Here is a 72089-nt window from a genome sequence, read left to right as displayed (position 1 = left end):
CCTTGCTCATGAGCAGGGGCACGTTTCAACCTAGTGAACACCATCCTGACAAACAAACTCACAGCTTAGACCAATATCATCATCAATACTAGCTATGGATTAAGAATGCACTGAGCACATGGAATGCGGAAATGATTATCCGAACAGCATGGTAACAAGCAACTGCTATATATACACCATGGTTCATACACACCCTTACATAGTTCAGTACAACCTTAAACGAAGAGCAAACTACTGAAGTTATGAAACTACTCATCAGAGGCTTACAAGCTTCCTATACATTATTTATCTATGCCTCCGGAATTCATTTCACGACACAAGCATACTTCACAAGTCACACAGGACTGTGAAAGTACAGCTACTACCATACTATCCTTCCACTCACGGTTCAGGCATCCGCATAGAACATCTCATAAAGATTGCCTCCATGGCCTGGAAGCTCAACCTGCGGATCAGGAAATACTCTATCCTGAGATCCCTGGGATCCGTAAGGACACGGATGTGACCTTGGTCCCCTGACTGGTGGCAGTAGAGGTCCCCGAAGAGGGGTGACTCCTCCTATAGCAGGCTAGTCCACATGAGCCGGAAGATGGGTCCTAACATGGTTCAGCATCTCCATATCTCCATACCCTATCTGGACTACCAGTGCCAGCTGCGTCAAAGCCGTCCAAAGACGGGCACGTGTAGCATAAAGCTCCATGCGGAGGGCACAAGCATCCCTGTCTCTATTTTCTAGCATCTTAGCAGTGGACTGCAGCAGCGGATCCTCCATAGAGGAATCAAAATAGACCCCGCTGAGGTATCCCTCTTCACCTGGCTGAGAGGCAGGAACATAGCAGAACTCTGAATTCTGCAGCAGTGCATGTCTAGCCCTCCTGATGGTTAGCATTGAATAGGCAGCATCTTGTACTGCCATGTCAACAGTGACTCCCAATCCATAAGACCAATGGATTGGCTCCTCAGCTCCAGGGTAATCTGGGAATACCCTAACAGTGTAGAGGTACTGGCTCTGATTAAAATCCTTGTACTGCTCCTCCACTGTGTACTCTGGGTACCAGCGGTAACCGGACACTGACATCATCCTGACTAGCATGGCCGTATGACCCGGCACATCAATGCACCTAGTCAGACGAACCACCTGACGAGAAGGACGGCCAGACATCTGAAAATAGAGAGTAATGCAAAAGCATTAGAGCTCTGAATGCAAAATTGGGCAGCATAACGGCTGTAAATGCTCAAAAACAATTTTGAGACAACCCATAAACCAGAATAGCGTAACCACTCAACTATCAAGTTCAATTCTCTGATCATCAAACTTACTTCCTTTTCCTAGGGATAAAAGAAACCCAAAATAACTCTCGACCCGTAGTCCTATAATCTACCGATCAGAAACACGAGCCTAGAAGAAGATGAGTAACCTAGTCCTTAATCCCCGCAGAAAAGATGAGGATGACCAGAATAGAATATCTTGAGAAGAGAACAAGAGTCTTACGTTCCCTTCCACAAACAATTCCCTTATATATAACTAAAGCAATTCTAGACTCAACTTCGACCAGTTTGGCTTAGTAATCCCACAGTCAGTCAGGCTCTGATACCAACGTTGTCGGGACCCCGATCCGGAGCCACCAGATTCTAGCTTGTAACACACTGCATCTCTTCGCGGTCTCACGCACGGTTATCCCCACGGCTGCCACCTTACCTTGGCCGGGACCGTTTGCGTCTTTTGACTCACGTATGCATTAGTGTTGCTAGCAATCCAATGTCAAAGAACCTGGATCGACATGACTAGTCATAAACCGAAGCGGCACTTCCGCACAGAGACAGGCATACATGACCCAACAAAGCAGGTGTCTGTCACCAGCGAATGTAGACGAGTCGTAGCAAGCTATAGGGACTCCATTACATCGAGTGACATTTCCCCAAAGGGGACAGACACAACAGCTAAGAAGGACACATGCCGGTCAACCAATGTGTCCGGAGCAGTAGCGAACTACCATGGGTCCTTGGATCACAAAGGGGCATTTCCCTGTAAGGAATGCTGCTAAAGCCTATGACTAGGTAATCGAACCCCATACATATCAAGTACAACACACGTACGCATGGCATACCGAAATGTATAGATACATCGATGGCATCACAACATAACCATAATCATACAAACTTTATTTAGAAGGCTCGGAAGAGCCTCACACATAATATTACACAGTAGGGGTCTTACGACCCATCATAACAGTCATTCAAGTTACAAGCCAGCGGAAGTAATTAAACTGTCTGACTACAGACATATGAAACTAGAAGGCACATGGCCTGACTATACTACAGACCCACCCTAGGCCAGATCATAGCTGGGATACCAGCTACTCGTCGTCGTCGATGTCTAGGTAGAACCCTCCATTAGGGTCATTAACAACCTCTGCAACAAATTATTAAGCAAACGTGAGTACGAAAGTACTCCACAAGACTTTAGGATAACTATCTACTGATGCAAAGTATCAATAAGGAATTGTGGGGGTTTCATGCGGAAAGCCAGCATTTGACTCGTGGCTAGACAACTTACATTTTTAAATAATTTTGACAACATGATTTCTCGCACACGAGTCCACTAACACCACAACAATACTCCATCGTGGAATCTTTCCGTCTCCATATGGAAATGCCATCCACGACACTCACGCTTATCTTGAAAATTTTATGAGTAGCCATTAAAGTTATTTATGAACAACATATGTCTCCAAGTAGTCCATATCCGTGGACGCGGCTATTCGAATAGATCATAACCCTGCAGGGGTGTACTTCTTCACACATGCTCTCGCCACTTATCGCCATGTGCACGTCATGCACCTCGGCAACCTTCAAGCGGAAGCCCAGCGATGGAGTCGGTCACGACCTTAACCACGCTAATACATAGTCCAGGTCTATCGCCTATCTGAGGGTAACCCGCACGGAAGTCCGGCCGAGGTTTCCGCCATGGCCCCAAACGATGTGTGCAGGGTTCCCAAGCCCACCATCCGGGTGCCACTTGGTACACCATGCCACTGCCTACCGCATCACAGCCCACCTCTGAGGTCAGCGCTATGCATGGCCTCCAGCATGACTATAAATACCAGAAACTACTTGCAACTCCTGGATCGAGTACTAAGCGATTAATAAGTCGAGAGGGTCAATTAAGTATCCCAACGTGTGGTAGTATCTAGTCTTGGATTACATACACGGAACTCAGTTCCTAAGGACGGTTCCAATGAAACAACCCGCCATGTACTCCTACATAGCCTTCCACTGGTACCTTTACCAAATCAGGTTCAACACACAACCTTTACTTACTGAACGCATTCTCACAATTCTGTTCATCACCCAGATGACAGAATATACACTACTCTAAGCATAGCATGCATAGCAGGATAAGGCACATCATGGCTCAAGCATCTACCAGGTATGCTAGGTTGCAAGGTTCAGCTATTTACTGTGACAAAGACAGGTCATGCAAAGGAAGTGGGTTCAACTAACGTGGCAAAAGCATTCGACGCATTTGATCCTAAATGCAATAAGTAAGTGCAGGAGCGAGAACATGGGATTTATCGGGATGATCAAAATGGTTGCTTGCCTTGTTGCTCAGCAGAGGGACAATATCCGTTAGTCGGATATTCGGTGGAATCCGGAGGAGCGGAGCCTACCGATAGAAATGACATCAATCAATAACAATCATATGCAACAAAATGATGCATGAGCATGGCATGAAGATGCAAGGTGGTATGCTAATATAGCTACCATTTATTAAGTTGAAGTTGATTTGATTCGGGATTCAAATTATTACTTCGAACGAGATATTTTCAAATACCCTTTTAATTGATTCGACCTGATGCTCAGATCATCTTGTTTTTTAGCATGCATGGAAATGGTATGATGGGTTGCTGGTTGTTATTGAACATTGTTTGATCATAGCATTTAAAGTGCAATTCAAATGATTTTCAAATTCCAACTCCAAAGCATTTATTAAATTTAACCTATTCATCATTTTACATGTTTGGTCAAGTTAACATTTTCAAACATGTTTGAGAATGACATATTCAGATTCCTTGGATTTTTCTGATAGTTTTTCAGATATAAATTATTTCCATTGGAGTCACAGATTATTTTCTATGATTTTTAGAAGTTTTGGGCATTTTCTGGAATTCTTTTAAATCAGAAAAATCTTTACTGCATCAGCAGGTCCAACTGGCCGTTGAAAGTCAAGCCTGACCAGTGGGACCCACTGGTGTGTGACTTTGGCCAGTTTTAGATTAAGTTTAAACTTAATTAGCTAATTAACAGAACTGGACCCACATGTCAGTGACTGGTTAAGTTAATCTAATTAGGTTTATTTTATTTTTATTAATACTGGTTAAGCAGAGGCTGTCCCCACCTATCATAGACTCAGGGGGGGTCAGATCCACTGGCGACGAGGTCGTCCTCGCTGGCGGTGAGCCTCCGGCGACCACCAGAACGGCGGAGGGGCTTGGAAACACGGCACAGGCGGCCAAACTCTGCACGAAGTGCACCAGAGGAACGACACGTCTCCCGCAGGTTCATTTTTGCACCTAGCCGGGGCTGATCTGGCCGGAGATGACGCCGGCGACGAGCTTGGCGGTGGCCGAAGCTCGGGAATCGTCGGGCTAGTCGAATCCGAAGGGGAAACGCATGGGACTGAGCACCTACGACATCTACTCAACGGCCTGAAGCTACTAGTGGCCTCAGAAGGACGAGCTGTTCACCGGAGAGCTACCGGCGACAAGCTCCCGCGATGGATCTCGTCGGGCTCCGGTGAAAACAGAGCTAGAGGAAGGGACCGGTGGGGAAAAGAGAGGGCAAAGCTGCGCAAGCTCACGGGGAGTGCAGGGGTAGCGCTAGTTTGCTCGGGGGTGGCCTGCAGAGAGAGAACGCCGACGACGAACTTCGGTGACCCGAGGAAGAAGACGACCGCGTCTCGTCGATTCACTGCGTCTCGGTGTCGGGCTCGTGGCTAGGAAGCTTCAGGGACCTGCGGCGGATCTTCTGTGCGGCTCAGGAGGGAAGGAAGTAGGCTAGAATGACGGCGAGCCCGAGCTCTGCTTGGGCTCCAATGGCGGCAGCGGGAAACGAAGCAGAGGGGGAGAATTAGGAGGGATTGGGCTCGAGCACGCCTCAGGAGGGTTATCCCCTCGCGTGCCAGCGCGAAGCGGCGGCCAAGAAGGTAGGGAGCTGCATGGAGGCGCCGGGCGTCGCGGCGGCCACCTCCTGCTGCCCACTGGCGAGGAGGAACATGACACGGGGAAGCTGGGCCTGGGCTGAGGTGAGCGACATGTAAGCCTTTCTTCATTTTTTTCTGTTTTGTTTTCTGGTTTGTTATCTAATTTGATTTAATATTTATTTTAGCTCCAAAATAGTTTATAAAAATATTTTGAACACACCAGAATATTAGTTGGAATATTTCCAACCATTCCTGAAGTTTTCAACATTTTTGAAAACGTAAAAGTCTTGAATTCAAATTTAAACTTGAATTCAGTGGCCTTTTGCATTTAAACAAAATTCCAGATCTTTTTTGAAAATGGTTTTCTTCCCTGATTATTTGTTTTCATGAATTATCAGAAAAGTTGAACTTTTCTTGAGGCTATTTTGGGTTCATTGATTTTAACAAGTTTGGAATTTCTTTGAATTTGAGAAGTGGCTAGGATTTTTGAGTTTTGCTTCACCACTTGCTTTGATCTTGTTGCAATTTCTTGGATGCAATGCAATGAAGATATGACCACAATGCTAAACCTTGGTTAGGGTTCCAGGGATGTGACAGTAAGAGATGAGTTCTTGTTCGAAACCCTCATACTTCGAAAGAGATTGTCTGTTTTGTACACGAAGTGCATCCAGTTTTAGTCGTAACCCTCTCAACTTTGTAGCACATGCTATGTCGGTGAATTGATTATACCATGACAACTTCCAACATTTTCAGAGTTCATTTGTAGTCCTTTTCAATTTCAGGGTCAATTAGCTCAAAACAAAAATAAGTAAATGCACGAAAAATACCAAATGAAGTCAGAAATTGTTGAAAATTTATGATGTGCCTTTGAATGGTCCATTTTGAACACACACAAATTATGGAGTTCAAATAAGTTCAAAAGAATGAAATCCCTTTGTAAGAGATGAGTTCTCGTTCGAAACCGTGATACTTCGAAAGACATTGTCCGTTTTCTACACGAAGTACATCCAGTTTTTATCGTAACCCTCTCAACTTTTTATCACATGCTATGTGGGTGAAATTATGATACCATGCCAACTTTCAAAAAATTTAGAGTTCATTTGTAGTACTTTTCAATTTCAGGGTCAATTAGCTAAACAAAATAAGAAAATGCACGAAACATATCAAATGAAGTCAGAAATTGTTGAAAATTTGTGATGTTCCTTTGAATGGTGCATTTCGAACACACAAAAATTATGGAGTTCAAATAAGTTCAAAAAAATGAAATCCCTTTGTAACAGACGAGTTCTCGTTCGAAACCCTGATACTTCGAAAGAGATTGTTCGTTCTGTACAAGAAGTGCATCCAGTTTCTATCAGAACCCTCTCAACTTTTTAGCACATGCTATGTGTGTGAAATGATTATACCATGCCAACTTTCAACATTTTCAGAGTTCATTTGTAGTGCTTTTCAATTTCACGGTCAATTAACTCAAAACAAATAAGTAAATGCACGAAAAATACCAAATGAAGTCTTAAATTGTTGAAAATATATGATGTGCCTTTGAATGGTGCATTTTGAACACACAAAAAGTATGGAGTTCAAATAAGTTCAAAAAAATAAATTCCTTTCTAACACATGAGTTCTCGTTCGAAACCCTAATACTTCGAAAGAGATTGTTCATTTTGTACACGAAGGGCATCCAGTTTTTGTCGTGACCCTCTCAACTTTTTAGCACATGCTATGTGTGTGAGAGGATTATACCATGCAAACTTTCAACATTTTCAGAGTTCATTTGTAGTGCTTTTCAATTTCAGGGTCAATTAGCTCAAAAAAATAAGTAAATGCACGAAAAATACCAAATGAAGTCAGAAATTGTTGAAAATATGTGATGTGCCTTTGAATGGTGCATTTTGAACACAAAAAAGTATCGAGTTCAAGTAAGTTCAAAAAAAGAAATTCCTTTCTAACACATGAGTTCTCGTTCGAAACCCTAATACTTCGAAAGAGATTGTCCGTTTTGTACAGGAAGTGCATCCAGTTTTTATCGTAACCCACTCAACTTTTTAGCACATGCTATGTGGGTGAAATGATGATACCATGCCAACTTTCAAAAAATTTAGAGTTCATTTGTAGTACTTTTCAATTTCAGGGTCAATTAACTCCAAAAATAATTAAATGCATGAAAAATACCAAATGAAGTGAGAAATTATTGAAAATTTGTGATGTGCCTTGGAATAGTGCATTTTGAACACACAAGAAGTATGGAGTTCAAATAAGTTCAAAAATATGAAATCCCTTTGTAACAGATGCGTTCTTGTTCGAATCCCCCATACTTCGAAAGAGATTGTCGGTTTTGTACACAAAGTGCGTCCTGTTTTTGTCGTAACCCTCTCAACTTTGTAGCACATGCTATGTGGCTGAAATGATTATACCATGCCAACTTTCAACATTTCCAGAGTTCATTTGTAGTTGTTTTCAATTTTAGGGTCAATTAGCTCGAAACAAAAATAAGTAAATGCACGAAAAATACCAAATGAAGTCAGAAATTGTTGAAAATATGAGATGTGCCTTTGAATGGTGCATTTTAAACACACAAAAAGTATGGACTTGAAATAATTTCAAAAATGAAATCCCTTCGTAACAGACGAGTTCTTGTTCGAAACCCTGATATTTCGAAAGAGATTTTCCGTTTTGTACACGAAGTGCATCGAGTTTTTGTCATAACCCTCTCAAGTTTTTAGCACATGCTATGTGGGTGAAATGATGATAGCATGCCAAATTTCAACATTTTCAGTGTTCATTTGTAGTGCTTTTCAATTTCAGGGTCAATTAGCTCAAAAGATAAGTAAATGCACGAAAAATATCAAATGAAGTCAAAAATTGTTTAAATTTTTTGTGATGTTCCTTTGAATGGTGCATTTTGAACACACAAAAATTATGGAGTTCAAATAAGTTCAAAAAAATGAAACTCTTTGTAACAGACGAGTTCTCGTTCGAAACCGTGATACTTCGAAAGAGATTGTCCGTTTTGTACACGAAGTGCATCCAGTTTTTGTCTTAACCCTCTCAACTTTTTAGAACATGCTATGTGGATGAAATGATGATACCATGCCAAGTTTCAACATTTTTAGACTTCATTTGTAGCGCTTTTCAATTACACGGTCAATTAGCTCAAAACAAATAAGTAAATGCACGAAAAATACCAAATGAAGTCAGAAATTTTTGAAAATTTGTGATGTGCCTTTGAATGGTGCATTTTAAACACACAAAAAGTATGGAGTTCGAATAAGTTCAAAAAATGAAACTTTTTTCTAACACATGAGTTGTCGTTTGAAATCCTGATACTTCGAAAGAGGTTGTCCGTTTTGTACACGAGGTGCATCCAGTTTTTATCGTAACCCTCTCAACTTTTTAGCACATGATATGTGGGTGAAATGTTGATACCATGCCAACTTTCAACATTTTCGGAGTTCATTCGTAGTGCTTTTCAATTTCAGGGTTAATTAGCTCACAAAAATAAGTAAATGCACGAAAAATACCAAATGAAGTGAGAAATTATTGAATTTTTTTGATGTGCCTTGGAATGGTTTATTTTGAACACACAAAAAGTATGGAGTTCAAATAAGTTCAAAAATATGAAATCCATCTGTAACAGATGACTTCTCGTTCGAGACCCTCATACTTCGAAAGAGATTGGCCGTTTCGTACATGAAGTGCATCCAGATTTTGTCGTAACCCTCTCAACTTTTTAGAACATGCTATGTGGGTGAAATGATGATACCATGCCAACTTTCAACATTTTTAGAGTTCATTTGTAGTTCTTTCCAATTTCAGGGTCAATTAGCTCGGAACAAAAATAAGTAAATGCATGAAAAATACCAAATGCAGTCAGCCATTGTTGAAAATTTGTGATGTGCCTTTGAATGGTGCATTTTGAACACACACAAATTATGGAGTTCAAATAAGTTCAAAAGAATGAAATCCCTTTGTAAGAGATGAGTTCTCATTCGAAACCCTGATAGTTCGAAAGACATTGTCCGTTTTCTACACGAAGTTCGTCCAGTTTTCATCGTAACGCTCTCTACTTTTTCCCACATGCTATGTGGGTGAAATGATGATACCATGCCAACTTTCAAAAAAATTAGAGTTCATTTGTAGTACTTTTCAATTTCAGGGTCAATTAGCTCAAAAAATAAGTAAATGCACGAAAAATACCAAATGAAGTCAGAAATTGTTGAAAATATGTGATGTTCCTTTGGATGGTGCATTTTGAACACACAAAATGTATGGAGTTCAAATAAGTTGAAAAAAATGAAATCCCTTTGTAATAGATGAGTTCTTCTTCGTCACCCTGATACTTCGAAAGAGATTGTCCGTTTTGTACACGAAGTGCATCCAGTTTTTGTCTTAACCCTCTCAACTTTTTAGCACATGCTATGGGGGTGAAATTATGATACCATTCCAACTTTCAACATTTTCATGGTTCATTTGTAGTGCTTTCCAATTTCAGGGTCAATTAGCTCAAGAAAATATGTAAATGCACGAAAATACCAAATGACGCCAGAAATTGTTGAACATTTGTAATGTGCCTTTGAATGGTGCATTTTGAACACACAAAAACTATGGAGTTCAAATAAGTTCAAAAATATGAAATCCCTTTGTAACAGATGCGTTCTTGTTCAAAACCTTCATACTTCGAAAGAGATTGTCGGTTTTGTAAACGAAGTGTGTCCAGTTTTTGTCGTAACCCTCTCAACTTTTGAGCACATGCTATGTGGGTGAAATGATGATACCATGCCAAGTTTCAACATTTTCAGAGTTCATTTGTAGTTCTTTTCAATTTCAGGGTCAATTAACTCAAAAAAATAAGTAAATGCACGAAAAATACCAAAAGAAGTTAGAAATTGTTGAAAATTTGTGATGTGCCTTTGAATGGTGCATTTTGAACACACAAAAAGTATGGAGTTCAAATAAGTTCAAAAAATGAAATCCCTTTGTAACAAATGAGTTCTCGTTCGAAACCGGATACTTCGAGAGAGATTGTCCATTTTGTACACGAAGTGCATCCAGTTTTTATCTTAACCCTCTCAACTTTTAAGCACATTCTATGTGGGTGAAATGATGATACCATGCCAACTTTCAACTTTTTAAGAGTTCATTTGTAGTGCTTTTCAATTTCATGGTCAATTAGCTCAACAAAATAAGTAAATGCACGAAAAATACCAAATGAGGTCAGAATTGTTGAACATTTGTGATGTGCCTTTGAATGGTGCATTTTGAACACACAAAAAGTATGGAGTTCAAATAAGTTCAGAAAAATGAAATCCCTTTGTAACAGATGAGTTCTCGTTTGAAACCCTGATACTTCGAAAGATATTATCCGTTTTGTACACGAAGTGCATCCAGTTTTTATCGTAACCCTATCAACTTTTTAGAACATGCTATGTGGGTGAAATGATGATACCATGCCAACTTTGAACATTTTCACAGTTCATTTGTAGTGCTTTTCTATTTCAGGGTTAATTAGCTTAAAAAAAGTAAATGCACGAAAAATACCAAATGAAGTCAGAAATTGTTGAAAATTTGTGATGTGCCTTTGAATGGTGCATTTTGAACACAAAAAAGTATGGAGTTCAAATAAGTTCAAAAAATGAAATCCCTTTGTAACAGATGAGTTCTCGTTCGAAACCGTGATACTTCGAAAGAGATTGTTCGTTTTGTACACGAAGTGCATCCAGTTTTTATCGTAACCTTTTCAACTTTTTAGCACATGCTATGTGGGTGAAATGATGATACCATGCCACCTTTCAACATTTTCACAGTTCATTTATAGTGCTTTTCAATTTCAAGGTCAATTAGCTTAAAAAAGAATATGCACGAAAAACACCAAATGAAGTCAGGAATTGTTGAAAATTTGTGATGTGCCTTTGAATAGTGCATTTTGAACACACAAAAACTATGGAGTTCAAATAAGTTCAAAAAAATGAAATTCATTTGTAACACATTAGTTCTCGTTCGAAACCCTAATACTTCGAAAGAGATTGTCCGTTTTCTACACGAAGTGCATCCAGTTTTTATAGTAAACCTCTCAACTTTTTAGCACATGTTATGTGGGTGAAATTATAATACCATTGCAACTTTCAATATTTTCAGAGTTCATCTGTAGTGTTTTTCAATTTCAAGGTCAATTAGCTTTAAAAAAGTAAATGCACGAAAAACACCAAATGAAGTCAAAATTGTTGAAAATTTGTGATGTGCCTTTGAATGGTGCATTTTGAACCCACAAAAATTATGGAGTTCAAATAAGTTCAAAAAATGAAATTCCTTTGAAACACATTAGTTCTCGTTCGAAACCCTGATACTTCGAAAGAGATTGTCCCTTTAGTACACGAAGTGCATCCAGTTTTTGTCATAACCCTATCAACTTTTTAGCACATGCTATGTGGGTGAAATGATGATACCATGCCAACTTTCAACATTTTCAGAGTTCATTTGTAGTGCTTTTCAATTTTAGGGTCAATTAGCTCAAAAAACAAGTAAATGCACGAAAAATATCAAATGAAGTCAGAAATTGTTTACAATTTGTGATGTGCCTTTGAATCGTGCACTTTGAACATAGAAAAAGTATGGAGTTCAAATAAGTTCAAAAAATGAAATCCCTTTGTAAGAGATGAGTTCTAGTTCAAAACTCTGATACTTCGAAAGAGATTGTCCGTTTTGTACACGAAGTGCATCCAGTTTTTATCGTAAACCTCTCAACTTTTTAGAACATGCTATGTGGGTGAAATGATAATACCATGCCAACTTTCAATATTTTCAGAGTTCATTTGTAGTGCTTTCAATTTCAGGGTCAATTAGCTCAAATAATAAGTAAATGCATGAAAAATATCAAATGAAGTGAGAAATTATTGAAAATTTGTGATGTGCCTTGGAATGGTGCATTTTGAACACACCAAAAGTATGGAGTTCAAATTAGTTCAAAAATATGAAATCCCTTTGTAACAGATGAGTTCTTGTTGGAAACCCTCACACTTCGAAAGAGATTGTCCGTTTTGTACACGAAGTGCATGCAGTTTTTGTCGTAACCCTCTCAACTTTGTAGCACATGCTATGGGGGTGAAATGATGATACCATGCCAACTTAAAACATTTTTAGAGGTCATTTGTAGTTCTTTTCAATTTCAGGGTCAATTAGCTCAAAACAAAAATTACTAAATGCACGAAAAATACCAAATGAAGTCAGAAATTATTGAAAATTTGTGATGTGCCTTTGAATGGTGCATTTTGAACACACACAAATTATGGAGCTCAAATAAGTTCAAAAGAACGAAATCCCTTCGTAAGAGATGAGTTCTCGTTCGAAACCCTGATACTTCAAAATACATTGTCCGTTTTCTATATGAAGTGCATCTAGTTTTTATCGTAACCCTCTCAACTTTTAAGCATATGCTATGTGGGTGAAATGATGATACCATGCCAACTTTCAAAAAAAATTAGAGTTCATTTGTTTTACTTTTCAATTTCAGGGTCAATTTGTCGGGACCCCGATCCTAAGCCATAGGAATCCAGTGTGTAACACATCGCATCTCTTTGCGGTCTCACGCACGGTTATGCCCAGGGCTGCAGCCTTACCTTAGCCGGGACCATTTGCGCCTTTTGACTCGCGTATGCAGTTGTGTCGCTAGCAATCCATTGACAAAGAACCTGGATCGACATGTCTAGTCATAAACCAAAGCGGTAGTTCCGCACAGGGAGAGGTATACATGACCCAGTAAAGCAGGTGTCTGTCACCAGCGAATGTAGACGAGTCGTAGCAAGCTACAAGGACTCCATTACATCGCGTGACATTTCCCCAAAGGGATAGACACAGCAGCTAAGAAGGACACATGCCGGTCAACCAATGTGTCCGGAGCAGTAGAGAACTACCATGGCTCATTGGAATCACAAAGGGGCATTTCCCTGTAAGGAGTGCTACTAAAGTCTACGGCTAGGTATTCGAACCCCATACATATCAAGTACAACACACGTACGCATGGCATACCGATATGTATAGATACATCGATGGCTTCACAACATAACCATAAACGTACAAACTTTATTTAGAAGGCTCGGAAGAGCCACACACATAATATTACAAAGGTAGGGGTCTCTCAACCCATCATCACAAGTCATACACACAATTCTTACAAGCCAGCGGAAGATTTAAAACTGTCTGAGTACACACAGATGGAAAGATACAGGCACATGACCTGACAATCTACATACCCATCCTAGGGCCAGATCGTAGCTGGGATACCAACTACTCGTCGTCGTTGATGTCTAGGTAGAACCCTCCATTAGGGTCATTAACAACCTCTGCAACAATTATTAAGCAAACGTGAGTACGAAAGTACTCAGCAAGACTTTAGGATAAACTATCTACTCATGCAATGTATCAATAAGGAATAGTGGGGTTTCATGCGGAAAGCCAGCATTTGACTCATGGCTAGACAACTTGCATTTTTAAATAGTTTTGACAACTTTGATTTCTCGCACACGAGTCCACTAACACCACAACAATATTCCATCGTGGAATCATTTCGTCTCCATACGGAAATGTCGTCCACGACACTCACGCTTATCTTGATAATTTTATGAGTACCCATTATAGTTATCTATGAACAACATATGTTTCCAAGTAGTCCATATCCACGGACGTGGCTATTCGAACAGATCATAACCCTGCAGGGGTGTACTTCTTCACACATGCTCTCGCCACTTATCTCCATGTGCACGTTATGCACCTCGTCAATCTTCAAGCGGAAGCCTAGCGAGGGAATCGGCCACGACCGATAACCACGCTAATACTTAGTCCAGGTCTATCGCCTATCTGAGGGTAACCCGTATGGAAGTCCGGCCGAGGTTTCCGCCACGGCCCCAAACCATGTGCGTAGGGTTCCCAAGTCCACTATCCGGGTGCCACTTGGTACACCGTGCCACTGCCTACCACATCACAGCCCACCTCTGAGGTCAGCGCTATGCACGGCCTCAAGCATGACTATAAACACCAGAAACTACTTGCAACTCCTGGACCGAGTACTAAGCGATTAATAAGTCGAGAGGGTCAATTAAGTATCCCAACGTGTGGTAGTATCTAGTCTTGGATTACATACACGGAACTCAGTTCCTAAGGACGGTTCCAATGAAACAACCCGCCAAGTACTCCTACACAGCCTTTCACCGGTACCTTTACCAAATCATGTTCAACACACAACCTTTACTTACTAAATCACGTTTCCACAATTCTGTTCATCACCTAGATGACAGACCATACACAACTCTAAGCATAGGATGCATAGCAGGACAAGGCACATCTTGGCTCAAGCATTTACCAGGTATGCTAGGTTGCAAGGTTCAGCTATTTACTGTGACAAGGACAGGTCATGCAAAGGAAGTGGGTTCAACTAACGTGGTAAAAGTAGTGAAAGCATTTGCCCTAATGCAAGAAATAAGAGCAGGAGCGAGAACATGGGATTTATCGGGATGATCAAAATGGTTGCTTGCCTTGTTGCTCAGCAGAGGGACAATATCCGTCAGTCGGATATGCGGTGGAATCCGGAGGAGCAGGGCCAACCGGTAAAACAATATCAATAAAAAACAATCATATGCAACAAGATGATGCATGAGCATGGCATGAAAATGAAAGGTGGTAGGCTAATGTGGCTACCATTTCTTAAGTTGAAGTTGATTTGAATCAAGATTCAGATATCATTTCAAACAAGGTATTTTCAAATACCCTTTTAATTGATTCCACCTGATGCTCAGGTAATCTTGTTTTAGCATGCATGATGCTGGTATGTTGGGCTGCTGGTTGTGCTTGATCATGGTTTGGTCATAATGTTTGAAGTGGAATTCAAATGGATTTCAAATTCCAACTCCAAATTATTTAATAAGGTTATCCTATTCATCATTTTATCTGTTTGGTGATGTTAACCTTTTCAAACATGTTTGAACATATGAAAATCAGATTCCTTGGATTTTTCTGATCCTTTTTCATATATAAATTATTTTCATTGGAGTTACAGATTATTTTCTATGATTTTTAGAAGTTTTGGGCATTTTCTGGAATTGTTTTAAAACAGAAATTCTCTTTATAGCGTCATAACTACGTTAGCACTGCGTGAGCAGGTCAACCGACCTGGTCAGGTCAAACCTGACAGGTGGGGGCCACTGGTCAGCGACACGGGAGATAATCCCGCGCTGACCAGCCCCTAAGTGGGTTTGACCCACTGCTAGGGCCCACTGTCAGTGACTAATTAGCGCTAACTAACAGGGATTAGGCCGGCCACGTCGTCCCCTGCCAGAGACTGACCGGCGGCGACCAGATCCGCGGCGGATCTTCACCGGAGATGCACCAGAGCTTGCTGTGGTGCTCGGAATCGAGTGCCGAGAGCACTGGGATGATCCCCAGGCTCGGCCTCATCCACTACACGCATCAGGAGGGGGTGAGGGTGGCCGGAGGATGCTGGCGACGAGCTGAGGCGGCTGTCGGAGCTCGGGTTCGTCGGTCTCGTGGCTGGAGTGCAGGAAAACGAGGGGAAACAGGGGGGAAATGCTCGTGAGCTCACGGTGGAGACGATGGAAGGCTCACACGGCTCGGGGAGGTGTTGTAGCCGGCGATCCAACGTCGATTTGCCGGCGGCGGGAGGTTGAAGACGACGACAAAGGGGCGTTGGAGAGCTCGGGGAGGCCGATTCCGTTGGCGTGCGCATCGAGCTCGATGAGGCGGAGAAGATGGAGTACTCGGGGAGGCTTCCCTATGGCCAGAGAGCTCGGTTGGCTCGAGCTCAAGCTCCTGTTAATGGCGGTAGGAGGAGAGGGAGAAGAAAACCGAGAGGGGGGGGGAGAATGGAGAGCGAGAAAGGATAAGGGAGCGCTCTGGGAACTCATCCCCGTTGTCGCGCTGTCCTGGGGGCACTGGGGAGTGCCACGGCGAAGCAGGAGGTGGAGGGGGCCGCCGTGGTCGATCTCTCCTCTGCCAGAAGGCAGAGGAAGAAGACGACCCTGCCCCTGTGGGCTGGGCCTCTATAGGTGAGCGAAGGATAGGCTTATTCTTTTTCTTCTGTTTTTGTTTTCTGTTTTACTTACTGATATTGATTGCTATTTATTTTGGCTTCAAAAATAAATTCAAAAATTAGTTTGAATAGCCCTGAGTGTTCGTTGGAATATTCCCAACTACTCCTAAAGTTTTCAATATTTTTGAAAACTTGAATATTTTTTAATTCAAATATAAGGTTGAATTCAGGGGCTTTCTGATTTTAAATAAAATGCCAAGGGTGTTTTGAAAATAGTTTTCTACCTCATAATTTGTTTTCAATATTTATCAAAAATATTGAACTTTTAAGAAGGCCATTTTGGGTTCATTGATTTTGGAAAGATTTGAATTTCCTTTGAATAAGAAGTGGCTAGGGTTTTTGGTTTGAGTTTCACCACTTCCTTTGATTTTGTTTCAACTTCTTGATTGCAATGGAAGAAGACATGAGCACAAATACTAAACCCTAGTTAGGGATCCAGGGATGTGACAACTCACCCCCACTCAAAAGAATCTCGTCCCGAGAGTTGGAAGTCGTCGGGAATAGCGCGGGATACTCAAGTCGTAGACGATCCTCTCTTTCCCATGTTGGCTCCTTTTCGGAATGATTTGACCATTGAACTTTAAGAAACTTGAGGTTTCGACGTGAGTGGTACGCTCAGCTTGATCAACAATACGCACAGGGTATTCTCGGTATGAAAGCTTATCTTGGATATCAAGCATTTCGTGGTGCACTTCACTGATAGGATCCGAAAAGCAATGCCTGAGTTGCGAGATGTGGAAAACATCATGAACCTTGGAAAGATGCGGAGGAAGTTCCAACTGGTAGGGAACTTCTCCTCGTTTGGCAAGAATGCGAAAAGGACCAGTGTAACGAGGAGCCAACTTGCCCTTGATACCGAATCAATGGGTACCCTTCAAAGGGGTAACCCGAAGGTAAGCCGTCTCGTCAAATTCAAAGGTCACAGCCTTATGATGACGATCATATTGGCTCTTTTGACGAGACTGGGCTGTTTTCATCTTTTCATGAATAATGCAAACCTGCTCTTGTGCATCCTGGACCATATCCGGGCCAAAGAGGTGTCTGTCTCCGGTTTCTGACCAATTAAGAGGTGTTCGGCATCTTCGTCCATAGAAAACTTCAAAAGGAGCTTTTCCCAAGCTTGATTAATAAGTATTGTTATAAGAAAATTCAGCGAATGGAAGGCACTTCTCCTAATTCATACCGAACGATATAACACAAGCTTGGAGCATATCTTCTAGGACTTGATTCAGTCTTTCTACTTGACCACTTGATTGAGGATGGAAAGCAGTGCTAAAAGATAAGTGAGTCCCCATAGAATTTTGAAAACTCTCCCAGAAGCAAGAAGTAAAGATACTTCCACGGTCTGAGTTAATTTCCAGAGGAACACCATGAAGAGACACTATTCGAGAGATATATAACTCTGCTAGCTGGCTAGCTATTATACTCTCACGAACTGGAAGAAAATGAGCTACTTTGGAAAGACGGTGAATGACCACAAAGATAGCATTATTTCCTTTCTTGGTCTTGGGAAATCCGGTGATGAAATCCATACTGACTTTAACCCATTTCCATTCAGGAATAGCTAAGGGTTGAAGGGTGCCAGCAGGCCTTTGATGTTCTACCTTAACTCGAAGACAAACGTCGCAGTTAGCAACGAACTCAGCAATTTCTCTCTTCATCCTAGACCACCAAAACCTCTGGCGTAGGTCCTGATACATCTTCGTACTACCAGGATGAATGGTGAGAGGAGAATCATGAGCTTCCTTAAGGATTAACTGCCTTAGATGTGGATTCTTAGGAACCACTAGACTATTCTGGAAGAACACAACACCTTGATCATTCATGGAGAATTCATTAGCGTTTCCGCTAATAATGTTCTCCTTGATCCGTGATATACCCTTATCACGCTTCTTGCCAGCAATGATTTGACCCTTAAGAGTAGGCTTTGCCACCAGGGTAGAAAGGAATCCTTGAGGAACAATATGAAGATTTACCTTCTGAAATTCCTCATAGAGATGTGGTTGACCTCGTTGTAGCATCAAATTGTTACAATAAGACTTATGACTTAGTCCATCAGCCATAACATTGGCCTTCCCCGGGGTGTAAGTTATTCCTAAGTCGTAATCCATGATCAACTCAACCCACCGTGTTTGCCTGAGATTCAAATCCGGCTGGGTGAACATATATTTCAGACTTTGGTGATCAGTGAAAATTTCACAACGATTACGAAGAAGGTAATGTCGCTAGGTTTTAAGGGCATGGACTACAGCTGCAAGCTCAAGATCATGTGTGGGATAATTATCTTCATGTGGACACAACTGTCGAGATGCGTACGCAATCACATGACGATTTAACTTCCAAAATTCTTCAGGGAGATGTGGTTGACCTAATTGTAGCATAAATTGTTACAATAAGATTTACGACTTAGTGCATCAGCCATAACATTGGCCTTCCCCGGGGAGTAAGTTATCCGTAATTCGTAATCCGAGATCAACTCAACCCACCGTCTTTGCCTGGGATTCAAATCCGGCTGGGTGAAGATATATTTCAGACTTTGGTGATCAGTGAATTTTTGCAACGATTACCAAGAAGGTAATGTCGCCAGGTTTTTAGTGCATGGACTGCAGCTGCAAGCTCAAGATCATATGTGGGATAATTATCCTCATGTGGACGCAACTGTCGAGATGCGTATGCAATCACATGACGATCTTGCATGAGAATGCAACCTAATCCTTGTCGCGAGGCGTCGCAGTAGATAACAAAGTCCTTAGAGAAATCTGGTGGTAGCAACACAGGTGCGGAAGTCAGGCGTCTTTTTAGTTCCTGAAAACTATGCTCACACTATGATGTCCACTCGAACTTTGTATCTTTCTTGAGGAGTTCAGTTAGAGGCTTTGCAACCTTGGAGAAACTCTCGACAAAGCGGCGACAGTAGCTCGCCAGACCAAGAAAACTCCTAACTTGGCTAACCGATTCAGGTTGAGTCCAATCAAGGACAGCTTGAACTCTCTCGGGATTGACAACAATACCCTAATTACCAAAGATTACGTGACCTAGATAGGTCACTTTTGGTAACCAAAATTCACATTTTGAAAACTTGGCATAAAGGCGATGCTCTCGAAGTTTCATCAGTACCAGCCTTAGATGATCGGCATGTCCTTGTTCGTTCTTTGCGTAGATGAGAATATCGTCTAGGTATACTACGACGAATTTATGCAAATACTTCATGAAGATTGAATTCATCAAGAGAGAGAAAGTGGCTGGGGCATTGGTTAAGCCGAAGGACATGACAGTGTACTCGTATTGGCCATAACGAGTGACAAAAGCCGTTTTTGGAATGTCCCCGTTCTTGATCTTGATTTGATGGTATACCAACCTCAAATCCATTTTTGAGAAGACTGAGGATCCAGCGAGTTGTTCATACAGATCTTTGATCCTGGGGAGCGGATATTTGTTCTTTATGGTGACCAGATTAAATGGTCGGTAATCTACAACCATCCGATTCGTTCCGTCTTTCTTTTTGACGAAGAGGACGGGACAAGCCCAAGGGGAAGAGCTAGGACGAATGAAACCTTTATTCAAGGCCTCATCTAGTTGCTTCTTAAGTTCGGCTAGCTCCAGGGGTGCCATCTTATAAGGTCTTCTGGCTATTGGAACAGTTCCCGGAACAAGATCTGTCACAAACTCTACACCTGTGTCAGGTGGAATTCCTGGCAGTTCCTCTGGGAAAACATCCGGGAAGTCACGGACTACCGGAATGTCTTCAAGTTCCGGAAGAGGGTTGGCATTAAGGGAAAAGAGTTGTCATTTGGCAACTCGAGTAGAGACATTGACTATCTCACCCGAGGGATGGGTAAGCTGAACATTTCTAGAATGAGTATCAATCTTGGCATAATGAGCTGACATCCAGTCCATGCCCAAGATGATATTGATATCCGAAGATTTCAGGGCTATCAAGGATGCTAGAAAAACTAGCCTGTCTACTAGAATTTCATTGTCATAGGTTATCCTGGAGGTTTGCCACTTACTACCAGGAGTTTGGACAACCAATGGGATTGGCATATCACAAAAAGACATGTTATGCAACTGTGCATAACTTTCTGAAATGAAGGAATGAGAAGACCCAATGTCAAAAAGAACATACGCTCGGTGACGATTAACAAGGAGCGTACCAAATTTGACGTCAGGATCCTTTGTAGCTTCTTCTGCTGAAACATAGTTCACACGACCCCGTGCAGGAGTTGGCTTCACATAGTAAGCTTTGCCCGACTTGCCTTGCCCAACGGACTTTCCGGGTTGCTTGGCACCCACATTCTAAGGACACTCTCGGGAATAGTGCCCTCGTTCTCCACACTTGTAACATATCACGTCATTGGCACGTGGTGCAGCATTGCTCGCTGGACCACCATAGGTTTTTGCTGGAGGGTTGGTCTGATTCGTTTGAGGCGCCCCATAGGATGGCCTCAGAGTGTATCTTGGCGGCAGAGAACTATTTGGAACCCACAGCCTCCGTTTTGGGAACGTGGAACCAGATGACGAGCCAAAGTCACGGGAGTGCTTCTTTGTGGCTTCATAGTCGGTATGACCAGTCTCGGTACTGATCGCCTTGTTGACCAGGGCTTGGAAACTTTTACATTCGTGGAGGCGCAAATCACGACGAAGCTTAGGGCTCAGACCCTTACGGAATCATGCTTGCTTGTTGGCATTAGTAGACACCTCGTCTGTTGCATAGCGGGCGAGGTTACCGAACTCGCGGCTATAGGAATCCACGGTCAACTTTCCCTCGGTGAATGCACAGAACTCCTCTCTCTTTCTGTCGATCAGGCCCTCTGGAATATGGTGCAGACGGAAGGGTGCACTAAAGTCTGCCCATGTGGCTGCTGGTTCAGCAGGACGCATAGCTTCAAAGTTCTCCCACCACAGATTGGAGGGTCCTTCCAGAAAGTACGCCACAAAGGTCACCTTGTTGGCCTCAGAAACATTCGCACAGTGAATCTTGCGTGATATACTACACAGCCAATCATCAGCGTCGAGGGGATCGACGGAGTGATGGAACTTTGGAGGATTCAGCTTCACAAAGTCATTGAGGGACACTGCAGCATTCCTAGGCTGACGAGCCGTATTTTGCCCAATACGATCTAACAGATGGTTGGTCTCCCTTTTGTTTCTTTGAGCCTCAAGCATAACTTCCGCTAGAGAGGGCGGGTGAGGCAGTTCCTCCTGCGACGCTAGACTACCCTCGCCTTGCTCATGAGCAGGGGCACGGTTCAACCTGGTGAACACCATCCTGACAAACAAACTCACAGCTCAGACCAATATCAACATCAATACTAACTATGGATTAAGAATGCATTGAACACATGGAATGCGGAAATGAATATCCGAACAGCATGGTAACAAGCAACTGCTATATATACACCATGGTTCATACACACCATTACATAGTTCAGTACAACCTTAACCGAAGAGCAAACTACTGAAAACATGAAACTACTCAACAGAGGCTTCCAAGCTTCCTATACATTATTTATCTATGCCTCCGGAATTCATTTCACGACACAAGCATACTTCACAAGTCACACAGTACTGTGAAAGTACATCTACTACCATACTATCCTTCCACTCACGGTTCAGGCATCCGCATAGAACATCTCATAAAGATTGCCTCCATGGCCTGGAAGCTCAACCTGCGGATCAGGAAATACTCCAGCCTGAGACCCCTGGGATCCGTAAGGACACGGGTGTGGCCTTGGTCCCCTGACTGGTGGTAGTAGAGGTCCCCGAAGAGGGGTGACTCCTATAGCAGACGAGTCAACATGAGCCAGAAGATGGGTTCTAACAGGGTTCTACATCTCCATATCTCGATACCCTGTCTGGACTACAGGTGCCAGCTGCATCAAACCGGCCACACACGGGCACGTGTAGCATAGAGCTCCATACAAAGGGCACGAGCATCCCTGTCTCTATTCTCTAGCATCTCAGCAGTGTGCTGCAGCAGCGGATCCTCCATGAAGGAATCAAAGTAGACCCCACTGAGGTATCCTTCTTCACCTGGCTGAGAGGCAGGAACATAGCAGAACTCTGAATTCTGCAACAGTGCATGTCTAGCCCTTATGATGATCAGCATTGAATAGGCAGCATCTTGTAATTCCATGTCAACAGTGACCCCCAAACCATAAGACCAATGGATCGGCTCCTCAGCTCCAGGGTAATCTGGGAATACCCTAACAGTGCAGAGGTACTGACTCTGAAAATCTCAGTACCGCTCCTCCACTGTGTACTCTAGGTACCAGCGGTAACCAGATACTGCCATCATCCTGACTAGCATGGCCGTATGACCCGAGACATCAATGCACCTAGTCAGACGAACCACCTGACGAGAAGGACGGCCAGGCATCTGAAAATAGAGATTAATGCAAAAGCATTAGAGCTTGGAAGACAAAATTGGGCAGCATAACGGCTGTAAATGCTCAAAAACAATTTTGAGACAACCCATAGAAATAGGATAGCGTAACCACTCAACTATCAAGTTCAATTCTCTGATCATCAAAATTTACTTCCGTTTCCTTGGGATAAAAGAAACCCGCGGTAACTCTCGACCCGTTGTCCTATAATCTACCGATCAGAAACACGAGCCTAAGAGAAGATAAATAACCTAGTCTTTAATCCCCGCAGAAAAGACGAGGATGACCAGAATAGAATAACTTGAGAAGAGAAGCAAGAGTCTTACGTTCCCTTCCACAAACAATTCCCTTATATATAACTAAAGCAATTCTAGACTCAACTTCGACCAGTTTGGCTTAGTAATCCTACAGTCAGTCAGGCTCTGATACCAACACTGTCGGGACCCCGATCCTAAGCCATAGGAATCCAGCCTGTAACACATCGCATCTCTTTGCGGTCTCACGCACGGTTATCCCCATGGCTGCAGCCTTACCTTAGACGGGACTGTTTGCGCCTTTTAACTCGCGTATGCAATTGTGTCACTAGCAATCCAATGACAAATAACCCGGATCGACATGTCTAGTCATAAAGTAAAGCGGCAGTTCCGCACAGGGACAGGCATACATGACCCAACAAAGTAGGTGTTAGTCACCAGCGAATGTAGACGAGTCGTTGCAAGCTACAAGGACTCCATTACATCACGTGACATTTCCCCAAAGGGACAGACACAACAGCTAAGAAGGACACATGCCGGTCAACCAATGTGTCCGGAGCAGTAGCGAACTACCATGGCTCATTGGAATCACAAAGGGGCATTTCCTTGTAAGGAGTGCTACTAAAGTCTACGGCTAGGTATTCGAACCCCATACATATCAAGTACAACACACGTACGCATGGCATACCGATATGTATAGATAGATCGATGGCATCACAACATAACCATAAACATACAAACTTTATTTAGAATGCTCGGAAGAGCCACACACATAATATTACAAAGGTAGGGGTCTGTTGACCCGTCATCACAAGTCATACACACAATTCTTACAAGCCAGCGGAAGATTTAAAACTGTCTGAGTACAGACAGATGGAAAGATATAGGCACATGGCCTGACTATCTACAGACCCATCCTAGGGCCAGAACGTAGTTGGGATACCAGCTACTCGTCCTCGTCGATCTCTAGGTAGAACCCTCCATTAGGGTCATTAACAACCTCTGCAACAATTATTAAGAAAACTTGAGTACAAAATTACTCAGCAGGACTTTAGGATAAACTATCTACTCATGCGATGTATCAATAAGGAATTGTAGGGTTTCATGCGGAAAACCAACATTTGACTCAAGGGTAGACAACTTGCATTTTTAATAGTTTTGACAACTTTGATTTATCGCACACGAGTTCACTAACACCACACCAATACTCCATCGTGGAATCATTCCGTCTCCATACGGACATGTCGTCCACAACACTCACGCTTATCTTGACAATTTTATGAGTAGCCATTATAGTTATCTATGAACAACACATGATTCCAAGTAGTCCATATCCGCAGACGCGGCTATTCGAATAGATCGTAACCTTGCAGGGGTGTACTTCTTCACACACGCTCTTGCCACTTATCGCCATGTGCACGTCATGCACCTTGGCAACCTTCAAGCGGAAGCCCAGCGAGGGAGTCGGCCACGACCGTTAACCACGCTAATACTTATTCCAGGTCTATCGCCTATCTAAGGGTAACCCGCACGGAAGTTTGACCGAGGTTTCCGCCAAGACCCCAACGATGTGCGCAGGGTTCCCAAGTCCACCATCCGGGTGCCACTTGGTACACCGTGCCACTGCCTCCCGCATCATAGCCCACATCTAAGGCCAGCGCTAAGCACGGCCTCCAGCATGACTATAAACAACAGAAACTACTTGCAACTCCTGGATCGATTACTAAGCGATTAATAAGTCGAGCGGGGTCATATTTCAAGGCCCAGCATGTGGTAGTATCTCGTCTTGGATTACATACACGGAACTCAGTTCCTAAGGACGGTTCCAATGAAATAACCCGCCATGTACTCCTACACAGCCTTTCTACGGTACCTTTACCAAATCAGGTTCAACACACAACCTTTACTTACTGAATCATGTTTCCACAATTCTGTTCATCAACCATATGACAGACCATACACAACTCTAAGCATAGCATGCATAGTAGGATAAGGCACATCTTGGCTCAAGCATCTACCAGGTATGCTAGGTTGCAAGGTTCAGCTATTTACTGTGACAAGGACATGTGATGCAAAGGAAGTGGGTTGAACTAACGTGGTAAAAGCAGTGAAAGCATTTGCCCTAATGCAAGAAATAAGAGCAGGAGCGAGAATATGGGATTTATCGGGATGATCAAAATGGTTGCTTGCCTTGTTGCTCAGCAGAGGGACAATATCTGTCAATCGAATATTCGGTGGAATCCAGAGGAGCGGGGCCTACCGGTAAAACAATATCAATCAAAAACAATCACATGCAACAAGATGATGCATGAGCATGGCATGAAAATGAAAGGTGGTAGGCTAATGTGGCTACCATTTCTTAAGTTGAAGTTGATTTGAATCAAAATTCAAATATCACTTCCAACAATGTATTTTCGAATACCCTTTTAATTGATTCGACCTGATGCTCAGGTAATATTGTTTTAGCATGCATGATGATGGTATGTTGGGCTGGTGGTTGTGCTTGATCATGGTTTGGTCATAGTGTTTGAAGTGGAATTCAAATGGATTTCAAATTCCAACTCCAAATTATTTAATAAGGTTATCCTATTCATCATTTTATCTGTTTGGTGATGTTAACATTTTCAAACATGTTTGAAAACATCAAAATCAGATTCCTTGGATTTTTCTGATCCTTTTTCATATATAAATTATTTTCAGTGGAGTTACAGATTATTTTCTATGATTTTTAGAAGTTTTGGGCATTTTCTGGAATTCTGTTAAAACATAAATTCTCTTTATTGCGTCAAAACTACGTTAGCACTGCGTCAGCGGGTCAACCGACCTGGTCAGATCAAACCTGACAGGTGGGGGCCACTGGTCAGCGACACAGGAGATAATCCCGCGCTGACCAGCCCCTAAGTGGGTTTGACCCACTGCTAGGGCCCATTGTCAGTGACTAATTAGCGCTAACTAAGAGGGATTAGGCCGACCACGTTGTCCCTTGCCGGAGACTGACCGGCGGCGAACAGATCCGCGGCGGATCTTCGCCGGAGATCACCAGAGCTTGCTGTGGTGCTCGTAATCAAGTGCCGAGAGCACTGGGATGATCCCCAGGCTCGGCCTCATCCACTACGGGCATCAGGAGGGGCTGAGAGTGGCCGGAGGATACCGACGACGAGCCGAGGCGGCTGCTGGAGCTCGGGTTCATTGGTCTCGTGGCTAGAGTGCAGGAGAACGAGGGGAAACAGGGGGGAAATGATCGTGAGCTCACGGTGCAGACGATGGAAGGCTCAGACGGCTCGGGAGGTGCTGTAGCCGGCAATCCAACGTCGATTTGCCGGCGGCCATAGGTTGAAGACGACGACAAAAGGGCGTTGCAGAGCACGGGGAGTTCGATTCCGTTGGCGTGCGCGTCGAGCTCGATGAGGCGGAGAAGATGGAGTACTCGGGGAGGCTTCCCTGTGGCCAAAGAGCTCGGTTGGCTCGAGCTCAAGCTCCTGTTAATGGCGGTAGGAGGAGAGGGAGAAGAAAACCGAGGGGAGGGGGAAGAATGGAGAGCGAGAGAGGATTAGGGAGCGCTCGGGGAACTCATCCCCATTGTCACGCTGTCCGGGGGGCACCGGGGAGCGCCACGACGAAGCAGGAGGTGGAGGGGGCCGCCGTGGTCGATCTCACCTCTGCCAGAAGGCACAGGAGGAAGACAACCCAATCCCTGTGGGCTGGGCCTCTACAGGTTAGCGTAGGATAGGCTTTTTCTTTTTCTTCTGTTTTTGTTTTCTGTTTCACTTGCTGATATTGATTGCTATTTATTTTGGCTTCAAAAAGCAATTCAAAAATTAGTTTGAATAGCCCTAAGTGTTAGATGGAATATTCCCAACTACTCCTAAAGTTTTCAATATTTTTGAAAACTTGAATATTTTTGAATTCAAATATAAGGTTGAATTCAGGGGCTTTTTGATTTTAAATAAAATCACAAGGGTGTTTTGAAAATAGTTTTCTCCCCTAATAATTTGTTTTCAATATTTATCATAAATATTGAACTTTTAAGAAGGCCATTTTGGGTTCATTGATTTTGGCAAGATTTGAATTTCCTTTGAATAAGAAGTGGCTAGGGTTTTTGGTTTGAGTTTCACCACTTCCTTTGATTTTGTTTCAACTTCTCGAATGCAATGGAAGAACACATGAGCAAAAATACTAAACCCTAGTTAGGGATCCAGGGATGTGACACAATTAGCTCAAAACAAATAAGTAAATGCACGAAAAATACCAAATGAAGATAGAAATTGGTGAAAATTTGTGATGTGCCTTTGAATGGTGCATTTTGAAACACAAAAAGTATGGAGTTCAAATATGTTCAAAAACTGAAATTCCTTTGTAACACATGACTTCTCGTTCGAAACCGTGATACTTCGAAAGAGATTGTCCATTTTGTACACGAACTGCATCCAGTTTTTATCGTAACCCTCTCAACTTTGTAGCACATGCTATGTGGGTTAAATGATGATACCATGCCAACTTTAGACATTTTAAGAGTTCATTTGTAGTGCTTTTCAATTTCAGGGTCAATTAGCTCAAGAAAATAAGTAAATGCACGAAAAATACCAAATGAAGTGAGAAATTACTTAAAATTTGTGATGTTCCTTGGAATGGTGCATTTTGAACACACAAAAAGTATGGATTTCAAATAAGTTAAGAAAATGAAATACCTTTGTAACACATGAGTTCTCGTTCGAAACCGTGATACTTCGAAAGAGATTGTCTGTTTCGTACACAAAGTGCATCCAGTTTTTATCATAACCCTCTCAACTTTTTAGCACATGCTATGTGGCTGAAATGATGATACCATTCCAACTTTCAACATTTTCAAAGTTAATTTTTAGTGCTTTTCAATTTCAGGGTCAATTAGCTCAAAAACAAAAAAGTAAATGCACGAAAAATACCAAATGAAGTGAGAAATTATTGAAAATTCGTGATGTGCCTTGGAATGGTGCATTTTGAACACACAAAAAGTATGGAGTTCCGATAAGTTAAAAAATATGAAATCCCTTTGTAACAGATGATTTCTTGTTCGAGACCCTCATACTTCGAAAGAGATTGTCTGTTTTGTACACGAAGTGCATCCAGGTTTTGTCGTAACCCTCTCAACTTGGTAGCACATGCTATGTGGGTGAAATTATGATACCATCGCAACTTTCAACATTTTCAAAGTTCATTTGTAGTTCTTTTCAATTTCAGGGTCAATTAGTTCAAAACAAAAATAAGTAAATGCACGAAAAATACCCAATGAACTTAGAAATTGTTGAAAATTTGTGATGTTCCTTTGAATGGTGTATTTTGAACACACACAAATTATGGAGTTCAAATAAGTTCAAATATTTATCGTAACCCTCTCAAATATTTAGTACATGCTATGTGGGTTAAATGATGATACCATGCCAACTTTCAAAAATTTCAAGTTCATTTGTAGTACTTTTCATTTCAGGGTCAATTAGGTGAAAAAAATCAGTAAATGCAAGAAAAATACCAAATGAAGTCCGAAATTGTTGAAAATATGTGATGTGCCTTTGAATGGTGCATTTTGAACACACAAAAAGTATGGAGTTCAAATAAATTCAAAAAAATGAAATCCCTTTGTAACAGATGAGTTCTTGTACGAAACTTTCATACTTCGAAAGAGATTGTCCGTTTTGTACACGAAGTGCAACCAGTTTTTGTCGTAACCCTCTCAATTTTTTCACATGCTCTGTGGGTGAAATGATGATACCATGCCAACTTTCAACATTTTCAGAGTTCATTTGTAGTGCTTTTCAATTTCAGGGTCAATTAACTAAAAAAAAGTAAATTCACGAAAAATATCAAATGAAGTAAAAGATTGTTGAAAATTTGTGATGTTCCTTTGAATGGTGCATTCTGAATACACAAATAGTATGGAGTTCAAATAAGTTTAAAAAATGAAATCCCATTGTAACACACGAGTTCTCGTTCGAAACCCTGATACTTCGAAAGAGATTGTCTGTTTTGTACAGGAAGTGCATCCAGTTTCTATCATAACCCTCTCAACTTTTTAGCACCTGCTATGTGGTTGAAATGATTATACCATGCCAACTTTCAACATTTTGAGAGTTCATTTGTAGTGCTTTTCAATGTCACGGTCAATTAGCTGAAAACTAATAAGTAAATGCACGAAAAATACCAAATGAAGTTATAAATTGTTGAAAATTTATGATGTGCCTTGGAATGGTGCATTTTGAACACATAAAAAGTATGGTGTTCAAATAAGTTAAAAAAATAAAATTCCTTTGTAACACATGAGTTCTCGTTCGAAACCGTGATACTTCGAAAGAGATTGTTCGTTTTGTACACGAAGTGCATCCAGTTTTTATCGTAACCCTCTCAACTTTTTAGCACATGCTATGTGGGTGAAATGGTGATACCATGCCAACTTTCAACATTTTCAGGGTTCATTTGTAGTGCTTTTCAATTTCAGGGTCAATTAGCTCAAAAAAATAAGTAAATGCACGAAAAATACCAAATGAAGTGAGAAATTATTGAAAATTTGTGATGTGCCTTGGAATTGTCACATCCCTGAAACCCTAATCAAGTATAGCATTGTGCTCTTATCTTCTTTGCATTGCATCCAAGAAAATTTCAACAAGTTCAAAGCAAGTGGTGAAGCAAAACTCAAAAACCCTAGCCACTTCTCAAATTCAAAGAAATTCTAAACTTGTTCAAATCAATGAACCCAAAATGGCCTCAAGAAAAGTTCAACTTTTCTGATAATTCATGGAAGCAAATAAGCAGTGAAGAAAACTATTTTCATAACACATTTGGCATTTTATTTAAATGCAAAAAGCTACTGGATTCAAGTTTAAATTTGAATTCAAAAACTTTAGGTTTTCAAAAATGCTGAAAACTTCAGGAATGGTTGGATATATTCCAACAAATATTCTGGTGTGTTCAAATTATTTTTGGTAAACTATTTTGGAGCTGAAATAAATAGCAAACCAAAATAGTTAGTAAAACAGAAAAAGAAACAGAAAAGAAATGAGGAAAGACCTACCTGACGCTCACCTGGCCCAGGCCCAGCTCGTGTGTCGTCTTCCTCCTCGCCAGTAGAAGCAGGAGGTGGCCGCCGCGACGCCCGGCGCCTCCACGCAGCTCCCTGCCTGCCTGGCTGCCGCTTCGCGCTGGCACGCACGGGGATAACCTCCCCGAGCACTGGCCTATCCATTCACGCGCACCATTTCCGCCCTCTCCGCTCGGTTCCTTCCTCCCCATCTGCCGCCATTGACAGGAGCTCGAGCTCGAGTTGCCCGTGCCTCTGGACACTAGTTCTTTCCCCCGATTGCCCCATTCGCTCCGCCTCAACGAGCTGGTCCTCCTTGCAGAAGTAGAAGACCCCCTGAGCCCTACAACGCCCACGGCACCGTCGTCTTCAAGCTTCGGCCGCCGGCGAGCTTCGTTCGATTCGTCTCGCACAACGCCTCCCCGAGCCGTCTAAGCCCTCCACTGCACTCCCCGTGAGATTGCGATCATTTCCCCTCTTCTTCCCCTCGGTTTCGTGCCCCCTAGCCACTGGACCAACGAGCCCGAGCTGCGGCCATCGCCTCCGCTCGTCGCCGGTGACCTCCGGTCCTCCCGAGCCCTCCCTGAGGCTAGTACTGGATGAGGCCGAGCCTGGGGATCCTCCCAGTGCTCTCGGCTCTCGATCTCGAGCACTACAGCCATCTCCGGCGACACTCCGGCATACATCCACCGTGGATCTGGTCGCCGCCGGTCAGTCTCCGGCAGAGGATGACCTGGCCTCTCTAATGCATGTTTTAACCGCTAATTAGCCACTGACCAGTGGGCCCCAGGCCAAGTCAAACGCAATTAGGGGCTGGTCAACGCGGGATTATCCCTGTGAGGCTGACCAGTGGGTCCCCCCTGTCGGGTTTGACCTGATCAGGTCAGCCGACGGCTGACGCCATGATGACGTGGGGCTGACGCAATAAGTGGATTTTCTGATTTAAAAGAATTCCAGAAAATGCCCAAAACTTCTAAAAATCATAGAAATTAATCTGTAACTCCAATGAAAATAATTTATATATGAAAAAGTATCAGAAAAATCCAAGGATTCTGAATATGTGATTTTCAAACATGTTTGAAAATGTTACTGGACCAAACATGTAGAATAATGAATAGGTTAAATTAAATAAATGCTTTGAAGTTGGAATTTGAAAATCATTTGAATTCCACTTCAAATTGCTATGATCAAACATTGTTCAATCACTACCAGCAACTTAACATATCATTCCCATGCATGTTAAAAACAAGTTGATCTGAGCATGAGGTCGAATCAATTAAAACGGTATTCAAGAATACCTCGTTTGAAGTGATATTGAATCTGATTCAAATCAACTTCAAACCTATTAAATGTTAGCTATATTAGCATACCACCTTGCATCCTCATGCCATGCTCATGCATCATCTTGTAGCATATGATTGTTATTGATTGTTGTCATTTCTTTCGGTAGGCTCCGCTCCTCCGGATTCCACTGAATATCCGACTAACGGATATTGTCCCTCCTCTGAGCAACAAGGCAAGAAACCATTTTGATCATCCCGATAAATCCCATGTTCTCGCTCCTGCACTTACTTATTGCATTAGGATCAAATGCTCAAATGTTTTTGCCACGTTAGTTGAACCCACTTCCTTTGCATGACATATCTTTGTCAGAGTAAATAGCTGAACCTTGCAACCTAGCATACCTGGTAGATGCTTGAGACATGATGTGCCTTATCCTGCTATGCATGCTATGCTTAGAGTTGTGTATGGTCTGTCATCTGGGATATGAACAGATTTGTGAGAATGTGTTCAGTAAGTAAAGGTTGTGTGTTGAACCTGATTTGGTAAAGGTACCGGTGAAAGGCTATGTAGGAGTACATGGCGGGTTGTTTCATTGGAACCGTCCCTAGGAACTGAGTTCCGTGTATGTAATCCAAGATGAGATACTACCACATGTTGGGCCCTAAAATATGACCCCGCTCAACTTATTAATCGCTTAGTACTCGGTCCAGGAGTTGCAAGTAGTTTCTGGTGTTTATAGTCATGCTGGAGGCCGTCCATAGCGCTGACCTGAGAGGTGGGTTGTTATGCGGTAGGCAGTGGCACGGTGTACCAAGTGGCACCCGGATGGTGGGCTTGGGAACCCTGCGCACATCGTTTGGGGCCGTGGCGGAAACCTCGGCCGGACTTCCGTGCGGGTTAAACTCAGATAGGCGATAGACCTGGACTAAGTATTAGTGTGGTTAACGGTCGTGGCCGACTCCCTCGCTGGGCTTCCGCTTGAAGGTTGCCGAGGTGCCTGACGTGCACATGGAGATAAGTGGCGAGAGCGTGTGTGAAGAAGTACACCCCTGCAGGGTTATGATCTGTTCGAATAGCCGCGTCCGCGGATATGGACTACTTGGAGACATATGTTGTTCATAGATAACTTTAATGGCTACTCATAAAATTGTCAAGATAAGCGTGAGTGTCATGGACGGCATTTCCGTATGGAGACGGAATGATTCCACGATGGAGTATTGTTGTGGTGTTAGTGGACTCGTGTGCGAGAAATCAAGTTGTCAAAAAATATTTTAAAATGCAAGTTGTCTAGCCACGAGTCAAATGCTGGCTTTCCGCGTGAAACCCCACAATTCCTTATTGATACATTGCATGAGTAGATAGTTATCCTAAAGTCTTGCTGAGTACCCCTGTACTCACGTTTGCTTAATAATTTGTTGTAGAGATTGTTAATGACCCAAATGGAGGGTTCTTCCTAGACATCGACGATGACGAGTAGCTGGTATCCCAGCTACGATCTGGCCCTAGTGTGGGTCTGTAGTATAGTGAGTCCATGTGCCTTCTAGTTTCATCTGTTTGTACTCAGACAGTTTATCTACTTCCGGTGGCTTGTAACTTGAATGACTGTTATGATGGGTCGTGAGACCCCTTCTGTGTAATATTATGTCTGAGGCTCTTCCAAGCCTTCTAAATAAAGCTTGTATGTTTATGGTTATGTTGTGATGCCATCGATGTATCTATACATATCAGTATGACATGCGTACGTCTGTCATACTTGATATGAATGGGGTTTGATTACCTAGCCGTAGACTTTAGTAGCATTCCTTACAGGGAAATGCCCCTTTGTGATCCAACGAGCCATGGTAGCTCGCTACTGCTCCGGACACATTGGTTGACTGGCGTCTCTCCTTCTTAGCTGTTGTGTCTGTCCCCTTTGTGGAAATGTCACACGATGTAATGGAGTCCTTGTAGCTTGCCACGAGTCGTCTACATTCCCTCGTGACCGACACCTGCTTTGCTGGGTCATGTATGCCTATTCCTGTGCGGAACTGCCACTTTGGTTTATGACTAGACATGTCGATCCGGGTTCTTTGTCATTGGATTGCTAGCGACACAATTGCATACGCGAGTCAAAAGGCGCAAACGGTCCCGACTAAGGTAAGGCTGCAGCCGTGGGGTTAACCGTGCGTGAGACTGCAAAGAGATGCGATGTGTTACAAGCTGGATTCCTATGACTTAGGATCGGGGTCCCGACAGGGTTGGTATCAGAGCCTGACTGACTGTAGGACTACTAAGCCAAACTGGTCGAAGTTGAGTCTAGAATTGCTTTAGTTATATATAAGGGAATTGTTTGTGGAAGGGAACGTAAGACTCTTGTTCTCTTCGCAATTTATTCTATTCTGGTCATCCTCGTCTTTTCTGCGGGAATTAAGGACTAGGTTACTCATCTTCTTCGAGGCTCGTGTTTCTGATCGGTAGATTATAAGACTACGGGTCGAGAGTTATATTGGGTTTCTTTTATTCCTAGGTAAAGGAAGTAAGTTTGATGATCAGATAATTGAACTTGATAGTTGAGTGGTTACGCTATCCTATTTTTGGGGTTGTCTCAAAATTGTTTTTGAGCATTTACAGCCGTTATGCTGCCCAATTTTGCATTCAGAGCTCTAATGCTTTTGCAGTACTCTCTATTTTCAGATGCCTGGCCGTCCTACTCGTCAGGTGGTTCGTCGGACCAGGTGCATTGATGTGCCGGGTCATATGGCCATGCTGGTCAGGGTGATGTCGGTGTGCGGTTACCGCTGGTACCCAGAGTACACAGTGGAGGAACAGTACCGAGATTTCAACCAGAGCCAGTATATCTGCACTGTTAGGGTATTTCCAGACTACCTTGGAGCTGAGGAGCCAATCCATTGGTCCTATGGATTGGGAGTCACTGTTGACATGGCAGTACAAGATGCTGCCTATTCAATGCTGACCATTATGAGGGCGAGAGTTCAGAGTTCTGCTATGTTCCTGCCTCTCAACCAGGTGAAGAGGGATACCTCAGTGGGGTCTATTTTGATTCCTCCATGGAGGATCCGCTATTGCAGTCCACTGCTGAGATGCTAGAGAACAGAGACATGGATGCTCGTGCCCTCCGCATGGAGCTTTATGCTACACGTGACCGTCTGTGGACGGCTTTGACGCAGCTGGCACCGGTAGTCCAGACAGGGTATGGAGATATGGAGATGTTGAACCCTGTTAGAACCCATCTTCCGGCCCATGTTGACTGGCGAGCTATAGGAGTCACCCCTCTTCGTGGACCCCTTCTACCACCAGTCAGGGGACCAAGGCCACATCCGTGTCCTTACGGAACCCAGGGATCTCAGGCCAGAGTATTTCCTGATCCGCAGGTTGAGCTTCCAGGCCATGGAGGCAATCTTTATGAGATGTTCTATGCGGATGCCTGAGCTGTGAGTGGAAGGATAGTATGGTAGTAGCTGTACGTTCACAGTCCTGTGTGACTTGTGAAGTATGCTTGTGATGTGGAATGAATTCCGGAGGCCTAGATAAATAATGTATAGGAAGCTTGTAAGCCTCTGATGAGTAGTTTCATAATTTCAGTAGTTTGCTCTTTGGTTAAGGTTGTACTGAACTATGTAAGGGTGTGTATGAACCATGGTGTATATATAGCAGTTGCTTGTTACCATGTTGTTCGGATATTCATTTCCGCATTCCATGTGTTCAGTGCATTCTTAATCCATAGCTAGTATTGATGATGATATTGGTCTAAGCTATGAGTTTGTTTGTGAGGATGGTGTTCACTAGGTTGAACCGTGCCCCTGCTCATGAGCAAGGCGAGGGTAGTCAAGCGTCGCACGAAGACCTGCCTCACCCGCCCTCTCTGGCGGAAGTTATGCTTGAGGCAGAGAGAAACAAAAGGGAGACCAACCGACTGTTAGCGCGTATTGAGCAGAATACGGCTCGTCAGCCTAGGAATGCTGCAGTGTCCCTCAATGACTTTGTGAAGCTGAATCCTCCAAAGTTCCATCACTCCGTCAATCCCCTCGATGCTGATGATTGGTTGTGCAGTATTTCATGTAAGATTCGCTCTGTGAATGTTTCTGAGGCCGACAAGGTGACCTTTGCGGCGTATTTTCTAGAAGGACCCGCCAATCTGTGGTGGGAGAACTTTGAAGCTATGCGTCCTGCTGAACCAGCAGCCAGATGGGCAGACTTTAGTGCAGCCTTCCGTGTGCACCATATTCCAGAGGTCCTGATGGACAGAAAGAGAGAGGAGTTCTGTGCATTCACCTAGGGAAAGTTGACCGTGGATGCCTATAGCCGCGAGTTCAGTAACCTCGCCCGCTATGCAACAGAGGAGGTGACTACTAATGCCAAGAAGCAAGCAAGATTCCGTAAGGGACTGAGCCTTGAGCTTCGCCGTGATTTGCGCCTCCACGAGTGTACAAGCTTCCAAGCCCTGGTCAACAAGGCGATCAGTGCCAAGACTGGTCATACCGACTTCGAAGCCACAAAGAAGCACTCCCGTGACTTTGGCTCGTCATCTGGTTCCGTGTTTCCAAAATGCAGGCTATGGGTTCCAAACAGTTCTCTGCCGCCAAGATACACTCCGAGGCCATCCTACGTGGCGCCTGAGATGAATCAGACCAACCCTCCAGCAAAAACCTATGGTGGTCTAGCTAGCAATGCTGCACCACGTGCCAACCAAGTGATATGCTACAAGTGTGGAGAACCAGGGCATTATTCCTGTGAGTGTCCTTAGAATGTGGGTGCCAAGCAACCCAGAAAGTCCGTCGGGCAAGGCAAGTCGGGCAAAGCTTACTATGTGAAGCGAACTCCTACACGTGGCCGTGTGAACTATGTCTCAGCACAAGAAGCTACAGAGGATCCCGACGTCATACTGGGTACGCTTCTTGTTAATCATCACCCATCGTTTGTTATTTTTGACACTGGGTCTTCTCATTCCTTCATTTCAGAAAGTTATACTGGCCGTGTGAACTATGTCTCAGCACTAGAAGCTGCAGAGGATCCCGACGTCATACTGGGTATGCTTCTTGTTAATCATCACCCAACGTTTGTTCTTTTTGACACTGGGTCTTCTCATTCCTTCATTTCAGAAAGTTATGCACAGTTGCATAACATGTCTTTCTGTGATATGCCAATTCCATTGGTTGTCCAAACCCATGGTAGTATCTGGCAAACCTCTAGGATAACCTATGGCAATGAAATTCTAGTAGACAGGCTAGTTTTTCTAGCCTCTTTGATAGCCCTGAAATCTTCGGATATTAATATCATCTTGGGTATGGACTGGATGTCAGCTCACTATGCCAAGATTGATACTCATTCTAGAAATGTTCAGCTTACCCATCCCTCGGGTGAGATAGTCAATGTCTCTACTCGAGTTGCCAAATGCCAACTCTATTCCCTCAATGCCAACCCTCTTCCGGAAACTGAAGACATTCCGGTAGTCCGTGACTTCCCGGATGTTTTTCCAGAGGAACTGCCAGGAATTCCACCTGACAGAGATGTAGAGTTCGTAATAGATCTTGTTCCGGGAACTGTTCCAATAGCCAGAAGACCATATAAGATGGCACCCCTGGAGCTAGCCGAACTCAAAAAGCAACTAGATGAGGCTTTGAATAAAGGTATCATTCGTCCTAGCTCTTCTCCTTGGGCTTGCCCCATCCTCTTCGTCAAGAAGAAGGATGGAACGGATCGGATGGTTGTAGATTATCGACCAGTGAATCTGGTCACCATAAAGAACAAGTATCCGCTCCCCAGGATCAACGACCTGTATGATCAGCTCGCTGGATCCTCAGTCTTCTCCAAAATGGATTTGAGGTTGGGATACCATAAAATCAAGATAACAAACGCGGACATTCCAAAAACGGCTTCTGTTACTCGTTATGGCTAATACGAGTACACCGTCATTTCCTTCAGTTTGACCAATGCCCCAGCCACCTTCTCTCGCTTGATGAATTCAATCTTCATGGAGTATTTGGATAAATTCGTCGTGGTATACCTCGATGATATTCTCATCTACTCGAAGAACGAACAAGAACATGCCGAGCATCTAAGGATGGTATTGATGAAACTTCGAGAGCATCGCCTTTATGCCAAGTTTTCAAAATGTGAATTTTGGTTACCAGAAGTGACCTATATGGGTCACGTAATCTCTGGTAAGGGTATTGCTGTCAATCCCAAGAGAGTTCAAGCCGTCCTTGATTGGACTCAACCTGAATCGGTTAAGCAAGTTAGGAGATTCCTTGGTCTAGCGAGCTATTGTCGCCGCTTTGTCGAGAATTTCTCCAAGGTTGCAAAGCCTCTAACTGAACTCCTCAAGAAGGATAAAAAGTTCGAGTGGACACCATAGTGTGAGCATAGTTTTTAGGAACTGAAAAGGCGCCTGACTTCCGCACCTGTGTTGCTACCACCAGATTTTTCCAAGGACTTTGTTATCTATTGCGACGCCTCGCGACAAGGATTAGGTTGCATTCTCATGCAAGATCGTCATGTGATTGCATACGCATCTCGACAGTTGCGTCCACATGAGGATAATTATCCCACACATGATCTTGAGCTTGCAGCTGTACTCCATGCACTAAAAACCTGGCGACATTACCTTCTTGGTAATCGTTGCAAAATTTTCACTGATCACCAAAGTCTGAAATATATCTTCACCCAGCCGGATTTGAATCCCAGGCAAAGATGGTGGGTTGAGTTGATCTCGGATTACGACTTAGGGATAACTTACTCCCCGGGGAAGGCCAATGTTATAGCTGATGCACTAAGTCGGAAATCTTATTGTAACAATTTGATGCTACAATTAGGTCAACCACATCTCCCTAAAGTATTTCGGAAGTTAAATCTTCATATTGTTCCTCAAGGATTCCTTTCTACCCTGGTGGCGAAGCCTACCCTTAAGGATCAAATTATAGCTGGGCAGAATCGTGATAGGGGTATATCATGGATCAAGGAGAATATTATTAGTGGAAACGCTAATGAATTCTCCATGAACGATCAAGGTGTTGGGTTCTTCCAGAATCGTCTAGTGGTTCCTAAGAATCCACATCTAAGGTAGTTAATCCTTAAGGAGGCTCATGATTCTCCTCTCACCATTCATCCCGGTAGTACTAAGATGTATCAGGACCTACGCCAAAGGTTCTGGTGGACTAGGATGAAGAGAGAAATTGCTGAGTTCGTTGCTAACTACGACGTTTATCGTCGAGTTAAGGCAGAACATCAAAGGCCTGCTGGCACCCTTCAAGCTTTAACTATTCCTGAATGGAATTGGGATAAAGGCATTATGGATTTCATTACCGGATTTCCCAAGACCAAGAAAGGAAATAATGCTATCTTCGTGGTCATTAACTGTCTTTCCAAAGTAGCTCATTTTCTTCCAGTTCGTGAGAGTATAACAGCTAGCCAGCTAGCAGAGTTATATATCTCTCGAATAGTGTCTCTTCATGGTGTTCCCCTGGAGGTTAACTCAGACCGTGGGAGTATCTTTACTTCTCGCTTCTGGGAAAGTTATCAGAATGTTATGGGGACTCACTTATCTTTTAGCACTGCTTTCCATCCTCAATCAAGTGGTCAAGTAGAAAGAGTGAATCAAATCCTACAAGATATGCTCCGAGCTTGTGTTATATCGTTCGGTATGAATTGGGAGAAGTGCCTTCCATTCACCGAACTTGCTTATAACAATAGTTACCAATCAAGCTTGAGAAAAGCCCCTTTTGAAGTTCTCTATGGACGAAGATGTCGAACACATCTTAATTGGTCAGAAACCAGAGAGAGGCAACTCTTTGGCCCAGATATGATCCAGGATGCAGAAGAGCAGGTTCGCATTATTCCTGAAAAGTTGAAAATAGCCCAGTCTCGTCAAAAGAGCCAATATGATCGGCATCATAAGGTTGTGACCTTTGAAGTTGACAAGAAGGCTTACCTTCGGGTTACACCTTTGAAGGGTACCCATCGATTCAGTATCAAGGGCAAGTTGGCTCCTCGTTACATTGGTCCTTTTCGCATTCTTGCCAAACGAGGAGAAGTTGCCAACCAGTTGGAACTTCCTCCGCATCCTTCCAAGGTTCATGCTGTCTTCCACGTCTCGCAACTCAGGCGTTGCTTTTCGGATCCTATCCGAGAAGTGGACCATGAAACGTTTGATCTCCAAGATAACCTTTCATACCAAGAATACCCCGTGCGTATTCTTGATCAAGCTGAGCGTACCACTCGATGTCGAAACCTGAAGTTTCTTAAAGTTCAATGGTCAAATCATTCTGAAAAGAAGGCAACATGGGAAAGAGAGGATCGTCTCCGACTTGAGTATCCCGCGTTATTCCCGATGACTTCTAAATCTCGGGACGAGATTCTTTTGAGTGGGGGTGAGTTGTCACATCCTTGAAACCCTAATCAAGTATAGCATTGTGCTCATATCTTCTTTGCATTGCATCCAAGAAAATTTCAACAAGTTCAAAGCAAGTGGTGAAGCAAAACTCAAAAACCCTAGCCACTTCTGAAATTCAAAGAAATTCTAAACTTGTTCAAATCAATGAACCCAAAATGGCCTCAAGAAAAGTTCAACTTTTCATATAATTCATGGAAGCAAATAAGCAGTGAAGAAAACTATTTTCATAACACATTTGGCATTTTATTTAAATGCAAAAAGCTACTAGATTCAAGTTTAAATTTGAATTCAGAAACTTTAAGTTTTCAAAAATGCTGAAATCTTCAGGAATGGTTGGATACATTCCAACAAATATTCTCGTGTGTTCAAAATATTTTTGGTAAACTACTTTGGAGCTGAAATAAATAGCAAACCAAAATAGTTAGTAAAACAGAAAACAAAACAGAAAAGAAATGAGGAAGGACCTACCTGACGCTCACCTGGCCCTGGCCCAGCTCCTGTGTCGTCTTCTTCCGAGCCAGTAGAAGCAGGAGGTGGCCGCCGCGACGCCCGGCGCCTCCACGTAGATCCCTGCCTGCCTGGCCGCCGCTTCGCCATTCCCCGAGCACTGGCCTATCCGTTCCCGCGCACCACTTCCCCCCTCTCCTCTCAGTTCCTTCCTCCCCTTCTGCCGCCATTGACAGGAGCTCGAGCTCGAGCTGCCCGTGCCTCTGGCCACTAGTTCTTTTCCCCGAGTGCCCCATTCGCTCCGCCTCGACGAGCTGGTCCTCCTTGCAGAAGTAGAAGCCCCCCGAGCCTTGCAACGCGCACGGCACCATCGTCTTCAAGCTTCGGCCGCCAGCGAGCTTCGCTCGATTCGTCGCCCACAGCGCCTCCCCGAGCCGTCTAAGCCCTCCACAACACTCCCCGTGAGATTGCGATCATTTCCCCTATTCTTCCCCTCGGTTTCGTGCCCCCTAGCTACTGGACCAACGAGCCCGAGCTCCGGCCGTCGCCTCCGCTCGTCGCCGGTGACCTCCGGTCCTTTCGAGCCCTCCCTGAGGCCAGTACTGGATGAGGCCGAGCCTGGGGATCCTCCCAGTGCTCTCGGCTCTCGATCCCGAGCACTACAGCCATCTCCGGCGACACTCCAGCACAGATCCGCCGCGGATCTGGTCGCCGCCGGTCAGTCTCCGGCAGGGGATGACCTGGCCTCTCTAATGCATGTGTGTAAGCGCTAATTAGCCACTAACCAGTGGGCCCCCACGCCAAGTCAAACGCAATCACGGCGTGGTCAGCGCGGGATTATCCCTGTGAGGCTGACTAGTGGGTCCCCCCTATCGGGTTTGACCTGATCAGGTCAGCCGACGGCTGACGACATGATGACGTGGGGCTGACGCAATAAGTGGATTTTCTGATTTAAAAGAATTCCAAAAAATGCCCAAAACTTCTAAAAATCATAGAAATTAATCTGTAACTCCAATGAAAATAATTTATATATGAAAAAGTATCACAAAAATCCAAGGATTCTGAATATGTCATTTTTAAAAATGTTTGAAAATGTTACTGGACCAAACATGTAGAATAATGAATAGGTTAAATTAAATAAATGCTTTGGAGTTGGAATTTGAAAATCATTTGAATTCCACTTCAAATTGCTATGATCAAACATTGTTCAATCACTACCAGCAACTTAACATATCATTCCCATGCATGTTAAAAACAAGTTGATCTGAGCATCAGGTCGAATCAATAAAAACGGTATTCAAGAATACCTTGTTTGAAGTGATATTGAATCTGATTCAAATCAACTTCAAACCTATTAAATGTTAGCTATATTAGCATACCACCTTGCATCCTCACGCCATGCTCATGCATCATCTTGTTGCATATGATTGTTATTGATTGTTTTCATTTCTTTCGGTAGCCTCCGCTCCTCCGGATTCCACTGAATATCTGACTGACGGATATTGTCCCTCCTCTGAGCAACAAGGCAAGCAACCATTTTGATCATCCTGATAAATCCCATGTTCTCGCTCCTGCACTTACTTATTGCATTAGGATCAAATGCTCAAATGCTTTTGCCACGTTAGTTGAACCCCCTTCCTTTGCATGACCTGTCTTTGTCACAGTAAATAGCTGAACCTTGCAACCTAGCATACCTGGTAGATGCTTGAGCCATGATGCGCCTTATCCTGCTATGCATGCTATGCTTAGAGTTGTGTATGGTCTGTCATCTGGGAGATGAACAGAATTGTGAGAATGTGTTCAGTAAGTAAAGGTTGTGTGTTGAACCTGATTTGGTAAAGGTACTGGTGAAAGGCTATGTAGGAGTACATGCCGGGTTGTTTCATTCACTACTGGAATTGAGAATTTTGCCTTCTACCTTGCCTTTGCCGTCTGCTGACGCATGGCAAAGGCACTCTTTGCCGTCAGTTGGCACAGTGCTGACGACAAAGAGGTGGCTGATGGCAAAGGTTTTATTTGCCGTCGGCCACCTCTTTGCCGTCTGCTGGCGGACGGCAAAGGAGCCCTATGCGGACGGCAAAGGTTGGGCAGACGGCAAAGCCCCCCCAACGGCCGAACCCACACCCCCACCCACCCCGCCCCTTTGCCGTCCGCCACCCTCCCTTTGCAGACGGCAAAGGGGGCATGGCCCTAATGGCTCCGGCGCCTCTAACGGCTCCCACCTCGTACCCAATCCCTGCCCGCCTACCCCCCTCTCTCTCTCGCGCGCGCGTCGTTGTCTGCCCACCCCGCCGCCGCCGTAGCTCCCCTCCCCAGCCAGCCCATGCCGCCGCCCTCCCGGCCGCCGCCCCCTCCCACCTTCCTCCCGACCGCCGCCCCGCTCCCACCTCCCTCCAGCCGCCGCCCCCCCTCCCACCTCCCTCCCGACCCCCCTCCCAACTCCCTCCCGGCCGCCGCCGCCCCCTCCCACCTACTTTCCGGCCGCCGCCCCCCTCCCACCTCCTTCCCGGTCGCCGCCCCAGCCTCACCTCCCCTGTGCCGGCCACCCCGACGCCCTCCCCTCCGGTTAGTTAAGTTTTCTATAATATTTTTCTGTTTTTCGTGCTAGGTGCTAGGTTTAGTTCTAGGTTTAGTTTTAGTGCTAGGTGCTAGGTTTAGTGCTAGGTTTAGTTTTAGTGCTAGGTTCTAGGTTTAGTTCTAGGTGCTAGGTTTAGTCCTAGGTGCTAGGTTTAGTGCTAAGTAGAAAAGGTAGAAAAAGTAGAAGAAGAATATGTAGTTTAGTGCTAGGTTTAGTTTTTTTTTCTGTTTTTTATGTTAAATTAGATAGTTAGTTTATTAGGTAGAAAAAGTAGATAGAAAAGAAAAAAATAGATAGAAAAAAAACTTAGAAGAAAATAAGAGAATAATAAACTAGAAGAAAAAAGAAGAAGAAGAAGAAGAAGAAGAAGAAAGAGGAGAGGAGGAGAAAGATAAAAGAAAGAAGAAGAAGAAGAAGAAGAGAAGGAGGAGGAGGAGGAGAAAAAAGACGAATAATAATAATAATAAGATGATCAAGAAGAAGAAGAAGAAAAAGAGGAGAGAGGAGAAGAAGAAAGAAGAGGACCCTGACCCCCGACCCGCGGCCCCCGACCACCGGCGCACGACACCACCAACCCCCGACCCTCGACCCCCTACCTCCGACGCCACTGACACCCGACTCCCGACCCTCGACACCCGACACCACTGACCCCCGACACCCGACTCTCGACCCCCGACGCTCGACGCCACCAACCCTCGACGCCCGACGCCACCAACCCCCGACCCTCGACCCTCGACCCCCGACGCCACTGACACCCGACTCCCGACCCCCGACCCCGACGCCCGACACCACTGACCCCCGACCCCCAACTCCCGAGGCCCGACACCACTGACCCCCGACCCCCGACCTCCAACCCCCGACTCCCGACCACCGACCCCCGACCCCCGACGCCACTGCCCTCGACCCCCGACCCCCGACGCCACTAACCCCCAACCCCGGGCCCCTGACACCTCTTTGGCCTCTTGTTGATCGAAAAGACCCCAACCCCCGACGCTAGTGACCCTCGACCCCCGATGACACTAACCCCCGACCATCGACGCATTTAACCCGACTCCCGACCACCGACACCCGACATCACCGACCCTCGACGGCACTGACTCCCGACGCCACTAAGCCCCGACCCCCGACACCTCTTCTCCCTTCTGTTGAACGAGAAGGTGCTTTTCGGCCTTCTAGAGGCCCACGGGGTCATAATTTTGTAAATTATGAGTTAGGTCACATATTTTCCGGTTATGTTAATTATAAAAACATCGTATTTGTGTTGATCCTGTGAATTTCAATGTGCAGTTGGTCGACGACCTCCACGTGCGTTGGACGAGCTACCCCCTTGCGTTTGTTGGTGAGCACAAACGACTTCTACTCCTACCCCCTTAATTTGCTCTGTCCCGGTCTTCGTGCCGATGAAACTTGCTAGCTATAGGTTTCTTCAATCATGAGTATGCGTGACCAGTATGCGTCTCCTGTTCGAAAGGGCGACATCTATAAATATGCATTTCTTTGCATATTTATAACCGCCATCCTTTTGAATTGTCCAACATTATCCATGGACAACCCGAGTATGTGTAGATTGGGTTTGTTTTCACGTATTCCGTGCTCCGGATCCGATGCGGAATTTCGTCAGTGCCTCCCCTGTTGTTCTCCGGGTAGACATCCTCTCTGCTTATTGCCAAGACGTGTATCACGAGAACAGCGGGGAGGTGCTGCCGAAATTCTGCGTCGCATCTGGAGCAGAGCATGGGTAAACGAACCCAGTCTACACATACTCGGGTGGGATTAGCACCTATCTTTACCTATTAGCGTGTAGGTTGCATGGACGTAATAAAACTGACAAACTTGATTAGCGTATGAATATAGATGATGAATTATATATTTATTTCTTGTGCCCCCATAGGTAGCTAGGCAACATGAGTGATCGTGCTTGGATGTACACTGGTCACCCTAGTCAGGAAGACATGACCCATGAATGGTTAACAAAAACCAGGGGGTTTGTGAGAGCCGCGTTTGCAAATGGCCAGAATAAAACATGGTGCCCCTGTCCCAACTGCGACAACTGGAAAAAGCAGACAGAGTTTGAAATGGGTAAACACCTGCAGAAGTGGGGTTTTACGCCTAATTATACGGTGTGGACTTTTCATGGTGAGTCTCACCAACGTGCCAGAGCTGAGGTGATTCGTCGTCGCACCGACGAGCATGGTACCGGGATTGAAGACATGGTGCAAGACTTTGATGATGCTCGTGATTCGGACGATGAGATGGAGGAATCTGCAAAGGCCTTCTATGAAATGTTGGAGTCTTCAAAACGTCCTCTCCACGAGCAGACTGAGCTTTGTCAGCTGGATGCCATCGCGCAAGTAATGGCTCTGAAGGCTCAATTCAACCTAGGCAGAGAATGCTACGACGTGATGATGACGATATTTGGACGCTTTCTGCCCAACGGCCATGTACTGCCTGCAAACCTCTACCAGTCAGAGAAAATCCTCCGTGTACTTAAGATGCCCTATGAGAAGATACATGCCTGTGAGAATGGATGTGCCTTATTTAGGCTTGAGTATGCGGCCTTGAACTATTGCCCCATTTGCAATTCTTCCAGGTATATTGTGGTATACAACGACATGGGTGAGAAGAATCAGACCAAAATCCCCATTAGTGTTCTTTGATATCTGCCAATCGTACAAAGACTTCAATGTCTTTTCATGGTCGAAGAGACGGCCAGACAGATGACATGGCACAAATTGGGCAAAAGAACCGAACTAGATGCGGATGCGAACAAGATGCTGTTACACACTTCAGATGGTTTTGCGTGGAGGCACTTCGATGCATTACATAAGGATAAATCGGAAGATCCAAGGCAACCTAGAGTTGCCATCAGCACGGATGGGTTCAATGTGTATGGTATGACGGAAGCACAATACAATTGTTGGCCTGTATTTGTCATTCCACTAAATTTGCCACCTGGAGAGATTATGAAAAGAAAGAACATTTTCCTGACGTTTATAATTCCAGGGCCTATCCAGGGAAGAATATGAATGTGTACATGCAGCCGCTTAAGGATGAGTTGCAAGAAGCCTGGGATAATGGGATCAAGACCTACGACGCGGCTACAAAAACAAATTTCAAAATGCATGTGTGGTACATGTACTCGAAGCATGATTATCCGGCGTTTGCGCTATTCACTGGCTGGTGTGTGCATGGAAGGTTCCCGTGCACCACATGCAAGGCAGTTCTTCAGTTCCGTTGGCTGCAGGCTGGTCGCAAGTATTCTTGATTCGACATGCATAGACAATTCCTGGATCCTGACCATAAGTTCAGAAAAGAAAAGAAGAATTTCATCAAAGGTAGAGTTGTCAAAAACACTACACCAGCTGCGTTGACAGCCCAACATACCCTTGATCAGTTAAACGCTCTCGAGCCTGATCCTTTGCATCCAGGATACTTCAAAGGGTATAATACAGAACACGCATGGACTCACAAGTCATGCTTATGGGATTTCCTTACTTCAAAGACCTCCTTTGCCCACACAACATTGACGTGATGCACACTGAAAAGAATATTGCGGAGTCCATTTTTGGTACATTGTTCGGCATAGAGGGGAAGTCAAAAGATAATCCTAAGGCTAGAATCGACCTGGAGGCTCTATCTGATAGACCGTTGCAAAACTTGCGACAACAGAAAGGAAAGCAAAGCATAGCGAAGCCAAAGGCATGGTTCAATCTTGAAAGGCCAGCTATGAGGGAAATGCTATTGTGGGTGAAAATGCAGTTGATGTTCCCCGATGGGTATGCTGCGAAGCTAAAGAGGGGAGCGAGTCTTGAGAAATTGAAAATATTTGGGCTCAAGAGTCATGATTGGCACATATGGATTGAGCGGGTAATGCCGGTGATGTTGCGTGGCTTTATCCCTGAGGATGAATGGCTAGTACTGGCCGAGCTGAGCTATTTCTTCCGTTCTCTTTGTGCGAAAGAACTATCACCTGGCGTGCTAGATGAAATGGAAGAGTTGGCGCTGGAGTTGATCTGCAAATTAGAAAAGATCTTTCCACCGGGCTTCTTTAATCCAATGCAACATTTGATTTTGCATCTCCCGACCGAGGCAAGAATGGGGGGCCCGTTCAAAATCGATGGTTCTACTCAACTGAGAGGATGCAGAAGACGCTTCGAGCTAAGTATAAAAATAAACGTAGAATTGAAGCATCGACGGCCGAGGCATTCATTACTAAGGAGGCGGCAAACTTCGTGACAGCACACTACGAAGCCAAAAATCATCATTTGCATAACCCGAAGCCTCGATAGAATGATGGCGATCGAAAAAAAGTTCGATCCAACCTCAGCCTATTCAAAGGTAAGCTCGCACCAATCCGGTGCTTCGAAAGGGAAATCGTTGGATGTCGAAGAATGGCGGACCATTTCATTGTATATCTTCACCAACCTAACATAAGTGCGGCCATACATTGAGTAAGTTCTCGGTAATTTATTGTTCCGCAAATTCTAATTGCTTTGAACTACTCTTATTCCCGGATATTTGATATAGTCGATACGTCGCCGAATTCTCGGATGGAGCGATCATCGAAAAGGATTCCGTCGAAGAGTATGAGCTTCTCGCAAAGCATGGAGGCGACTATCCCGGTTTCATCTCTTGGTTCAAACAAAGGGTAATTAATTACCATTAAGGGCCCATTTGATTTCCTGGTCTAATTTGCGGCTAATGAATCCATTCTTTCGTATTAAACTTGTAGGCTGATGCACAGTATATGGATGCCAAGTTGAGACAAGTCGCTAATGGTTTTGACTATAAGGTCCGTTCATTTGACAAATACAACATCAACGGGTATCACTTTCATACCTTTGGCAAAGAGCTATCTATGCCCGACCTAAAGACTACAAATTGTTCTGTCTCTGCTATCGGCAAAGGAGACACCAAGTATTATGGAAGAGTTGAAGCAATTTATGAACTTCTATTCTATGGTGAAAACCCACCAACCGTCGTAGTCTTCAAATGTTATTGGTTTGATCCGAGGGAGACAAGAAGGACTCATGAACATATAGGACTAGTCGAAATCAACCAAAACACCCACTTAGATGTTCCCGATGTCTATATTGTGGCTCAACAGGCGACACAAGTTTTCTATCTACCGTGGGCCTGCCAAACTGATCGAAATCTCAAAGGTTGGGATGTCGTTTATGAAGTGCCACCACATTTTAGACCACCTACCCTCAATGAAGAGGATTACGAACCTCACATTAACCCAGACACATATGAAGGAGAATTCTTCCAGGAAACACGTATGTCCAAGAAACGTTTCAAGAACCGCTCCACTTCACCCCAGAACATTGAAGTAGACAGCGACAGTGAATCCGTCTTAACCCCTGAGCCCGAATAGGAAGAGCTGGAAGAAGAAGAGGTTACTGCTGCGGATGACCTGTCACTTCTTGACCGATTACATAATGGTGGCCTTCCACATGTTCTTCGTGTAGTGATGATGATGATGCATTTATTGATGATAGTGATGATCATGATGCATTTATTGACCCCGAAGCATATATAGACAAGGACGATTGTTATTAGTTCATGTCAGGTATTCAACTATTATACTATATATAAATTTTGAGTTCATGTTAGGTATTCAATTTTTATTAGTGATGTTGGTATTTATGACGATGATACAATTAAATTATATACATTTATTACTCCTGTTGGTATTTATGTTGTACTAATTTCATTTACTCGTTGTCATGACAGGTGTTGAAAGATGGTGGGAAAGGGTCGAAAGCACTCCGTGGCTGCTTCTTCGTTGGCGGGTGATGGGGTGGGTACTTCCATTCCTGCCTCGCCTCTTCGGAGAGTGTTGCTCTCTACTTTGCAAGGAGCGCCCCCCGTGAGAGGAGGTCGACCCCCCGCGAAGCCCAGAGGCACTAAAGGTACACGTTGTATTCATGTTGGTATTTATGTTGTACTCATGTTGTATGCATATTGGTATTTATATACATTTTATTACTCATGTTGGTATTTATGTTGTACTAAAGGTACACGTGGCCGCGGGAGAGGTAGGGCTACACGGTCTCCGCCACCACCCCAAGCTAATTCACCTGAGCACAGGACTTCTAGGGTGGATTCGTTTGAGGTGGAGGCTACACGGTCTCCGGTTCACGAGCCTCGGGTCGACGAGCCTCAGGTCGACGAGCCTTCAACCCACGAGACTCGTGCCCCAGAGGCTTCCTTCCAGGCGACTCCGGAGCAAAGCAGGGATGAGGGTACGTCCAAAGAGACCTAGTGGGATACCTGGCCTGAGGCAAGTGGCCATGCTGGTAGCAACGAGTAGCTGGGTGAGGGGGCTACCATCTACCAGCGTGGTAGTTCGGGGATCCCGCTCGTGCCAGCGACCCCCCGAGCAGAGGTGGTCGATTAGGCCAAATGGGGACAAGTAAGTTAATTTACTCTTATTTAACCTTTTGCCTTCGTGTTTTCTCAAATATCTAATGTTTTGGCTTTAATTTGTCATACTGTAGGGGTTGGATTGTTGCCAAGGGTGTCCGCAAGCCCAACAACGTCCTTGGTGTTCTTTGCCGTCCTTGGTGTTCCTTGGTGTTCTTTGCTTGGTGATCCGAAAGCTCTGGGTAATTTCTCTTTCACACAATTATAAATCAACCATAGCTATTTATTGTACTAATCGGTGTTGTCTCATTTGCAGACCTACTACAGGTGTGAGGAGGGCTACGAGGAGGACGCGACGAAGGTTATCGAAACCGAATGTCCGCCGCCTACTTCAAAACTTTCGGCATGAGGCTCGGGTGCAGGCTGTTCGAGACTACTATGCCACGCGGCGTATTAGGCTTGACAAGGCTAAGTGCCGTGATGCTAAGATGGAGAAGGAGCATTACATGAAAGTAATTACATATTATTAAGGCTTTGTAGTTAGTTTCCTTGATTTGGTTCTTGCGCGCTCAAATTTCTCTTTATTAACTTAGGTGCCCCCGAGATGGTGTGTGGATAAGATGGATTGTTGGGAGGCCTTGGTGGATCAGTGGTGCTCCGAAACCTGGGAGGCCAGCCACAACAACGCCAAGGAGAGGCGTGGCAAAATGGTTGGCGTGCCACACCATCAAGGGAGCGTCAACTTAATCCAATTTGGTGAGAACTGGGTATGTGGTTTGCTTCATGCCTCATGCAATTCATTCTTAATGCTCTTTTGAGCACTTTACCAATACAATTTTCCTCTCTCTCTCTTTTAGGCGCGTCACAATAAGACGGAGGCGCCACAGATGTACGACCTGTATGGGATAGCGCATACTGCCTCGTACAAGAAGGTCAAGGCATTCTCTGAGTCTGACCTCGAGCATCCAGAAAACTTCACCAACATCTCCTCCCAGAAAACTTCACGGGAAGGCGAGGAAAGGGGAGGACTTTAACCCGAGCGAGGGGCCTATTGATCCAGAGCTGGTGATGATAGCTGGAAACGGGAGGCCCCATGGCTCGATCGCCATTGGAGACGGCCTTATACGTTGTCCTAGCTCTCTCCGGCAGATAAAGGCACGACAAACGAGCTCTTGTTCGGAGATAACACGTCGTCCACGGCCAGTCGAGCTCACCATTGATGTTAGTTTAATGGACTCAACTATCTTTCCGCATTATGTTGTGCGTTGGAACCAATATGATTACATTGCTAACAATGAGTTGCGTTGTAGGCTGCTATTCAGAAAGAGAGGGAGGCAATGCAGGCGGCTATGGCGGCGAAGGATAAGGAAATTAGGGAGCTGGAGGAGAGGACGACTGCATTGGTGGAGGCGGAGAGGGAACGGAATGATGCGTCTACCAGGGCCATATACGAGCTGTTCGTGGTAAGTTTCTTCTTCATGTTATTTCAAATCTTGCATTTGAATGTCCGTTTCATTAATAAATAAAAAGTTTGACTTGTGGAAACCAAATGTACAGTCTATGTGCGAGAAGAACGGCCAAGTCCCTCCGCCGATGCCAGTCATTAACGTGGCAGGGGCGGTGAGTTTCATTTCAGTGGAGTGATCTTAAGAGTGTCCTCATGCTAACTACACATTGCAAACGATGTTTGGTGCAGAATATGTCCCAAAACGCATCGCACGACCCTTCTACACTCGAGCCTTCTCCAAGGCAGCCTTCTCCAGGTGCAACAAGCCAGAGCGACCGTGCTTGACCCTAACTTAGGTATGTTATTTCTAGTGTTTTAATAAAAGATAGCTAGATGACATAATTAGCTTAGTTAGCTCCAAAATGACCTATTTAAAAAAATGACCTATAGTTAGCTAATTATCATCGAAATGACATAATTAGCTCCAAAAAGGCATTCTTAGCCAATTTAGCCCGAAGAAGGGGACGAGAGGAGAAGAAAGAGGAAAAATGAAAGGAAGGAATAAGAAGAAGAGGAGAAGAAGAAGAAGGAGAGGGAGGAGGATAAGAAGAAGGAGGAGAAGAAGGAGAAGGAGCTCCTCCTTCTCCTTCTTCTTCCTCCTTCTTCCTCTCCTTCTTCTTTTCTTCTTCTTCTCCTCTTCCTTCTCTTCCTCCTCCTCCTCCTCCTCCTTCTTTTACTTCTTCTTCTCTTTCTCTTCTTCTACTTAGCTTAGACTCATCCAAGAAAGCCTAAATTGGCTAATTATCCATCTAAATGACATAATTAGCTTAGTTAGCTCCAAAATGACCTATTTAAAAAAAGACCTATAATTAGCTAATTATCCTCGAAATGACATAATTAGCTGAAAAAATGCATTCTTAGCCAATTTAGCCCGAAGAAGGGGACGAGAGGAGAAGAAAGAGGAAAAATGAAAGGAAGGAAGAAGAACAAGAGGAGAAGAAGAAGAAGGAGAGGGAAGAGGATAAGAAGAAGGAGAAGAAGGAGGAGAAGAAGGAGAAGGAGCTCCTCCTTCTCCTTCTTCTTCCTCCTTCGTCCTCCTTCTCCTTCTCCTTCTTCTTTTCTTCTTCTTCTCCTCTTCCTTCTCCTTCTCCTCCTCCTCCTCCTCCTCCTCCTTCTTTTACTTCTTCTCTTTCTCTTCTTCTACGTAGCTTAGACTCATCCAAGAAAGCCTAAATTGGCTAATTATCCATCTAAATGACATAATTAGCTTAGTTAACTCCTAAATGGCCTATTTAAAAAAAATGACCTATACTTAGCTAATTATCCTCGAAATGACATAATTAGCTCCAAAAATGCATTCTTAGCCAATTTAGCCCGAAGAAGGGGACGAGAGGAGAAGAAAGAGGAAAAATGAAAGGAAGGAAGAAGAAGAAGAGGAGAAGAAGAAGAAGGAGAGGGAGGAGGATAAGAAGAAGGAGATGAAGGAGGAGAAGAAGGAGAAGGAGCTCCTCCTTCTCCTTCTTCTCCCTCCTTCTTCCTCCTTTTCCTTCTCCTTCTTCTTTTCTTCTTCTTCTCCTCTTCCTTCTCCTTCTCCTTCTCCTCCTCCTTCTTTTACTTCTTTAACTTCTTCTTCTCTTTCTCTTCTTCTACGTAGCTTAGACTCATCCAACAAAGCCTAAATTGGCTAATTATCCATCTAAATGACATAATTAGCTTAGTTAGCTCCTAAATGGTCTATTTAATAAAACATGACCTATACTTAGCTAATTATCCTCGAAATGACATAATTAGCTCCAAAAAGGCATTCTTAGCCAATTTAGCCCAAAGAAGGGGACGAGAGGTGAAGCAAGAGGAAAAATGAAAGGAAGGAAGAAGAAGAAGAGGAGAAGAAGAAGAAGGAGAGGGAGGAGGATAAGAAGAAGGAGAAGAAGGAGGAGAAGAAGGAGAAGGAGCTCCTCCTTCTCCTTCTTCTTCCTCCTTCTTCCTCCTTCTCCTTCTCCTTGTTCTTTTCTTCTTCTTCTCCTCTTCCTTATCCTTCTCCTCCTCCTCCTCCTTCTTTTACTTCTTCGTCTCATTCTCTTCTTCTACGTAGCTTAGACTCATCCAACAAAGCCTAAATTGGCTAATTATCCATCTAAATGACATAATTAGCTTAGTTAGCTCCAAAATGACCTATTTAATAAAAAATGACGTATACTTAACTAATTATCCTCGAAATGACATAATTAGCTCCAAAAATGCATTCTTAGACAATTTGGCCCGAAGAAGGGGACGAGAGGAGAAGAAAGAGGAAAAATGAAAGGAAGGAAGAAGAAGAGGAGAAGAAGAAGAAGGAGAGGGAGGAGGATAAGAAGAAGGAGAATAAGGAGGAGAAGAAGGAGAAGGAGCTCCTCCTTCTCCTTCTTCTATCTCCTTCTTCCTCCTTCTCCTTCTCCTTCTTCTTTTCTTCTTCTTCTCCTCTTCCTTCTCCTTCTCCTCCTCCTCCTCCTCATCCTCCTTCTTTTACTTCTTCTTCTCTTTCTCTTCTTCTACGTAGCTTAGACTCATCCAACAAAGCCTAAATTGGCTAATTATCCAGCTAAATGACATAATTAGCTTAGTTAGCTCCTAAATGGTCTATTTAATAAAATATGACCTAAACTTAGCTAATTATCCTCGAAATGACATAATTAGCTCCAAAAAGGCATTCTTATCCAATTTATCCCGAAGAAGGGAACGAGAGGAGAAGAAAGAGGAAAAATGAAAAGAAGGAAGAAGAAGAAGAGGAGAAGAAGAAGAAGGAGAGGGAGGAGGATAATAAGAAGTAGAAGGAGGAGAAGAAGGAGAAGGAGCTCCTCCTTCTCCTTCTTCTTCCTCCTTCTCCTTCTCCTTCTTCTTTTCTTCTTCCTCTCCTCTTCCTTCTCCTTCTCCTCCTCCTCCTCCTCTTCCTCCTTCTTTTACTTATTCTTCTCTTTCTCATCTTCTACGTAGCTTAGACTCATCCAACAAAGCCTAAATTGGCTAATTATCCATCTAAATTACATAATTAGCTTAGTTAGCGCCTAAATGGTCTATTTAATAAAACATGACCTATACTTAGCTAATTATCCTCGAAATGATATAATTAGCTCCAAAAGGCATTCTTAGCCAATTTAGCCCGAAGAAGGGGACGAGAGGAGAAGAAAGAGGAAAAATGAAAGGAAGGAAGAAGAAGAAGAGGAGGAGAAGAAGAAGGAGAGGGAGGAGGATAAGAAGAAGGAGAAGGAGCTCCTCCTTCACCTTCTTCTTCCTCGTTCTTCCTCCTTCTCCTTCTCCTTCTTCTTTTCTTCTTCTTCTCCTCTTCCTTCTCCTCCTCCTCCTCCTCCTTCTTTTACTTCTTCTTATCTTTCTCTTCTTCTACGTAGCTTAGACTCATCCAACAAAGCCTAAATTGGCTAATTATCCATCTAAATGACATAATTAGCTTAGTTAGCTCCTAAATGGTCTATTTAATAAAACATGACCTATAGTTAGCTAAGTTCTCTCCTAAATGACATAATAAGGCTTACGTAGCTGCAACATGACCTATTCCCCCTAACTTAGGTATTAAATGGCCTATAATTAGCCTAGCTAGATCAAAAATGGCTTAATAAGCATAGTTTGCTCCGGAATGACCTATTTTACCCAAGTTAGCTCTGAAACGACCTATAGTTAGCTAGGGTTCCACCTAAATGACATAATTAGCTTAGTTAGCTCCTAAATGGTCTATACTTAGCTAATTTCTCTCCGAAATAACCTATATATACACTACTTCATCTAGTATTATTCTTCTAACTTTCTTATTTGTCATTTTGCAGATTACCTTCACTTCACGGGAAGCTTGGAAAATATTGATGGAATGCTTGAAGATGATTTCTTGTACCATGGGTTGTATTGAAACTATTGTACTATATGAATATATGAAGATGATTTCTTTGCCGTCTGCCCCCACATGGCAAAGGCGGGAGGCAGACGGAAAAGGGGGGAATCTGCCCCCTCTCTCTCCCCTCTTTGCCGTCTGCCCCCACATGGCAAAGGGGGTGAGGCAGACAGCTAAGGGGGGAATCTGCCCCCTCTTTCTCCCCTCTTTGCCGTCTGCCCCCACATGGCAAAGGGGGGAGGCAGACGGCAAAGGGAGGAGGCCTGCTGTTAACACTTAACGGGGACGTTGCAATATATGTCGTCCCAGTTAATTTGCCGTCTGCCCCCTCATGGCAAAGTTTCTTTGCCGTCCGCTTTGGGAAAGCAGACCGCAAAGAACCTCTTCACCGGATTTTTTTACCGTCTACTTTGCCGTCTGCTAACCGACGGCAAAGCCTTTGCCGTCCGTGGTTGCACCCTTTGCCGTCCGCTTTAGCAGACGGCAAATTTCTGAATTTCAGTAGTGATTGGAACCGTCCCTAGGAACTGAGTTCCGTGTATGTAATCCAAGAAGAGATACTACCACATGCTGGGCCCTGAAATATGACCCCGCTCGACTTATTAATCGCTTAGTACTCGGTCCAGGAGTTGCAAGTAGTTTCTGGTGTTTATAGTCATGCTGGAGGCCGTGCATAACGCTGACCTGAGAGGTGGGCTGTGATGCGGTAGGCAGTGGCACGGTGTACCAAGTGGCACCCGGATGGTGGGCTTGGGAACCCTGCGCACATCGTTTGGGGCCGTGGCGGAAGCCTCGACCGGACTTCTGTGCGGGTTACCCTTAGATAGGCGATAGACCTGGACTAAGTATTAGTGTGGTTAACGGTCGTGGCCGACTCCCTCGCTGGGCTTCTGCTTGAAGGTTGCCGAGGTGCATGACGTGCACATGTCAATAAGTGGCGAGAGCGTGTGTGAAGAAGTACACCCCTGCAGGGTTATGATCTATTCGAATAGCCGCGTCCGCGGATATAGACTACTTGGAGACATATGTTGTTCATAGATAACTTTAATGGCTACTCATAATATTGTCAAGATAAGCATGAGTGTCGTGGACGGCATTTCCGTATGGAGACGGAATGATTCCATGATGGAGTATTGTTGTGGTGTTAGTGGACTCGTGTGTGAGAAATCAAGTTGTCAGAAATTATTTTAAAATGCAAGTTGTCTAGCCACGAGTCAAATGCTGGCTTTCTGCGTGAGTAGATAGTTATCCTAAAGTCTTGTTGAGTACCCCTGTACTCACGTTTGCTTATGAATTTGTTGCAGAGGTTGTTAATGACCCTAATGGAGGGTTCTTCCTAGACATCGACGACGACGAGTAGCTGGTATCCCAGCTACGATCTGGCCCTAGGGTGGGTCTGTAGTATAGTCAGGCCATGTGCCTTCTAGTTTCATCTGTCTATACTCAGACAGTTTATCTACTTCCGCTGGCTTGTAACTTGAATGACTGTTATGATGGGTCGTGAGACCCCTTCAATGTAATATTATGTGTGAGGCTCTTCCGAGCCTTTTAAATAAAGCTTGTATGTTTATGGTTATGTTGTGATGCCATCGATGTATCTATACATATCAGTATGCCATGCGTACGTGTGTCGTACTTGATATGTATGGGGTTCGATTACCTAGACGTAGACTTTAGTAGCATTCCTTATAGGGAAATGCCCCTTTGTGATCCAACGAGCCATCGTAGCTCGCTACTGCTCCGGACACATTGGCTGACCGACATGTGTCCTTCTTAGCTGTTGTGTCTGTCCCATTTGGGGAAATGTCACGCGATGTAATGGAGTCCTTGTAGCTTGCTACGACTCGTCTACATTCGCTGGTGACCAACACCTGCTTTGCTGGGTCATGTATGCCTGTCCCTGTGCGGAACTACCACTTTGGTTTATGACTAGACATGTCAATCCGGGTTCTTTGTCATTGGATTGCTAGTGACACAATTTCATACGCGAGTCAAAAGGCGCAAACGGTCCCGGCTAAGGTAAGGCTGCAGCCATGGGGTTAACCGTGCGTGAGACCGCAAAGAGATGCGATGTGTTACAGGCAGGATTCCTATGACTTAGGATCGGGGTCCTGACAGGAATGGTGCATTTTGAACACACAAAAAGTGTGGAGTTCAAATAAGTTCAAAAATATGAAATCCCTTTGTAACAGATGAGTTCTCGTTCGAAACCCTCATACTTCGAAAGAGATTGTCCGTTTTGTACACGAAGTGTATCCAGTTTTTGTCGTAACCCTCTTAACTTTTTAGCACATGCTATGTGGGTGAAATCATGATACCATGCGAACTTTCAATATTTTCGGAGTTCATTTGTAGTTCTTTTCAATTTGAGGATCAATTAGCTCAAAACAAACATAACTAAATGCACGAAAAATACCAAATGAAATTAGAAATTTTGAAAATTTGTGATGTGTCTTTGAATGGTGCATTTTGAACATGCCCAAATTATGGAGTTCAATTAAGTTAATAAAATGAAATTCCTTTGTAACAGATGAGTTCTCGTTCGAAACCGTGATACTTCGAAAGAGATTGTCCGTTTTCTACACGAAGCGCATCCAGTTTTTGTCGTAATGCTCTCAACTTTTTAGCACATGCTATGTGGGTGAAATGATGATACCATGCCAACTTTCAACATTTTCAGAGTTCATTTGTAGTGCTTTTCAATTTCAGGGTCAATTAGCTAAAAATAAATAAGTAAATGCACGGAAAATACCAAATGAAGTCAGAAATTGTTTAAAATTTGTGATGTCAACTAAAAAGAATTAACTAAAAATAATGAACTAAAATTATGTAAGTGTTTTATTTGTTAGAAAGAATGATGTAAAACATTAACTAAAAAGAAACAAAAAAATATCAACTCAAAAGAATCTTCATAAAGTTTTTTGTTGAAATGTTAAATAGAAAACTAAAATAAAATAGAGAAAAAAATATTTCATAACAAAGAGTTAAAATATAAACTCAGACTAAAAATTATTAAAGTAAAAAAATGCCGCCTATTGGGCCATCACAGCGTGCATACGACTAGAAACCCTACTCGACACGTGGCCACGATGTAGGCCCACGGGACTAGTGGGCCCAATCGGCAACGAGAGGAGAGTTAGGCCCATAAGCCTACAATAGAGAGGAGCTCAAATGAGCTGGCGTGACAGTGCTTATAAAGCTCTACGAGCGCTCCTCGCTCGGCGACGTGGGACTAAAGATTGTCCTGCGCCGCGCCAGAGCTAGCCCAGGTCTTTAGTCCGGGTCGGGGCTCGAACCGGGACTAAAGACCCCCTTTAGTCCTGGGTGGAGCCACGACCCGGGACTAAAGGCCCGTGCTTCCCGCCTTTTGGGCTGCCGAAAAAGGGTCTTTAGTCCCGGGTTGTGGGTCCAACCGGGACTAAAGGGTGTCTTTAGTCCCGGTTTGATCCCCGAACTGGGACTAAAGATCTTACTATATATACACCCCGACGAAAATCCAAATCCAAAAACCCTTTTCATTCTCTTCTTCCTCTCGCTCGCCTGCAGGAACTGCTTGACGAACTGACGCCCCTCACGAACTGCTCGACATCGCCAGGCTACGCGCCGTCGCCGTCGCCCTGCCGTCCTCCTCGCCGGCGCAAGACCTCCTCGCGCGCCCTCCTCCCTGCCGTCGACGCCCTGCCGTCCTGCTCGCCGGCGTCGGACCTCCTCGCGCGCCCTCCTCCTTGTCGCCGGTGCCACGCTCCTTCCCGCCTCTGTCGTCCTCCTCGATCCAACATCCCCTACCGCTGGTGAGCCGATCTCCTCTCCTCTCGGTCGATCGTCGATCGACATGCTTATGCTTAATTGTTTTGTATGTAGATGCTTAGTGTTTTGTAGATTACTGCTTAATTTTGCTATTGTATATGCTTAAGTGTTATTTGTAGAATATTTGGTGAATCTAGGGTTAGGTAGGTTAGTGTTAAATAGGCCATTTGTGTTATTTGTATGTCACGATTAGTGTTAATTAATACGTTATTGTTAGTTTAGGGTTAAGTACGCAGGTTTATTTTATGTTAAGTAAGTTAGTTTAGGGCCTTTTAGTTTAGGTCACAGTTAGTGTTAAATATTGCAAAAGTTTGATGAAGTTTGACATTTGCAAAAGTTTGTTATGTATTTGCAATTAATTAGTATATATATATATATGTAGACAATAGATTCTCTTAGTCCTTTAACAATTAATGGATTTATCAAGAATGCCACATTATGTATGTGCACAAGTTGATTTTTTTATCTCATCTATGTAACCTAGCTAGCTAGCTAGCTTCTATATGTGATGTTGTCTGTCAATGTATTGAAGAAATCCATGGCTTCATTATTACCTGGTAGTAACAGACGCTTGGTGCTATGAAGCTCTCGAAAGTTCTTTTGGAACGGAGTTCCTGATAGAATAATTCATTTTTTGGTATGAAGTTCACCAAAGTCCTTCCAAATAGCGATATTCGAATGGCTCTTTTTGAACTGCGTACCAAAAAGCTAATTATTCTATTCGGGATTCCGTTACAGAACAACTTTGTAAAGCTTCATGGCATCATGCGCCTATTACTACTAGGTAATGATGAAGTTATGGTTTTCTTGAATCCATTGACAGTAGACAATGTGACATATAGAAGGGTAGATGAGATCAGGAAAAATGTGGATCATTTTCTACACATCCAGAATGTCGCAATTTCGTTAAATCCCTTAAAGGTTAAGAGAATCCGTTAGACGTATTTTAGAGTATAGATTCACTCCTTTTTCTCCGTATGTAAAGTTTAGAAAAGTTTATTAAATAGTAGGACATACGATGCCCGACCCGCATCCTCGGCGTCGACTCGGTGGAGACCACCTGCTTGATAGGCGCCAGCATGCGCGGGGCTGGGTTCCGCCGGGCTGGCACTGAGAGGAGTTACCTTCAGGGGCGCGCAGCTGGTGAGGAACAATTGCTGCAGTCATCGACCCGGAGCTTCTTTGGTGGTGGTCGCGGGGGCCACTTTCGGTGCCTAGGTTGCCGACCCCCGAGGAGGAGGTACGTTGCTGATACGTCTCCGTCGTATATACTTTTCCGAACTCTTTTGCCCTTGTTTTGGACTCTAATTTGCATGATTTGAATGGAACTAACCCGGACTGACGCTGTTTTCAGAAGAATTGCCATGGTGTTGTTTTTGCACAAAAATAAAAGTTCTCGGAATGGCCTGAAAATTTACGAAGAATTTTTCTGGAATTTATGAAAAATACCAGTGCAAGAATCAGCGGAGGAAGTGGAGCTGTGAGCCCACAAGCCCACCAGGCGCGGGGCCCCCCTGGCCGCGCGTGGCAGGCTTGTGGGGCCCACAACTCTCCACCGCCTCGAACTCCAGCTCTATTTAGTCCGTTTCGTTCGAAAAAAATCAAGGAGAAGAGTTCATCGCGTTTTACGATGCGGAGGCGCCGCCACCTCCTGTTCTTCATCTGGAGGGCAGATCTGGAGTCCGTTCTGGGCTCCGGAGAGGGGAGATCGTCGCCATCGTCATCACCAACCTTCCTTCATCGCCAATTCCATGATGCTCTTCACTGTTCATGAGTAATCTCATCGTAGGCTTGCTAGACGGTGATGGGTTGGATGAGATCTATCTTGTAATCGAGTTAGTTTTGACGGGGATTGATCCCTAGTATCCACTATGTTCTGAGATTGATGTTGCTACTACTTTGCCATGCTTAATGCTTGTCACTAGGTCCCGAGTGCCATGATTTCAGATCTGAACCTATTATGTTGTCGCGAATATATGTGTGTTCTTGATCCTATATTACAAGTTGTAATCACCTACTATGTGTTATGACCCGGCAACCCTGGAGTGACAATAGCCGAAACCACTCCCGGAGATGACCATAGTATGAGGAGTTCATGTATTCACCAAGTGTTAATACGTTGGTTCGGTTCTTTATTAAAAGGAGAACCTTAATAACCCGTAGTTTCCATTAGAACCCCGCTGCCACGGGAGGGATGGACAATAGATGTCATGCAAGTTCTTTTCCCTAAGCACGTATGACTACATACGGAATACATGCCTACATTAGATTGATGAACATGAGCTAGTTACATATCTCTCCGTGTTATAACTGTTACATGATGAATAGCATCCGGCATAATCATCCATCAATGATCCAATGCCTACGAGTCTTTTCCTACTGGTCCTTGCTATGTTACTTTGCTACTACTGCTGTCACTGCTGCTACTGTTACTCTGTTGCTACTGCTGTTACTTTGCTGCTACTGTTGTCACTTTGCTGCTACTGGTTACTGTTGCTACTGCTACTATCATACTACCTTGCTAGTGATACTTTGCTGCAAGTACTTAATCTTTGAGGTGTGGTTGAATTGACAACTCAACTGCTAATACTTGAGAATATTCTTTTGCTTCCCCTTGAGTCGAATCAATAAACTTGGGTTGAATACTCTACCCTCGAAAACTGTAGCGATCCCCTATACTTGTGGGTTATCAAGACTATTTTCTGGCGCCGTTGCCGGGGAAGCACAGCTATATTCTCTGAGTCACGTGGGATTTACGTCTACTGATCACTATGAGGAATCTGATAGATCCAAGAACTAAAGTCTTGCCCTCAACTATGAGGACAGGTAAGGAATTCCAATCTAGCTCTGCACTTGACTCACCTTTAGTTATGAGTAAGTTTGCGACACCACCTCCTGCTAGAAATCTTGATATGTCGCATGTGCTTGATAATGCTACTTCTGCTGCCCATGATGCTTATGATGATGTTATGCTTGATACGGCTTTGCCTGATGATGATATGCTATATACTGCTTTGCCGCTAGGTGCATTACTTGATGCACAAATTGCTAGAGTTGCTGCTAGATGTGATGATTGCTACTGCAACAAAAGACCTTCCAATGGTGCCAGAAATAGGAGTGTTGACGGGAGACCGTTCTTGTCTTGATACTCGTCAGCAACAGCACCAGGAATCCTTCTGTTACGGCTACACCTTAAGGGACTTCCTAGGCAAATATGTAAAGGATTTCCCCCGTGGCCTTGGAGCCCTGCGTTGGTGTTCCCTCGAAGCGGAAAGGTCGATGTAGCACAACGGTGGTAAGTATTTCCCTCAGTTTGAGAACCAAGGTATCGATCCAGTGAAGGAGTATCTCAAGTGCATGCACAAACACAAAAAGGTTGCTCCCAACTCTATGAAGGGGTTGTCAATCCCTTATAGATTGTTCGCCAAGTGAGAACTGAAAGCAACAAAGTAACAAAGCAAAGTAAAAGCGAAAGTGGAAACGTAGGTGTGAATAGACCCGGGGGCCGTAGTGTTTACTAGTGGCTTCTCTCATGAAAGCAAGTAGACGGTGGGTGAACAAATTACTGTCGAGCAATTGATAGAACCGCGCAAAGTCGTGACATCATCTATGGCAATGATTATATCTATAGGCATCAAGTCCAAAACAAGTAGACCGATACTTTCTACATCTACTACTATTACTCCACACGTCAACCGCTATCTAGAATGCATCTAGTGTATTATGTCCGAAAGAACAGAGTAATGCCTTAAGCAAGATGACATGATGTAGATGGACAATCTCATATCTACGACAAAGACCACCTTGTTACCCTTGATGGCAACTACACGAGGTGTGCCTTACTTCCCCTACACTACAGGAATCAGCTTCTTTGCCGTCTTCCATCACAGACGGCAAAGACAATATCCCGGACGGCAAAGACAGTATCACAGACGGCAAAGATTCTCACGGCCGGCAAAATTTCTGCATCAGCCTACGACGGCATAGGACCTTCTTTGCCGTCTGCCCGCGCAAGGCGGACGGCAAAGCTCTTTACCGTCAGCTTTCCTTAGGAGCAGTCGGCAAAGCGCTCGAGATGGCAGCCGACACGCGCTGCCTCCGTTAGGGGTGAACGGAGCCTTTGCCGTCTGCCTTCCCGTCCATCTTTGCCGTCTACCTCCCCGTCCATCTTTGCCGTCTGCCTTCTCCTCCCCTCCCCCTCCATCTTTGCCATGTGCCTCCCCGTCCATCTTTGCCGTCTACCGGCTCCTCCCCTCCCCCCTCTCTCCACTCTTTGTTGTCTGCCTCCTCCTCCCCCCTCCTCTGTTCCCTATTCTTTGTCGTTTGCCCACCCTGGAGGCTGACGGCAAAGAGACTACATAGACACCCCAGGATGCACAGCTGGCTGCCATGTGGAACCTTTGTCGTCTGCCAGCTGATGGCACAGGTCTTTGCCATCAGCTGGCAGACGGCAAAGAGCCCATATAGTTCCTGTTTTTTTTGTTTTATATTATTTCACAACACACACACACACACACACACACACACATATATATATATATATATATATATATATATTTGACAGCACATTTACATAATTCACCACACATATATGATATATAGTTCACCACACATATACTTGCCAACACATATATATAATTCACCACACATATATGATTCACCAATGTACATCCCCATATATCCAAAGATCCAACATACCAAGTATTGCACTATTTATCCATATATACATATACATATAGTTCGACATTGTTCATCAACTCAAATGAAAACTAGATGATATACATATAAAGTTCATCCATCGACATTGTTCAACTCCATGAATGCCAGCTTCCATGCATGTAGTATATCCAATCTGCAAAAACGTGAATAAGAAAGTTAGAAGAAGAACAAAATATGATGTTTTTCAGGTAATTATGTCATTTTCAGCAGAAAACAAGCTAAGTATATGTGTTGTGAACTATATATCATTTGTTGGAGCTAAATTACCTAATTATGTTTTTTTGAGCTAAATGGGCTAATTATCCCATTTTAGAGGAAAACAAGCTAAGTATATAATATACATGAGCTAACCAAGGTTCTTATGCCATTTTGAGGTTATTATGGCATTTTGCAGCTAAATGGGCTAATTATGTCATTGTTGCGGAAATTAAAGCAAGGATAATATGAAAGAGGAGAAGGAAGAGGAGCAGGAGGAGAAGAAGAAGAAATCAAGAAGAAGGAGGAGGAGGAGTAGAAGGAGGAGGAGGAGAAGGACTAGAAGGTCCTTGGCCTTCTCCTCCTCGTCCTTGTCCTCGTCCTCCTCCTTAACCTTCTTCTCTTCTTCTTCTTCTCTTCTTCTTCTTCTTATTTCTTTTCATTTTGCCTATTTCTTCTCCTCTTCTCCTCTTGTTGGAGCTAAATTACCTAATTATGGCTTTTTTGAGCTAAATGGGCTAATTATCCCATTTTAGAGGAAAACAAGCTAAGTATATAAAATTCATGAGCTAACCAAGGTTCTTATCCCATTTTGAGCTTATTATGGTATTTTGGAGCTAAATGGGCTAATTATGTCATTGTTGGGTTAATTAAAGCAAGGATAATATGAAAGAGGAGAAGAAAGAGGAGGAGGAGAAGAAGAAGAAATCAAGAAGAAGGAGGAGGAGGAGGAGGAGAAGGACTAGAAGGTCCTTGGCCTTCTCCTCCTCGTCCTCCTCATCCTTCTCCTTCTTCTCTTCTTCTTCTTCTCTTCTTCTTCTTCTTTTTTCTTTTCATTTTGCCTATTTCTTCTCCTCTTCTCCTCTTGTTGGAGCTAAATTACCTAATTATGTCTTTTTTGAGCTAAATGGGCTAATTATGTCATTTTAGAGGAAAACAAGCTAAGTATATAATATTCATGAGATGACCAAGGTTCTTATGCCATTTTGAGCTTATTATGGTATTTTGGATCTAAATGGGCTAATTATGTCATTGTTGGGTTCATTAAAGCAAGGATAATATGAAAGAGGAGATGAAAGAGGAGGAGGAGGAGAAGAATAAGAAATCAAGAAGAAGAAGGAGGAGGAGGAGAAGGAGGAGGAGGAGAAGGATAGAAGGTCCTTGGCCTTCTCCTCCTCCTCCTCCTTCTCCTTCTTCTCTTCTTCTTCTTCTTCTTCTTCTTTCTTTTCATTTTGCCTATTTCTTCTCCTCTTCTCCTCTTGTTGGAGCTAAATTACCTAATTATGTCTTTTTTGAGATAAATGGGCTAATTATCCCATTTTAGAGGAAAACAAGCTAAGTATATAATATTAATGAGCTAACCAAGGTTCTTATGCCATTTTGAGCTTATTATGGTATTTTGGAGCTAAATGGACTAATTTTGTCATTGTTGGGGAAATTAAAGCAAGGATAATATGAAAGAGGAGAAGAAAGAGGAGGAGGAGGAGAAGAAGGAGAAATCAAGGAGGTGAAGGAGGAGAAGGACTAGAAGGTCATTGGCCTTCTCCTCCTCCTTCTCCTCCTCCTCCTCCTCCTCCTCCTCCTTCTCCTCCTTCTCCTTCTTCTCTTCTTCTTCTTCTTCTTTCTTTTCATTTTTCCTATTTCTTCTCCTCTTATTGGAGCTAAATTACCTGATTATGTCTTCTTTGAGCTAAATGGGCTAATTATCTCATTTTAGAGGAAACCAAGCTAAGTTTGGAGGAGAAACTTACCGTAGTGGTCATCAAGGAGGAGAAACACCACGGTTGCTCGCGCCGGCTTCGTTTGGAGACGGTTGCCCTGGAGAAGGGTCGTGCGATGCCGCTCGGGAGTTATTCTGCAGAAAAGATATTTTGCAATGTCTCAGTTAGCATGATGACACTCAATTATTAATACTAGTTTATAATGAAACTCACCGAGCCAATCGAAGAGAAGACGGGCATCGACGGAGGGACTTGACCGCTCTTCTCGCACAAACCCTGAAGAGTGGGTCGTATTAGTTAGTATTGAAACAGACATTACACACATGATTTGGCTAATGTGAAAAAAACATACCACAAAAAGCTCGTACACGGCCCGTTGACCCGCCTCATTCCGGGCCCTCTCCTCCTCAAGCAATCGTGCCGTGGTCTGGTCCCTCTCATCAAGAGCAGCCTGAAGAGCAGCCTCGCTTGCCAATCTCTCTTTCTCAAGAGCAGCCTGGTTTGCCGCTCTCTCTTTCTGAAGAGCAGCCTGAAACACCATTCCTCATTACCACAGTAATGATCTATGGTGACACACATAATGAAATGGATGAAAGTGTTCTTAGTCCGTACAACTAACCTCGATGGCAAGTTCGACTGGCCGTGGACGACGCGTTATCTCAGGACAGCTGCTCGACTGGCGCGCCTTGATCTCCGGAAGAGTGAGTGGACAACGTATTATCCCATCTCCAATGGATATCGAGCCATGGGGCCTCCCACCACCAGATATCATCACCAGCTCTGGATCCAAAGGTTCCTGGCTAGGGCTAAAGTCATCCCCTTTCGTAGCCTTCCCCGCGTCCCTGTATGCCACGAGCTTCTGGTGGGATGATATGTTGGTGAAGTTATTGGGATCATCCAAGTCATACTCAGAGAATGCCTTCGCCTTCTTGTACGAGGCAGTATGGGCCATGCCATAAAGGTCGTACAAGTGTGGCATCTCAGTCTTATTGTGATGCGCCTAAAAGAGAGGAACAAAATATTAGCATCAAGAATGAATTGCATGAATCATGAAGCAAATCACATACCCAGTTTCGTCCAAACTGAAGTAAGTTGGCGCTGCCTTGATGGTGTGGCACACCAACCATTTGGCTACGCCGATCCTTCGCATTCTCATGGACGGCTCGCCAGCTGCCTGTGCACCACTCATCAACCAACGCCTCCCAACAATCCATCTTATCCGCACACCATCTCAGGGGCACCTGTAAGTTATTAGAAAGAATTTTCAGCGCTACGCCTATGAATGAAATCAAAAAAACTACGTAGAAGGACTTAAGAATAGGTAATTACCTTCATGTATTGCTCCTTCTTTAGAAACTTTCCGCGGCAATCCTTCTTCTGCTTCTTAATACCACGCGTGGCATAGTAATCTCGAATAGCCTGCGGCCGAGCCTCATGGCGCAAGTTCTGTAGTAACCGCCTACACTCGACCTCGAGAACCCTGGCCGCCTCCTCCTCATATCCATCCTCACACCTATAGAAGGTCTGCAATCAAACGTGAAAACACCGATTAGTACAATAATTAGCTATATTGTTAATTTTAGATTCTGTAAAAGGATAATTTACCCAAAAGCTCTTGATCACCATCTCGGCCCTCGTGTGGCACTAGACGACATCTATAATCTCCTCCGGCGGGGCCTGCGTAGCCTGGTAGTGCTCCCAGGTAAATCCTAGTGTAGGAACCTGACCCTCACCAGGCAACGTGACAAACACCGGGAAATTTGTCCGGCAAAGCACAACAAGGACAGAGTTTGGCCTGCAGACTCCAAGAGGGTGTACCCATCCCCTGCAGTATGATAAGGTCAGCGCATTAGATATTTGAACAAACTTGAAGGAAAAAGGTAAAAAAAGGTAAATGTACTTACCTATCTCCTTCAGGTTTAATCACCGGCCTCTGCTCGCGGGTAGCCGGGGCGACCGGGAGACGTGTACTACCACGCTTGTACACGGTGGCCCCGTCCACCTGCACATCGCCCTCACTATCCGTAAGCTCATCCCCGCCATCCCCGCCCCCTGAGCCACTCGGACCCTCGGTCCAATCCGGCAACTCGGTACGATCCGGCCAAGGCTCCCATCCGGGCCTCTCCACGTCGGGTGAAGCCTCCGGAACCGTAGTCTCCTCCGGCTGCTCCTGGGCCAAATGCACCTCGACCCGAGGCTACTCCTGGACCGGAGTCTCATGGGACGAATGCCCGTGAACACCAGGCTCCTGGACCGGAGTCCCCGTAGCCTCCTCCGCAAACGGGTCGACCATACTAGTCCTATGCTCGGGTGAATGAGCTGGTGGTGGTGGCGAGGACGGCTCAACAGTCCTCCTGGATCTTCTGTGGCCACCACCTCTCCCTGTACCCTTCCCCTTCTTCCCTACCCGACCAGCACCTCTCCCAGTGGGCAATGCCGCCGACAAAGAAGAACCCACGGGTGGTGTCGAAAGACTGTCTGCCAAGGATCTACGGAGAGATAGGGGTGGAAGGGAAGTACCATCCCTCGTGCGGGGCGCCTGGGAAGAACCCGTCGAGCGCTCTGGACCGGCGCCCACCATCTTTCAACACCTGCCATGATAAAGATTAAAAGAAATTAGTACAACATAAAAAAATTGAATGACTAACATGAATAATAATATGTACATGAATAATAAAGATTAAAAAATATATAATTTAAGTTGTGAATCTTACAAACTAATAATCATCATCAATAAATGCACCATCATCATCACTATCACGCATTTCTTCATGAATGACGTGCTCATCGGGTTCAACGGCGTGAAGTTGTGAAAGGCCTTCCTTTAATCCTTGAAGCATTGATAGGTCATCCACATCAGTAACCTCCACGAGTTCCAGGTTTTCTGGTTCCGGCTCAGGGCTGGAGTCGGATTCATTGTCGCTGTCTACTTCCATGTTCTTGGATGAAGCACGGCGGTTCTTGAAACGTTTCTTGGAAAGACGTGTTTCTTGCAAGAATTCTCCATCATATGTGTCTGGGTTAATGTGAGGTTCATAATCCTGTTCATTTAGGAGTGGTGGTCTGACATGTGGCGGCACTTCATAAACAACATACCAACCTTCCAGATTCTTATCCGTTTGGCATGCCCACGGTAGATAGAAAACTTGGGTCGCCTGTTGAGCCGTAATATAGACATCGGGAACATCTAAATGGGTGTTTGGATTGATTTCGACTAGTCGTATATGTTCATGAGTCCTTCTAGTCTTTTTCGGCTGGAACCAATAACATTTGAAGACTATGACGTTCGGTGGGTTTTCACCATAGAATTGAAGTTCATAAATTGCTTCAACTCTTCCATAATACTTGATAACACCTTCGCCGATAGCAGAGACACCACAATTTGTAGATTTCCGGTCGGGCATAGATAGCTCTTTGCCAAAGGTACGAAAGAGATACCCATTGATGTTGTATTTCTCAAATGAGCGGACCTTATCGTCAAAACCATTAGCGACTTGTCTCAATTCGGCGTCCATAGACTCTGAATTAGCCTACAAGTTTAATACGAAACGGTTGTTGCATTAGCCGCAAGTTAGACCAAGAATGAAATGGTCCATTATTGATAATTACCGTTTGTTTGAACCAAGAGATGAAACTGGGATAGCCGCCTCCTGTCTTTGACAGAAGCTCATACTCTTCGACGGAATCATTTTCGATCACCGCTCCATCCGAGAATTTGACAACGTAACGACTGTTTGAGATATCCGAGAATAAGAGCAGTTCAAATGCATTAGAAGTTACAGGAAAATGTGCCGAGAACTCACTCGATGTACGGCCGCACTTCTGTTAGGTTGTTGAAGATATACAACGAAATGTTCCGCCATTCTTCGATATCCAACGTTATTGGTTTCGAAGCACCGGCTGGTGCGAGCTTCCCTTTGAATAGGCTGAGGTTGGATCCACCTTTTTAGGGTCTCCATCATTGTGCCGAGGCTTCGGATTATGCAAATGATGATTTTTGGCTTCGTAGTGTGCTGTCACAAAGTTTGCCACCTCCTCAGTAATGAATGCCTCAGTCATCGATGCTTCAATTCTACGCTTATTTTTACATTTAGCTCGAAGGGTCTTCTGCATCCTCTCAGTTGCATAGCACCAACGATCTTGCACGGGCCCACCCAATCTTGCCTCGGTCGGTAGATGTAAAATCAAATGTTGCATTGGATTAAAGAAGCCCGGTGGAAAGATCTTCTCTAACTTGCACAACAACTCCGGTGCAAACTCCTCCATGTCTTCTACCACGACAGGCGATAATTCTTTCGCACAAAGAACACGAAAGAAATAGCTCAGCTCCGCCAGTACTAGCCATTCATCCTCAGGAATAAAGCCACGTAACATCACCGGCATTACCCGCTCTAGCCATATGTGCCAATCATGACTCTTGAGACCAAAGATTTTTAATTTTTCAAGACTCGCTCCCCTCTTTAGATTTGCTGCATATCCATCGGGGAACATCAATTGCATTTTGACCCACAAGATAATTTCCCTCATAGCTGGCCTTCCAAGATTGAACCAGGCCTTTGGCTTCGACCACTTCTGCTTTCCTTTGCCTTCTCGCATGTTTTGTAACGGTCTATGACATAGTGTCTCTTGATCGACACTAGCCTTAATATTATCCTTTGTCTTCCCATCTATGTCGAACAATGTACCAAAAATAGCCTCTCCGATATTCTTTTCAGTGTGCATCATGTCGATATTGTGTGGAAGAAGGAGGTCTTTGAAGTAAGGCAGATCCCAGAAGCATGGCTTGTGAGTCCAGGCGTGTTTTGAATTATACCCCTTGAAATACCCTGGACGCTCTGGATCAGGCTCGAGGGCGTTTAACTGATCCAGGATCTGTTGGCATGTGAACGCAGGTGGTGCCAAGTTTTTGACAACTTTACCTTTGGTGAAGTTCTTCTTGTCTTTTCTGAACTGATGGTCAGGATCCTGGAACTGTCTATGCAAGTCAAAGAAAGAATACTTCCGACGCTCCTGCAACCAATGAAACTGAAGAGCTGCCTTGCATTGGGGGCACGAGAACCTTCCATGCACACACCATCCAGAGAATAGCGCATACGCTGGCAAGTCATGCATAGAGTACATGTACCACACATTCATTTTGAAGTTTTCTTTTCTAGCGACATCGTATGTCTTGACCCCATTTTCCCAAGCTTCTTCCAATTCATCCATAAGCGGTTGCAGGTACACATTCATATTCTTCCCCGGATAATTGGGCCCTGGAATTATCAACGTCAGAAATATGTTCTTTCTTTGCATAATCTGCCCGGGGGGGGAGATTGAGTGGAATGACAAATACAGGCCAACAACTGTATTGGGTTGACGTCATGCCGAAGGGATTAAAACCATCCGTGGTGGCGCAGACTCGAGGATTCCTTGGATATGCCGCTTTATCCTGATGCAATCCATCGAAATGTTTCCACGCTTCCCCATCCGATGTGTCTACCATCATCTTATTCCCATCCGCATCTAGTTTGGTTCTTTTGCCCAATTTGTGCCATGTCATCTGTCTGGCTGTCTCTTCGACAATGAAAAGACGTTGAAGTCTTGGTACGATTGGCATATACCGAAGAACACTAACTGCGATTTTGGTCTGCCTCTTCTCACCCATACCGTTGTCTACCACAAGATACCTGCAAGACTCGCAATTGGGACAATAGTCCTAGTGTGCATACTCCTTCCTAAATAAGACACATCCTTTCTCACATGCATCTATCTTCTCATAGGGCATCTTAAGTACACGAAGTATTTTGTCCGACTGGTATAGGTTTGCAGGCATGACATGGCCTTTGGGTAGGAAACATCCAAATAGTGTCATCATCGCGTCGTAGCATTCTCTTCCCAAGTTGAACTGAGCCTTCAGAGCCATTACTTGTGCAATTGCATCCAACTGACAGAGCTCAGTGTGCTCATGGAGAGGACGTTTTGAAGACTCCAACATTTCATAAAAGGCCTTTGCAGATTCCTCCATCTCATCTTCCGAATCCCGAGCATCATCAAAGTCTTGCACCATGTCTTCGATCCTGGTACCATGCTCGTCCGTGCGACGACGGACCACCTCAGCTCTTGTGCATTGTATAGACTCACCATGAAATGTCCACACTGTATAATTAGGCTTAAAACCCCTCCTCTGCAGGTGTTTAATCATTACAGCCTCTGTCGTCTTTTTGTAGTTGTCGCATCCAGGACAGGGGCAATAGTTTCTTTCCTGGCCATTTGCGAATGTGGCTTTCACAAATTCCTTTGTTTTTAAAAACCATTCTTTCGTCATCTCTTTCTGACTAGGGTGACCGGTATACATCCACGCACGATCACTCATCTTGCGTAGCTACTAAAGATAGAAGAAATATATTTATATATAATTTAGCATTTATATTCATCGGTTAATCAGGTTCGCCATTTTTATTACGTCCAGGCTAATAGGTAAAGATAGGTCCTAATCCCACCCGAGTATGTGTAGATTGGGTTCGTTTTCCCATGCTCTGCTCCGGATCCAAAATTTCGGCAGCACCTCCCCGATGTTCTCCTGATACACGTCTCCGCAATAAACAGACAGGATGTGCATCCGGAGAACAACAGGGAGGCACTGACAAAATTCCGCATCGGATCCAAAGCACAGCATACGGGAAAACGAACCCAATCTACACATACTCGGGCTGTCCATGGATAATGTTGGACAATTCGAAAGGATGGCGGTTATAAATATGCAAAGACATGCATATTTATAGATGTCGCCCTTTCGAACGGGAGACGCGTACTGGTCACGCATACTGATAAATTAATTGAATTACCGAAATCTAGAAAGTTTCATTCGGAAACCGAGCCACAGTAAATGAAGGGGCGGGGAGGAGATGAAATTTGTACTGACCCACAAATGCAGGGGCGGAGCTCGTACAACGCATGGGCAGGTCTTCGCACAGCAGACCTCACAGCGACGAGACAACTATCACATGTAAATCCACCCGATCAACACAAATATTCCAATTATGTCATTTTAGAGGAAAACAAGCTAAGTATATAATATTCATGAGCTAACCAAGGTTCTTATGCCATTTTGAGGTTATTATGGCATTTTGGAGCTAAATGGGCTAATTATGTCATTCTTGCGGAAATTAAAGCAAGGATAATATGAAAGGTGAGAAGGAAGAGGAGGAGGAGGAGAAGAAGAAGAAATCAAGAAGGAGGAGAAGGAGGAGAAGGAGGAGGAGGAGAAGGACTAGAAAGTCCTTGGCCT

The sequence above is a fragment of the Hordeum vulgare genome, chromosome 4H, assembly GCF_904849725.1.
Source record: "Hordeum vulgare subsp. vulgare chromosome 4H, MorexV3_pseudomolecules_assembly, whole genome shotgun sequence".
Classification (NCBI taxonomy): domain Eukaryota; kingdom Viridiplantae; phylum Streptophyta; class Magnoliopsida; order Poales; family Poaceae; genus Hordeum; species Hordeum vulgare.
The sequence above is the reverse complement of the archived record's forward strand: the minus strand, read 5'-3'. Positions refer to the sequence as shown.